Genomic DNA, 72089 nt, shown 5'->3' with positions numbered 1-72089 from the left:
AGACCCCCCACAAGTGTAATTTGCCAGAGTTGTCTGCTGTCCAGTTCTATAGAGCAGGGGGCGGAAAGAGATAATTGCCCAATAAATCATTCCTACCAAGTAACATGTTTTTTTTTTCTTTTCTGGAACACTTTAAGAAGTTGGAAGCAATTGAGAGGTTATGAAACTGCTCCCTGTTCTCCATCTAATATTCCGGTAATGATTTTGAGTTTCTGAGCTATCCTACTGGTCCCTGTATATAGAACCATGCATAATGGCTCATCATTAGTAAGTCCAACATTCAGTGCTTTCTTCTTCATTATCCTGTTTCTTGCTAGGTACTTCTATGTGTGAACATTTTCTTTCTGAAGATTTAGATCGTTTTCCTTTAATACACCTACCTTCCCTCCCTTCTTTTTCTGTTGGGTTACATTTCAAAGAATTTAGACTGGAGTTGCTTGAGGAATGGTCTCTGGGAAAAATAATTTATGTTGGAAAAATCTCTTTATCATCAATAACTTTGGACAAACACAAACATCCTGGATTAATTTTCCAGCAGTAAAAATAGCAACCTATCTATGATGTTATCTGAGGCTTCCAGAAGTTCAAAAACTCATCTAGGGTCATACAGCTACTAAGTTTAGAGATGTTTTTTAACTTAGATCTTCCTGATTTCAAGTACATTGCTCCAGCTATTATACTGTTCTGTCTTTATGTTTAGATAGCCACATAATCACATCAATTCAAGGTCTGTGTTGAGATTAATAAGTAACTGTGGTGAGTAAAGATGATAAAATTTGAAGCATGCTCAAACAGGTAGAAGGTATCTATGGGAAACTTAAACACCTAGCTATTATTTTCTTCCACCTTTTCCTCCAGACCAACTTTACAATCATTGAGCTTTTTTATTATGTTTCTCCCTATTTACTTATTTCAGTTGCTAAAAACTTAGGAGGAGATAATGTAGTGTGTCCTCTGCCTATAGGGTCTTCCCTTTTGCTGGAAGATGAAGGCTTCCAGAACCTCCATTTAAGGAAGTTGCCCTAGACAACAATCCCTTCATTTGCCATCAGACTGATCACCTTTGACTTCTCCATTATGTGAGACACCCTTTCCCCACTTTTTTCCCAAGTTCATTTTGTATATTGTCTTCTCCATCAGTAAGCTCCTTGAGGGAAGGAATTTTGATTCTTTTTGTTTATATTTGTATTCACAGAGCCTAGTACCCTGTCTGGTTCATAGTAAGTCCAATAAATGTTTATTGACTAAAGGAATAGATGTAGCTATTCAAAATATCCCTTGTCCATATTGTATTTCAGTAAAACCGGTACTCAGGTTGATGCTTTATAGGTCTATTTTATGTTGAGTCAGAAGGTACTGCTTTGGACCCATAAAAGTAAACTTATAAAAAACTTATAAAAGCCTTCCAATATTTGTTCCCATTCCTCCTACAAAAACGTATTTCCCAGCAATTCTCATCACACACAGTCCATTCCAGGTAGGTTTATCTTATTGCTGTTCCATTTATATACTATATTTTTGCTTTTGCATGAATAAGTTCCCTTTAACTTAAATATCAATCTCCCTTTCTTCTGTCTCCTTTCTATTATTCTTCAAATCAAACTCATTTCCAAATTTCTCAGTACCCCCCTCCCCTTAGCTCCTACAATCCTCATTCTTTGCTCTCCAACCTCCTATAGAAATATAAATGTACAAACTGCTATCTTTAACAAGTCCTTAATTAAAGGTTGCCTTATATAGCATGCTAATTGTTTAATGCATATTTTTTGTCTTCTCAATTAGATTTTTTCCCCTCAATTAGATTTTAAACTTGGAAGTAGAAAACAAGTTCTAAGTTCGCATCTAGTAAGTACTCAATAAATGCTTTCTAATTGATTGTTTTATTACGTGAAAAAATCATTTCTGGAGGATCAAATAGCATGGGGAATTTTACCATCAATGCCATTTTGAGAGTCATTTTTTTTATCAATTTCATCCTACACAGGGTTGGGCTTTTTGTTCATCCATTATAAGAGATTCACCAAAATAGAACTTCAAGTTCACAGACTGAGTGATCCAGTTTTTTTTTCAAAAAGCCTTTGACCTTAAACAAAAGTCAATAGGCTATAAGATATCCCTTTCCTGTGGAGACATTACATTTACAGCAATGTCAGGCACCTATATTTTCATTTGGGGATCAATAATAACTTCCTTCCCCCAATCATGGTCTAACTTGCTTGTTAACTGATTAATTATAAACATTAGCTTATTCTTTTTTATTTCATTTTTGTTCTTTCTTCTTGCTTTCAAAATAAAAAAAGGTAGGTTTCAGCCTGGGACAATAAAAAGGATTGAAATTGAAATAGTTAAAAACTAAACATTGATGTCTGGAAATACTTATTATATTTTTTGAGGTTTATATATTATGTTTAATATTTAGGTTCATTTGTTGATTACAAAAGCAACATTAGCATAACCTGTCAAAAAGTATTCTGGCCTGCTGCTGACACATGTAACTTTAAAATGAAAGCTAAAGAAATATATCTAGTCTCTGATGCAAGGATGCAATAGGGAGATATAACAATGCCCCCTTGACTGACCAGAATTATATTTATATTTTAGAGACTTCAGTACTTGGAATCCACCAGTCCTACTCTGCATGTCTCATCGTAATACAGAGGTGAGCTGGGCTTTGTAGGCTAAGGACTAAAAGCTATGGCAAGTCAAAAAAGTTTTGAGTACAGGAAAAGCAAATGGCTTATATGTCTAATACACAAGGAGCAAGTCAGATGGTTCAGAAGATAGAGGGCTGGACTTGGAGTCAAGAAGATGTGAGTTTAAATTTGACTTCATATATGAACTATGTGTAGGATATTGTGCAAGTCATTTTGTCTGCCTCGGTTTCCTCACCTGTAAAATGTAGATAATAGTAGCACCTGAGTCCCAAAGTTATTAAAAGAATAAAGTGAGATAACATTTGTAAAGAATTTTACAAATATTAAAGTATTATATAAATATTATGATGATGATGATGATGATGATCCCTCTTGTGAAATTGCCACAAATTTGATCACCAAAATATTATGAATTACTCCTTTCCCCTCCAAAAAAAGGCATCATGGAGAATATGTCCTATGTCATGGGGTTGTTGAATTCTTCACTGATGGAGGAAGCATCCAATATAGTGAAATCACAGATCCTTGAAGTATTAAAGTACTAATACTTTAGGGTCCCGGACTCAATAATATGTTTCTGAGCATTTAATGTGGAATGGTGCTTACATCCTATAAGGAATATAGTTGGAATATAACTATGCTTGTTTTCTAACCAAGTAGCTACCTTTAGATGTATTAGAAAGAAAGACGTTTCTTGCATCAAAATTATTCCCTTATCATGGATCCATATTATGAGTTATTTATTTATTTAGAGAACAGGAAAACTTGCTTTGATGAGGCAAGAGTCACAAATAAATAGCTCACATAATCAGAAAGATATATCTTTCTTTAACAAAATATTATTTTCCAGTATATCTCTGTAGTTCACATTTTCATTGTGTTTTATGTTTTATACATTATACAGCACAACCAATCTCATTAGATAAGGAGTATTCACAGTTTCCATGACAGAATGGTCAACAATAGATGTTGTACTGCAAATCCTAAATACTCTGAAGAAGACCCCTTTTCTTTGAGAAAAGGAAAAGAATTGAATTCATGATCTGATTTGAGCACCATAATATTCCTGTGGAATGTGTAAGTCAAGTTCACTTATATTCAACCAGTTGAGGAAAACTAAGGATAGGATATACTTTTGAACTTAATTCTTTTCCTGGTAAATGGCATCCCAGATGCAGGTGGGAGATTCCTAAAGATACTTTAAATGTCTTTATAATCAGCAGAGCTGTCAATTGATTGTATAGCTCAGAAAAGTGATATGAACCCGGCAAAATATATGTGCATGTGTGTGTGTGTGTGTGTGGGTGTTTGTGTGTGATGTGTGTGTCTGTATGTATGTGTATGTAGGCAAGGTAAAGGGGATGAGGGAATGGGGGTAATGGAACAGAATCACTGTGAGGTAAATCTCATGGTATGCACCTGTACTTAATTCTCCCTCCAAGTATGCCATCTCCTGCCCTAAGGGACCATGGATTGGCGAGACTATCACTTCCACCTCAACTCAGAACTATAACCTTGCTGCTTCTCAATCATCTTCATGCAATGACATCATGTCCCTTTGCTTTCCTCTCTGATTCTACCTGTAGCTCTGGGAACAAGACTACTATTCTGCATTAGGACTTACCAATCAATTAGTTTCTACCTTCATTCACTATTACCTTGACTTCCCAGACCAAAACACACCTCTTTGGATAGTTATTAAGGGTAGGATCAATGTTTTTTTTAGTAGTTAAAGGATATTTACTTATTCATTTATAATTTTTGGAATAAAATAAGCATTTCCATAAGATAGTATAATTAAAAAGATGATTACACATGAAACTACATGTATAACTTGCTATTCCTTTTAAATATATAATAAAATTATCAGATAAATTTATTTTTTTCTGCCCTTTGTCTTCCCTACTTGCCTTCGAGATGGCTATTGTTAGACAAATAGGTATAAAGGTATATACATATATATGTATATAAAATTATTCTACACATACTTTATTTATCACTTCTCTCTCTGGATGTAGATAGCATCTTCCTTCATATATTCTTTATATTTAATTTGGGTATTTATAATAGTCAAAATGATTTATTTGCTATCATTCTTTCCTTCTTTTTTCTTCTTTCCTTCTTTTTTCTCCTTTCTTTTCTTTTTTTCCTTCTTCCTTCCTTCCTTCCTTTCATACTTCTCTTTCTTTCTTCCCTTATAACCTTGTATAGCCTTGCAAAAAGAGTTTTACGAATATTTTTCATCTTGTTCTCAGAATAACCATAGGAAGAAGGTGCTATTATTACCCCAATTCACATGTGAGGAAACTAAGGCAGGTGGAGGTTAAGTGACTTGCCCAGAGACACACAATCAATGTCTGAATCAGGATCTGAAATCAGGTATTCCTGATTTCAATTTTCTTTTGAATTTGACACTTAGCACCATGCTTTTTATACCATAAGCACTTACTATATGCTTTAAAATTCATTTATAACAATGAGCCCTATATGAAAATGGAATAGACTTCTTAGGGAGGTAGTGAGTTTCCTTTCGCTGGAGGTCTTTGGGAATCTGTCTTAGGGATATTCCTGCTCTGATATGGTGTGGATTAGATGTTCATTAGGGATCCTTTCAACTCTGTATTCAGGGTGGCACACATCTATTTCCTGTATGAATTCAGAAAATTCATTTTTGTTACTTTATATTAAGTAACTTTTTTCTAACCTCTTACAAAAATTATTATTAGGACAATAAAAAATGAAGTTCCAATTAGTGTTTGATAGGTCGTTTTTTCCTTAAAACTTTTAATGCAAAGAGGAAGGTGGGGAAAGGAAGGGAATATGAATTTACATAAATATCTACTGTGTGCCTGAAGAAAGAGGAAGTTTGTCCAACAGAAGGGTTGATTTTATCATGGTCTAAGAATTTTTCATTCAATAGGATGATCCATTAAAAAGTACCATTTTCAGTCACACAGCCTAGTAAAATATATCTAAAATATATTCACAATTCAAATAGTTTTTGCCATAGAATGCTCAAATAGTACTAGATTTTTACACAACTCCAATCAGATCCTGCTTTCTAGTGTTGGTAACTATAGCTCAGATCTTCTTATTTCTTTTTCAGAACACATGTATCAACATAGCTCTCTATTGAAGCTGCTTCTAGAGGTCACACAACCAATTCGACTTCCTGTCTCTCTTTCCCAGCTCAACCTTGTTCCTTGACCTAAATACATTTCTGCTGGACTTCAAGATTCGGAACATCTGTCTACAACCTTTTGCAGAGTCTCTCTAGAGGCCTAGTTTTGCCTTTTTTTTTATTGTATATTTCTGACCACAGATGAAGCCATGAACTCACCGAGTTTCTCTACATGTGTCAGATTGCTTTACTGTTAGTGACAACAATTTATGACTTCATGACCAGTTTCTCTGCATGTTCCTAATCACTCAGAATTTCTGGGAATTCTGTGGAATAGTTTTTCTGGGGGAACACCTCAGTTTCTTTTAACAAATCCATCTACAACAGTTTTGCCTTAAAAATCCAAAAACAAATCCATCTACAATATAGATTTCTATGTAAATCTTTTTTTTCTGAGGGGAAGGAGGGAGGGAGGGAGGGAAGGAGGGCATTCTCTCCTTTTCCCAAATCATTGGAATGAAAGAATATTTTCTAGAGCTCTTTACCCATATTCACAGAACTTAAAGAAAATATGAAAAAAAGAGTCAAGGGAAATTTAAAAAAACTGAAATTACCTGACTTTGGATATTCATGAAAGCCTTTGAAATGAGTAGGAACAAGTCCTCTTGTTAACTTCAATTTATTAATAAGGAAATGGAGATATTAAGTGAGTTGGCCAGTATCACACAGTTAGTAAATGTTAGAGGGATCAGTTAGGGGATAAAATGCTAAACTTGGTGACAAGAAGACTTTTATGAGTTCAAATCTGACCTCAGAGACCAGTTGTATGACTCTGGGCAAGTCACTTAACCCCTATTTGCCTCAGTTTCCTCATCAGTAAAATGATCTGGAGAAGGACATGGCTAACCATTATAGTATTGTTGCCAAGAAAACCCCAAATGGAGTCATGAAGAATCAGCAATGACCAAAAATGACAGCAACAACAACAAATGTCAAGAGGAGGAATTTGAAACCATGTCTCTCCTGACTCTTGAATCTTATTCTCTATCCTCCATGCTATGCTGTATTATGACATAATCAAAATAAATTTCCTACAGTGAGAACAACACAAGAATATTTATTAAGCTTTTCTATGAAATTGCATACTGATAAAATCCAGAGTCCTATCACAGATTCAGAGCTGAAAGGGAATTGAGAGGCCATCTAGCTCAACATTTTCACTTTAAATATAAGGAAACTGAGGCTCTTTTCTTCTGGGGTCTTCTCTGTGACTTCTCTGAGATCCTACAAGTATCACTAGATAGATAATATTTAGCATAACATTATGAAGCAAGACACATTGGATTATTCCCATTACTTATATGGACAACCAAAGCTACAAGATTATTGTCATTTCCCCTAAAATCCCTCCAGAGTATAATAGCTATGAATCAGAAAAATTTCTGCTTTATTTGCTGCTTAGTTTGCTGAGCTCTGGCCTTTCTCCCTTTTTTCAGCAAGAAAACAAACTTGGGAGAATGAAGGACTCCTAGGAAGTCTAATGGGAACTATCGGGATCAGCACCATCTGGTTTTGAGCATTGGGGATGAAAATCAAAACCCCTGAGTGTGAAAAGGAGTTGGTGTATACTAAGAGATGCTTAATCAAAGCAGAGCCAGTTACAATTCCCCTGAAAAACTAGAATCCAAAGAGCAAGAGACATCTGATGTGACTTTTTGAAGGCCTGCTCAAAGATTTACGGTACAGCAAAGTCCATTGGGAATGGAAAAGAGGGGAAAGAATCAAACAAGGATATGCCGCATTAGTTAAAGGCTTTAGGGAAAGGATGCGGGCAGCTAAAAGCAGAATGGGTTAATGCTAACAAAGGGGGTTACAGAGCTTAAGGACTTTCATGAATACAGTGTATCAAGAGATAAAGAAGAACCAGAGGTAAAATAGGCTAGGTATGTGGGGCCATGAAATTAATAATGATGCTAAGATGCTTGGCTTATTGAGCTCAGGGAAATGCAGCAGATCTAGAAGGTAAGAAAATGAATTGTCATTTAAGTATGATGGATTCTATTACTCCATTCACTCCTAATTGTCTATATGACAAAGATAAGGCAACTTACTCTTTTTGTAGCTCGGTTTCTCCAGTTCTAAAATGAAACAAACTCTACCTACTTTTTCTGGAATTCCAAAAATCAGTGCAATCTTGTAAAGTGAGTGTTTAAATGCAAATCCATCTGTTATAGGCATCTTTCCTTGTAACAGGAAAGGAACATAATCATTAGGAAATAAAGAAGAGCTTGAAATAAATAGAGTTAAACAAAAGACAAAAAAGGACATGTGTTAATTAATCATTAAACAGTCTGAGGTGAGTGATAATTTCTAAAATGAAAAAATGAGGCTTATTTAGGGGAAAAATGAAAATGAATACAACAAAGACCAGTGTTTTAGGAGTCAGATTAACAGTTGTGTTGTATATGTTTATTTCTTTTTATCTGTTGTCCAAAGTAAATTCCATATTTATTTTTGCTTTTCTTGGAATAATCTAAGTTCACTGGAAGGTGATGCTGTTCAAAAGAGCTTTGCACATCAACAGTCCTCCCATTGTATTTGTGGAGAGGCCTGGAGAGGCTAGTGAGTTGAAAGGTCTGGTCAGGCCCCTGACACCAAGAACTAGGCTAGTTATCCTGGAAAGGTAAGTGCTCATCTTAATGTTCAGGAAGGAAATTTCTGTAGAAGTGGCTTATGCAGGTTTGATTCCAAACTCTGTTGCTCCTTCATTGAATCTGGTCTTTCTCACGTCTACTATTATGAATGATTGGCCCTAGAAAAGGACAAAGTCTGTCACAAAATCTGCTTCTTCACAAAATTCCAATTTCTCTAAAAGGAAACTTTCATGAGTTCTACCCTTTCCTAGACCAAGACACACAGATAACACAAACAACAGGATAGTTGTCATGTCTCCATTCTATCATCAAAAACCATTAGTAGGAGACAATGAACTCCTATCACTAGATAGATAATATTTATTTTTGTTTCTAGGAGGGACTCAATAAATGATTGCTGAATGAAAGAATAAATGATTCTTCAATTATCTCATTTCTGGACATTTATTTTTCCATTCAATTGAAATATAATTCAGTTGTCACTGAACAGAACCTCTTGTAGAAAATCTTTAACCAACATGTTCTCCAGGGTCCCTTGGGCCATTAGCAGTCTCTTGGGCCATTTGAAAGAGATTATTCCTATAATTCAGGATGACCTGATTAAAAAAAAATTGTCGAGCATAGAATTAAGGGGATCATAGTATTTTAAGGAGCAAGGAGAGCCCTTAGAGATTACCTAGTCCAATCTTCTCATTCTATAAATGCAGATATTGTGACTCAGAGAAATGAAATGATTTGTCCAAGATCACTTGGCTAGTAGGCTATGATTTCAAATTAGGTTTGATGTCGCCTGATTCAGTGTTCTTTCATATACTTAAAGATGATAAAACTATCCAGAAGTCAGATGGAAATGACCTGTCTATGGATATGGGTAGTAAGAAATGAACTAAGTATAGGTGATCATAAAAGAAGTTTATAGGTAAAAGTTATAGGTGCAAACTTCTGCCTTTTAAGGAAGAAATATATCAAAGAAACTTATAGAAATGTTTCTAGGCTAGAATAAACATTTAAAACAGAAAGAATTTGGATATTATTTTAAGACTTTTGTACATGAAATTATTAATTTGAATTATTTTACTTGCTTCTTCCTACTACCCTTAGAGATAGATGGGAAGTACAACTCTTATTATCTCCATTTTGCAGGTGAAGAAACTTGAAACTCATATTGGCTCACTGATTTGTCCAAGCTCACTCAGTTAGAAAGTACTGGTGCAGATACTAATCCACACATTTTGTGACATTAGTTTTATTGTATTTCCCCCTTCATTTTGCTGCTTCTTTGTTTATTTATGATTATGTAATAAATATAATTCAAGTAGGTATTAGGCGTAAGCTTCAGATAATTGATTCTAAAACTTAGTAAGATGAATATTAGTCAGGTTACAGTAAGGTACTTTTGATCTGTCATATATCATCTGGTGAGGACTTCAGAATGAGGGTAGTCTAGATCTAAAGAAGGATTATAGGATAATACTGCATGATAAAAGCTTAAGTATCATGGAAAGAGCTAGAAGGGACCTTATATACTATCTAGTTTAATTCTCTCATTTTATTATGAGGAAACAGGCCAAGACAGGTTATGAGGGGCTATGTGATTTGCCTAAGGTCACACAAGTAGTAAATGAAAGAACTGAGATTTGGGTTCAAATACAGTACTTTTAACCCACTATACAATATTGTATTTCTATTACTTCTTCTGTGTGCTTTGAAAGTGATCACATCTGAGACCGCTAGGTGGCGCAGTGCATAGAGCACTGGCCCTGGAGTAAGGAGTACCTGAGTTCAAATTCTGCCTCAGATACTTAACAATTACTTAGCTGTGTGGCCTTGGGCAAGCCACTTAACCCCATTGCCTTGAAAAAACCTTAAAAAAAAAGAAAGTGATCACAGCTTAGAAAATATTGCTTATTATAAGAAAGGAAAAGAATTAAAATTATTTATCCTGCACATTAAAACAACTCTGGTCTTATACCCATTGAACTAGCTAATATGATAAAAAAGGAAAATGTTAGATGTTAGAGGGGATATGGAAAAGCTAGGACACTAATGCATTGTTGAGGAAGTTGAGAACTGATCCAACCATTCCGGAGAGCAATTTAGAACTCTGTCCAAAGGACTATAAAATATCATGCCATTTTATCTTGCAATACCACTGTTAGGTCTGTATACCAAAGACATCCAAAAAAGGGAAAAGGACTGTTTGCACAGAAATATTTAGAATAACTCTTTTTTGTGTTGACTAAAAATTGGAAATCAAAGGGATTCCATCAATTGGGGAATGGCTAAACAAACTGTGACATAAGATTGTAATAGAATATTATTGTACTATAAGAATGAAAAACATTTCAGTATTCAGCTTTCAGAAAAATCTGGAAAGACTTAAATGACCTGATGTATATGAAGTGAACAGAACCAGGAGAGTTGCATATATTAACTGCAATACGACTTAGCTATTCTCTGCAGTACAATGATCCAAGACAATTCCATAGGACTAATGATGAAATATACTATCACTTTCCAGAGAAAGAGCTAATATTGTTTGAATAAAGACTGAAGCATGCTATTTTTACTTCTTTTTCTTATTCAAGCCTTCTTGTATATGACTAATATGGTAGTATTGTATAATCTAGATCTAATTGCTTACTATCTTAGGGAGGAGGAAGAGGAGGGAGGTAGAGAAGAGGGTATAGAATTTGGAGCTCATAGCTTTAAATAAAATTGTCAAAAATTTGGAAAAATATAGCTATTTAGCCTAAATATTTTTAAAAGTCCCAAATCACATATTGTCATTCTTTGATCATTTGAAAGATGGTATATAGAATATGGTTGCTAACCAGTTCTTTCCTAAAGATGAAAAAAGATAATCATTGATTGATATTTGACTGAAAAAGTTTCTTCCATCTCTGAGAAGCATTGATTCCATGGGAAAAACAATGAACTATGAAAAACAAATTAATTCTTTGTATTGTGTTGATTTAGTTGATTAAAACAGACTTTATTGTTAGCTATTATTACAATGATTTACAAGATTATGAATTTGAATAACTCCAGAATTTGAGGGATGGAAGTTGCTGCTAGGAATGTCCACCATTGCTTTTGATAATATGATTAAGGAATACTTGGTGATAACTCTGAACATGACATATTTTTAGAGGTGCTTTTGCTTCAGCTTGGGTTGCCTACAATATTCCTTGCTGAAGAGTTTGTACATCATTATCAGATCCTGAAAACTCCTGTAAATTAGGCGAAGTAATGACCTTGCCTTCATATATTAATATGAATCTACTATATCTGTGATTAAGTGTTAATGACTTGCCTGCTGATTTTGGAGCTTGACTTCCTAAACCTTGTATTTAAGGAGAAGAGACTCACACATCCTCTTCAATTCTTTTGCACTTTTCCTTACTTGTCAAAGGTATCTGTGGTAGAATTTGGAGCACATCAGACCAATCATACATAGCCTATAGTCTATATTTACAAACATATTTGAGGAAAATGTGAATTTGTGGGTAGAATAATTTTTTTAGGGAAATGAACCAAAATACATAGGAAAATATTATTAAAATATATTAAAGTATTATTATAAAATATGTAATATATCATATGTATTCATTTAATTGAAATGAATATATTTAATATATTATTTATTTTTAAGATTATTAGGAAATATTTGTCAGTCAAGTTGTTTCAGGACCACATTTTAATAGATAAGTTAAAGCATTAATTATATGCTTACTGTATGCTTGCCACTGTACTAATTTTGGGGGGAAACAGATACAAGAAGTCAAAACAGTCCTGGCCCCCAAGGAGCTCAAATTTAATGGGGGAAGATGATACATAAAAGGGGACTAGAAAGGGGAAGTGAAGGAGGCAAGGATGCTAATGTGAATGAGGTGACTGGATGAGAAAACAGCCTAAAAGAATCATAGAAGACTGGTCCTTGATAAGATTTGACAAAAACTCACTAATTAGAGTCAGGGGATCCATATGAAGAGTTCAAGGTTTTGGTAAGGTGTAAATGGAATGAGAGCATGTTCAAAAAGAGAAGACAGGGCGGCTAGGTGATGCAGTGGATAGAGAACCAACTCTGGAGTCAGGAGTACCTGAGTTCAAATCCGGCCTCAGACACTTAATAATTACCTAGCTGTGTGGCCTTGTGCAAGCCACTTAACCCCGTTTGCCTTGCAAAAACCTAAAAATAAAAAAAAAAGAAAGAGAAGACAAGGAAATTCAGAAACTCAGATAAACACCCATGGTACATTTCACAATCAACAGCATAAGCAAGGGGTAGCAATCTTGTCCTTTGATGATCTGTCAGCATTTCCTCTAAAAGTGAGCTTTATTATAGATAGTATCTGTGAGTATACTTAAATACTCAAATACATGTACTATCTTGGCATGCATTAATTTTTATTAACTATGACTCTCTGGTAACTCCTTCGAAGTGAGGGAAATGTTTTGTTTTTCTTCTTTATTCTTTGTCACATATGGTAATTTTCTGAATTCATTATTTTTATAGCATGTCATTTAAATATGAATATTTTAAAAGTTAATTGCGAGGATCATAAATGTGATAGCTGAGAAAAGCACACTGAAACAAGTCATATCTTTTTTTTTTTTTAATCAAAGGTAGTATTTGAAGAAAACCCTTTTTTCTTGCTCAGGATGTTCACCAGTCAACATACCTTACCCTTGTACAGGCTTTCTGCTAATGGCTATAGGCACGCCTTTCTTTCCCTTCCATTAATGGTATCCACAACTCTACTCACAACACTCAAATGTGAGAAAATGTAGAGTAGGTTTCATTTGTCAAAATCCTTTATGTGCATGGAAATTTGTATTCATCCATACTGGTCACAACACAGATTTATTATAAGTTTCATCAGTAACAGATTTTTTAATGGCTAAATTATTCAGATAAATGTGTCAACTCTCCATTCACCTTATGTGTACATGTACATACTATTTTAGTTAAGATTCTCAGTTTCACTCTACCTATAATTGTTAATTAAACTCAGTGAAAACCTGCAGTTCCTACTAATATGGTATATGCCTAGTCTATTTCCATCCAGATTTATGATTCAACTACTCAGCAGAAGGGCTAAGGAAAATGTTCCTAGTTATGGCTGAAACTACTTTTAGAATCAGACTGATGGTAGCTTAAATATCATCAGAGGGAGAAGAGACAATGTTAGTATCTTAGGAAAGTCCAGAAACCTGAGTACTTACCCTGAGTCTGAATGGGTGGTTTTGAACAAGTTATATATTCCTTTGGGTTCCAGTTTTTTCATCTGTAAAATGGAAGAGATGGAATAGAAGCTTTCTAACATTCCCTATTTGAAAAGATCCTAAGTTTAGAACTGGAAAGGACTCTACAGAAATCTAGTTTAATCTTTTATTTTATACATAATGATACCCTCCAAAATTAAATGACTTGCCCTAGGTAGTAAGTAGCAGAATCAGGATTTGATGTTAGATCTTCTAGTCTTTTGCCTCAAGGCAACTAGGTGGTACAGTACATAGAGTTATGAACTTGTGTTTAAATTTGACTTCAGCTACTTACTCTTTGTGTGAGCCTGGCAAGTCATTCAACCCTGTTTGCTTTAGATTCCTCATCACAAAATGATCTGGAGAAGGAAATGATAAATTGCTCTAGAATCCCCAAATGAGTTCATGAAGAGTTGGACATGATTAATTGACTAAACACTGCCTTCAAACCACTTTTAACTATATTCCAGTATTCAGCTTTTTTTTCTCCAGATTCTGTAGGTTTAACAGTCCCTGATAACTATTTTAGACTGAATTGACCCTCATTTAGTTTTTTTCATTGGGAATATGTTATCTTTTGTTTGTTTTATTTTTTGCAAGACAAGTGGGTTAAGGGACTTGCCCAAGATCACATAGCTAGGAAATTATTAAGTGTCTGAGGCCAGATTTGAACTTAGGTCTTCCAGGGGGTGGCTAGGTGGTGCAGTGGATAAAGCACCAGCCTTGGAGTCAGAAGCACCTGAGTTCAAATCCGGCCTCAGACACTTAGTAATTACTTAGTTGTGTGGCCTTGGGCAAGCCACTTAACCCCATTTGCCATGCAAAAACCTAAAAAAATAAATGTTTTACTGAACTTAGGTCATCTGCTCTGAGCTATTGTCCAATTCAAATAATTAATTAAATGCTTGCTAGGTTAGATTTTTCCTCCTATAGTGATGAATTTGTGTGGATTCACCCAAAATTTTATTGAGTCTCTTTTGTTGCAGATGTAATACATTTAAAAAATCATGATAACATTTTTAAGAGAATGTAGAACTTTAAGGCTTACATAGTGGATGCATTTTTTTTTCTTCTGCTCCCAGCAACAACCATGTGAAGTGACTGTTTTTATCCTACTCTTTTTTTCAAATGAGATAGCTAAAGTGTTTTTGTACTAAGCTAGGGACTCTACTAAGATAAGGAAAGAAGCTTTGAAAACACCATTGGTCTATCTTTAGTCATACACTCAGTAAGAATTTGATGTAAGTAGATGCACTGGTCTTAGCACTATATTAAAATCCTTCAATGTTTCCCCTGGGATTCTGAAAAGAACAAAAATCAAGTGTTTCACAAAGAAATGGATTCCCTGTCCTGGACCTTATGAGGAGAGGTACCATAGAATTAAGACTTTAGAATTAACTTCACAACAGGTCATCAAAACCAACCCTTCTGGTTTACAGATGAGGAAACTGAGGTACAGAGACATCAAGAGACTTACTAATAGTTATATAGCCTTCTAAGTGCCTGAAGTGGATTTTGGACCCAGATCTCCCTTATTCCAATGGACTCAGCATTCTACCATGCTACCTCAAATGACTGGTTGTGGTTCTCTCTGAGGCAATGGAAATAACTAAGTGCTTCACAATAGAAAAGACGCCCTGACCTTGGTCTTTGGAAAGAACTCTAAGCAGCTGACCTAAGCAACTACTGACCATAAGAAAGCTAGATATTTTCATCATATAAATCATATTCAATAAACATTTATAATGTGTCTGTTATATGCCCGGCCCTTTGTGAGGTGCTTGGGGTACACAAAAGAGACATGTCAGTTTCTGGCCATAAATAGGACAATCTAATGGGGGATGAGAACACTATATATAAAAAGAAGCCAAAAAGTGACAGGTAGGGGTATTTGGTGTTAGGAAGCATGTTGAAATTCTGCACCTAGGGTGAGAAATGATGAAGTGAATTCCCCAGTCATTCTTATTGGAGAATCTGGGAGTAGTTCTCTGGTGTCCATCCTTCTCCCTCTCAACCAGAGAAAGGGAACATCTCTAGAGACAAGGTGTTCTGAGGAACTGAGTTTCAGATTTGTTTTCACCCTGTATAATGGTGAGTTTTTGAAGCTCATGAAGTCCAGAAGAACGACCAGGAGGGAAATTTTTAAGGTGAATATTTGGTGAAGTCTTTTTTTGAAAAAGTGGGTTATTTGTCATTTCCAAATGCAGATTTCATGATCCTTTAGAAAACCATTTAAACACTAAGGGAAATTGCATTGCTTTTAGTTCCTCTGCTGCCCCACCCCCCTCTAGAATTTATCCAGGAAATTGAAATTAATGAGTTCTAGTTAGGTATCCTTTTAAATGCACATTTTAATTCAGGGTACCAGATTCTGGACACTAATTCGAACATCTGGATTGAATGCCTCAGTGTGGTGGACTGGGGGGGATGAAAAGGAAGATTCTCTGCTAAGCTGGGCTCTGAAGAGGCTGTCAGATGTGCTGAGACTGAGTGATGGGCATCCTTAGCTTTTGTTACACTGGGACAGTGACTGGGTCAGCCACAGGTTTTAATCACTTACCCAGGAGAGAGTTGATTGAATGAACAGAAAGCACCAAGGTTAATTTGTTGATTAAAATTATAATTTGGCATTTACATTTTCAAAGTGCTTTATAATTACTAATGAGCTTTTCTCTCAAACAGGCCTTCAAGGAAGGTCAGTGTAATTGTCCCCAATATACAAATGAGGAAACTGAGATGCTCAAATGTTAAGTGACTTACCCAAGGTCACATAGCAAAGTAGCTGGTGGGAAAACAGGTTAGAATTGAAAAAGTCCCCTCCATTTTAGTGCTAGACTTAATGTCCCTGGCTTTCTTCAAGTGCAGTTTCTTTCTCCTTAAGCTTTTACCCATACATGACTTTGATAGGGGCTCAAGAGCCTTTCATAATTTAATCATCATTCACATTTATATAGAACTTTATGGTTTACAAAGTCTTTAAAAAAGCATGTAGTGGGAAATACATTTGGAAAGAATCTAATGCAATTGGAAGATAAATTTCTTTTTCTGAAAATTTAAAAAGGTAATCAGAAAGACACTGATTTTTTTATTCTTGTGTCTGATTATGTAGGATTATAAATACTTACCATTATCCCACTGCAAGATTATTCAAAGGGGGTATAGGATGAATGTATCCTCTTGTTGCAATGATGAATAATGATGACAAGTAATCAGATTTATATAGCATTTTAAACTTTACAAACCACTTTCCAGACAACTCAAGATTTAAAGATGTATATAGAGCTCAATGAAGCTTAGCTGTCATATGATCCAGCTTTATTTCACAGAAAAGGAGATGAAGGTAAGGGAGTAATTTACGTAAAATGCTGCTTAATAAGTATTGAAGCCAGTATCCAAACCCAGGTTGCTTAAATTACTGTGCAATTCTTACACTGGTGGCAGGAATACTAGAACCTCCCTTTGAATCCTGGCTCTAACCCTCAGTCCCATGAGTAGATGTGTATATATGCTGCCCTACATGAATTCAATTCTGACCTCAGACATTAACTAGCTATATGACCCTAGGCAAGTCACAAACCTGTTGATCTTAGTTTCTTCAACTGTAAAATGCAGATAATAATAGTACCTACTTCCTAAGATTATTGTGAGGACCAAATGACATAATATTTGGGAATAGTTATATATGTTAATATTTGATGCTTTTTATGTTCCAACATCTCTGTTCCTCTCCATTGATGCAATTTGCAACTTCTCTATCAGTTTCTATGATTGAAAGAAAATTCCTCACCTGGTGACAAATGGAATGGGGATAATTTCTTCTGATCTCAATTACTGATCTCTATCAAAGATCATTGCTTAACCTATGTGTGGAATGTAGGCTCTATCAGTGACCTAAACTCTAAGATCCCAGAGTCATAGTCATATCATGATGTGGCATTGGGGGATTTCAATGGAGAAACTATTACAGAATTTTACAATATTTTTTCCAATAGGTAGAATTATTAGGCTTTCCAAATAATACAAAAAATTGGGACTATTCTATGGGCTGGATTTTTTTGTTTGTCTTTTATCCATATTCCCATACCCAGAACCTGATTATTAATCATACATCATCTCTAAGAATTCAAGGAAATTAGCATGGAATTGCATTTATTTAGTCTAGTCAGGAATTAAAGTTTTCCATATAAGCACATTTTTCCAGATAACTGAAGTTAAACTCTCTTGAAGAAATTGCAAACATTTGGTTGGACATCTTTCTAAAATGTTCATGTTTTTCTTCTTTCTTTAACCTAGGATACTGAATATGTTAGCATTTTCTTGATAACTCAGGTGCTCATTCTGAATATCAATTTTTGTACTCTACTGGAACAGTGATGACCTCAGGGCTTGTTGATATGTAGAGTTATTTGTCCCTTATGATTATTGTAATTTATGTTTGTATATGATTATATTAATATATCATTATATATACATATTTTAAAATATTATTTACTGTTACTTTTCTTACTTTCTGATTGTTAAACTATCACTACTACTACATGTCACAGATATAAACATAGTGTGCCTATCTAGTTCTTAGCATTCAGTTCTTGATACTTTATTATGCTAAATTTTCTATGGTTGAAAATTCAAATACTAGTATGTTAATAATAGTATGGAAAACATAAGTGAATAGATTTTGAATATGGACATGAGGGATTCTCTTATGAGTGAAATGTGTGAACTTTAGTGCCCCAATTTTTTTTACCTATTTTTGTAACTTAGGGGACCTCGGATTGAAAAAAATAAACTTCCCTTCTCTTTTTGAACTTTGATCCTGATATTTGGGGTCATCCAAAAGGAGTTTTAGTTAGTGAAGTTCTCATAAATATAAAGTTCTATGTAATAACACATTAATAAAAGATTATGGGTTCAATGTATTTATTAGCAGCCTAGTTTTGTGGGAGATTTTTTTTGCTTATACTTACCTATATGCCTCATTTTAATATGGCACTTGAGTTTACCCTGGTCAGTGAGAGGTACAGAATTATTTATATGCTTTTCACTTTGACAACATCTCTGAAATTTATTGGTGTTTTCTTTTTTAAAAGTGTTTTTATCTATGACTATGAATAACTGTAGTATTTAACACACATGCATATTTGATGATTAACTTTGGTTATGAGCTACCCTACCTCAGTTCACATCATAAATTCAGGCAATGAAGAAATATCTTGGACAGAACACTCAGACTTAGATCTGGGCAGAAATAACTTATGATGTTTATTTTATATTCCATGATGCAAATGTAACCTAGTTAAATAATCTAAGATTTTAAAGAAATCAATAAACATTTGGAATTCAGGGAGAATTTTAATACATCATTTCATGTTGTTGGGTAATGTGAAATCTAATATGCTTTACCATTTCCAGGAATCCCTCTCCTGGGCTCTGTTTGCCCAGAAGGCACTCAGTTATTACATACTCTGATTGGTGGGCCCTTTGGAAAAGTAGTTGAGTAGTTGGCCCTGAGCCATCACACTTCCCCCACTCTCCAACTTGGCTATAGAGTAAGTGGCAATTAGTAGTCCATCATCTTTTATAGTCTTCCTCTGATGGCACAAGCTGGACACAGACCTTTACCTCCTCACCCTGTTCCCCTTTGCCCCCACCACTTACCTCTTTTTTCCCACCCCATGCTTGTATTGATTTGGGGGTTATTGGACTTTGAGTGGTAGGTACTCAAAAATAGGAGAACTTTTTTGCTAGCTAACGAGTCATTTTCCTAAGTGTCTATTGATGTGGTATATAAATGCTAAAAAGTCATTTATGGTAAAAAAAAAAAAGCCAGAATGACTGAAATAGGGAATGAGTGTCTAATTTTCTGGTTAACATTTTCCCTTAATGTTAATCTACGTCTTTGCCTTAGCAAATAGGTATAGAATCCATGAACTTTCCACTCCCCTAAGACTTAGGAATAACATAGAGAGGTTAAAAAGATTTGTCCAGGGTCACACAGATAGGATGTATCAGAAGTAGGATTTAAGTCTATATTTTCCTGCCTCTAAGTCAAATATTCTGCCTTCCTGTTTCATGGTTTAGCAAGTACATTAGTTAACACAATCATTTATTTTTGATGTCTCAGTGCTTTATAATTTATTTTTCTGAATAATAATTCTCATTGTACAATCCTCTAGATATAATGGGAAAAAGGAATAGAATATTTCTTTGAATTTGATTGGTTAACTGTAGTAGGCAGAGCACTGGAGTCAGATGTCTTGGATTCAAATCCTCCTTTGCCACATAGTAGTTCTATACACTTGAGAAAAATCTTTTAATTTCACTGTGTCTTGGGTATCTCAATTGTAATTTGAGGGGATTGAAACTGATGGTTTCTTATATACCTTCCAGCTTTAATTTTCCAAATGCTTTGGACTACAGCCTGAACATGCAGCCTGGAATTCCACCAACCCAACCCCTTTCTCCCAAACTTTCTCATTCTTCTAACACACACACTAAGCAGTGTTATTTTTGACTTCTTTGGGAAGAGAGAGAATTCAGCTTTATTCCATTCAATTTTTGCTTCTTATTGGACTGTGAGGAATGCCTTTGTCAGAAATTGCTTAAAGGATCACTAGGATCACAGGTTAGACCTTGGAAGGACTGAAGAAGTCATCTTATCTATCTCCCTCTTTTTAAAGATGATATTCCCAGGGAAGAATTGAAGGTCAAGTGGGAAGGAAATAACTGAACCATTGTAACAATTCTGGTCCTGTGTTTTCAAAGCCTTGGTAATTTCTATTCTATCATGTCACCATCAAAAGTGTTAAGAAAGGAACTATCTATCTTCTTGGCCATCTGATCAGAGGAGGTATGCTTCTTAGTCCTTCCCCTATCATCCTACACTTTTACTTGTATATTTATTAGAAATTTTATGACATTCTGCTTGAATTAAAAGACATTTCTCTTTCCAGGATGATAATGTTAGGAATTTGCTCTTTAAGGCCTATATTCCTTTCCTTGACCTTTCTATCTAAGGTCCTGAAGTGTCTGTGTGGACACTTTGCCAAGCACTTGGCACTTTGTCAGGCACTTTAACTTTTTTAGTTAAACAAAGTTAATAATGTTAGTAGAAATGAAAGGAATGGTGGAATAATTTTTTTTATTGCAAAGTAGGTTGTGAAACTCTAAATAAGAATATTGCATAGGGATACATGATAAATAAGAAAACTGTAAAGGAGCATATCAGCCCAAAATGTGGGGAGAAAGGGATGATGAAATCTTAAAAACATGTTTTGGAGATGCTAAGGAGGAGATATGGTTTCCCCTTAGATTTTTTTCAATCATTTTTTCTTAGTGTCCCCCAAAAGTGATCTTGAAAGTACAAAATTTCCTGAGTATCTCCCATTCCTATGCTATAGCCCAATAAAATAGAGGAACAGAGCACAGGGAGCCTGAAACAAAATTTCAAGTAAATTTTCATTGAGATAATGAATGTGAATCCTGGGAAGAAGGATTATTACTATGAATGGAAAAAGGATACAGAGAGAAGACCAAGAATGGTTTGTAGTCTTCCAGAGATCATGAGGTGATGGCATGTATGTTGAGGAATGGGAAACTTAAGAGATTTAACCCATAACTTAGAGACAAATTGACAGGAGTCATAGCCCTAAAGACTGCTATCTAGAGAAGTATTCAGACAAAGGGTCAAGAGAGAGATAGGTTTAGATGGTATTCTTTTTTATTCAATTCAACTAATATTCATTAAGTATCTAATATGTGGGAGGCACTGAGAAGGTGAAAGCAAAAACCAAAATAGTCCTTGCCCTCAAGAAGCTTACATTTTTAATGGGAATAAAAAGGAACAGGGAGAATTGAACATGTATATAAAGATGTATTTTAACAAGAAATAATATTAAATTATGTGTGACATTTACATAGTGCTTTAAAGTTTACAGAGTGCATTACAAATTTATATTTTATTCTCACAGCAGCACTGTGAGAATTTGTCTGAACTTAAGTGTCTGAAGTTGAATTCACACTGAGATCTTCCTCATCCTAGATCCATTATTTTACACATTATGCTATCTAGCTATCAAATATGAGGAAATTGTTTTAAAAAAAGAATAAACTAATAAGGAAAAGGTAAAATTTGAGCCTCAAAGAAATATGAGATTTCTGAGAAGTGAAGATACATTTTGACCATAGCTTTGTGCATATGCACAGACTTAGGTAGTGGGGTCTCCTAGTTTTTTTGGAAAGTAAAAGGTGTGAAGGCAATTCATGTGAAATTTGGAAGAGATAGCTAGGTGGCACAGGGCAGCTAGATGGTAAAATGGTTAGAGAACTGGGTTTGGAAGTCAGAAAACAAATCTTCAAGAATTCATATCCAGATATTTACCAGCTATATGACCCTGGGCATGTCACTTATTTAAGTTCCTCAGATGTAAAATGAGTTGAAGGACATGGCTAACCATTTCAGGATCTTTGCCAAGAAAACCCCAAATGGGGTCACAAAGAATTAGACTTAGTTGTCTAAGTAACATGAATGGAAAGTTATTTTTTTTTAACAATTCTATATTGAGTTTCTTCCAGGGGAAAAGCAAAACACTTGACATAGTATCCAAAGAAAAATGAGGCACATTGCTAGCCTGAGTTTCATCTTAATTTGCATAGTATCTTGTGGAGTTGATAAAATTCAATGTTTTCAGTTGGTACTAATCTAGGTAACATCATTTGTAAATGTGAAATATTTGAGTTGTTGGTAATTTGTACCCTTTAATCTCATCGTATTGTTGTTAAGTTTAGGTGGGTACTTGAGCTGTGGAGACATGAATACATATTACCACTGCTCAAGAGCAGTCAGAATATACAACCTCTCTATTGCCTCTAGAACAAAAAATATAAAAACCTTTCATAAATTGACTACAGTTTGCTTTTTCCAGGCTGATTTTTCTAATCCACAGCTATAATACCTTCCCCTCTCAGGTTACCTTCTATTCATTCTACATATCTCTTGTATGAAATTTTCATGTTGTATCATCCACTAGAATGTGAGTCTCTTGAGGACAGGATCTGCCTTAGCCTTTATTTGTATCCATAGTGATGAATTGAGTGCCTGGCAAGGAATAACAAAGAGGTGTTGATTGAAGGACCAATTGACTGATCTTGCCTTTCTCCCTCTCACATATTCTACCCTGCAGTTAAAGTTTCCCTCTTTGTCTAGAGAAAAAAATTCATCTTATTCTATGTGATATTCCATCCCCCATTTTAATGCTTTTTTACTCAATTCTCAATGCCTGAAATACTCTCCGTTTTTCTCATATGACTTTTGGAATCCTTAGCTCCCCTTAAGATTTAAATCAACTCCCATCTCCTATAATAGGAGCTTTTTTGATTGCCCTAATTAGTGCACTGATAATGTTTGCCCTTTGTTCTTGAAGAAAACCTTGACATCAGAGAAGTGATGCCATGACGGGTACATGAAATGGAATAGAGTGAGGGGGTGCTCTGTTAAGTCACCAGCCTCACTTTTCCTCCACAACCATCTGGGTCCACAGACCAGATATGAATCAGGATGACTGGAGAGACCCTGGAAGAGAGGCAATCAGGGTTAAGTGACTTACCCAAGGTCACACAACTAGTAAGTGTCAAGTGTCTGAGACTGGATTCAAACTCACATCCAAGGCCACTCTAGCTCTCTCTAGCTGTGCCACCTAACTGCCCATTAGTTCACTGTATTCCCCTTGGATTACTGTGTATTTAGGGTATATGGAATTTCCTGGAGGAGTGGCACCTCTGGTGTGAGGGCTTATGAAGCCCTTATCAGGGATTCTCATTCACCTTCAGTCATTCCTCACACATGATTCCAAGAAGATGTAGCGTGAACAGTTGCCACACCCTGGAAAAATAACCTCAATAGACAGACTAAACCAGGTTAAGGATAACTAACAGGTCTCAAACTCATCAGTGCATTGAGGGGGGTGTCTACCCCAAGCATATGAAGACTCAAACCCTCCCCAGTGGAATTGGAAAATGAGAACAATTTGCTCCAACAATCATAAAGTAGGCTGAAGCAGGCCCTGTGGAGTACTGAGAGCTTGGTCAGACACTGAAGATACCAAGGTCAACCACTGTATCCCAGGCCATGTCCAGTCATCCTGACTTTTGTCTTGCCCCTGGACTTCTATCTCTTTGGAAAAGAGAGAGAGGCTGATGACCATGAGACTCTGTCTCACAAATCCAATTCATGGGCAAGTCAAAACATTACTTGCGATTCAAAAGAATAAACAACTACTTTGTATTTATTATGTTTCTATCCTGTATTTACTTAGATGTGCACCTGTTTCATTTTCTCATTAGGTTCAATGTAAGTTCCTTAAGGACAGTGATTGTTTTGCTTTTTGTCTTAATATCTTCAGTGACCAATAAGGTGGTGGGAGTATAGCAATTCAGTAAGTATCAGCTGAATAATGTGTGCTGGACTGAAGGGGACAAGACAATCTCCAAAACAGCAAGAAAGAGTAAGAAGTAGAGGCAGGACTCAAGGATACTTTTGATTATACTCAGGCTATATGTGATATGGATTCTTCAATTTCTCTGAATTATAAATTCTATCTGTGTAGTCTAATCAACTTATTCCTCTACTCAAGAAAATAAAGTGACTGCTGATTGCCTTTGGTGTAATCTTTAATATGGTTCTTGATGGAAGATCAATTTTTGTGTATGAGTAAAGATATCAAAGAAAGTACCTGAACTCTACCAGTAAAAGGAGTGCTATTTCCCCTCTTCTTACACTTAGAAAGACACTTTCAATTTAGTTAAACTATTAAGCTATTTTTTGCTCTTCATTTTTAAAGACAACCAATAGGCATAGAAGTCCAGTGGCAAGGCAAAGGAGTCAGAATGATGGGAGATGGCGTAGAATGCAGTGGATGATCTTGATTATTTCTATGTCTGGTCAATGTCTGTCTTGATGATCTGCAGAACCTGCTTCAGCCTACTTCATGACTGCTAGAACAAATTATTCTCATCCACTCATTCCATCAGGGGAAAGTCTTCATAAGCTTGGGGTAGACACCCTCTGAACTCACCTTGAGGCTTGTTGGTTATCCTCAACCAGATTTAGCCCATCTGCAGAGACAGTTTTACCAGGGTGTGACTGATGAGCATGCTACAGCTTCTTGAATACACATATGAGAGTTGGGTGATGAGTTTTACATTAAAGATGGGTGAGCACCCCTGAAAGGGGTGGAAAACTCTCACACCAAGGGTACTACTCCTTCCTGAACACCTCTAATATCATACTATTAAACACCTACTATGTGTCAAACATTAACTAAGTAATGGGGATGTGAAGACCAAAATTAAAATTGTTTCTGCCTTTTGGGTAGTATTCAGTTTGCTTCAGACCTTCCAGATCTTGAAACTTTGTTAGAGATAGCTATCACTCTGAGATGGCAAGTAAAGAGGGCAGGATGAAGGAAAAAAAATGTTTCCAACCTCTCCCACTCCCAGCATTGCTACAGCATTGCGAAATAGGTATTGACAGATTGATTGACACATACTCGGCAATTATGAGTTACATAACATAATAAACTAATTCCTTGTGTATTTCCATTTGCTTATCTTTAATTACAGATTTATGGCATTCTTCAGGCTTAAAGATCTTTTGAGTATCTATTTAACAACATAAGTCTGTGTCTTTTTCTTTTTTTTTTTAACCTTAGCAGGATATGGGTTCTTGAATCTAAAAGCTAGAAATGTTTTTAATTCAGTTTGACATAAAATAGAGCAAATATTGCTACCATCCTAAATTTAGTAATATTAAACACTTTTTAAGGAAGTTTCAAAGACTAGACTAATATTTTTTGGAGTTTTGGAGTCAGAGGACCTCTCTTCAAAGCCTGCTGCAGACTCTTACTTCTATGACACTGAGCAAGTCACTGGGACTAAAGTGTTTTTATCTGCATAATGAGGGAGTTGAAAGGTAACTTCTGAAGTCCCTTCTAGGTTAGGGACTTTTTTTTTAACATTAAGACCTTTGCCATTATAGTCTTTAATGTTGTTAATTGATCCCTGTGCCTTGGGGACAAATTTTTTTTTTAATTCTTTTTTGATACTACTCAATCAACCCTTCTTAAACTGTGGAGCCCAAACTGGATTGTCAATATTTGCTTAGGTCCTGACTGATATCTAATGTAAAGGTACAAATTAGTTCTCCCAGCTTTTGCTTTCATTTGCTGGCTTGGTTTTAAGGGAGTAGTTGCTCCTCTTAGCTTAGGTCCTTGTTTATCCTGTGGGACCATCATAAACTATTTCTTCTGAACCCTTAGCTAGAGTGCGTGTCCCTAATATGAAGCCCACACAATTAACATGTAGCAAAGGGTATAATCTACAAAGAGGCGTGATAATATTATTATAGTAATCACTAGATCTCTCCTTCCTTTTCTTTTTCTGCTGAAAGCTGGGAAACATTCTCCCACCAATACACAAGGTATCTATGGCATTGATCAATTTATTGGTAAATATTTATTAGGTGCCTATTATTACTCGGGAGTATAAGGGGTTTTTCAGGGAGTCATAGGAGTTCTAGCATGTGGGCTTCACAAACCCTTTCAGAGCTACTCATTTACTTTTGGTGACTACTTATCACCCAACTCTCACCTGTGGATTCAAGAAGTTGTAGCATACTCATCAGTCATACCCTGTTAAAACTGTCTCTGCAGGTGAGTTAAATATGGTGAGTTAGGGGTGTCTACTCCAATCACATGAAGACTTGAGCCTGGGTAGAACAGGTGGATGAGAACCATTCCTTCCAACAGTCATGAAGGCTGTGGATTGCTTAGAGCTTGATCAGACACTGAAGAAACAGGGATCATCCGTGGTATCTGAGGCCAACTCCAGTCATCCTGACATTAGTCTTGTCACTGAACTGCAGTGACTGGAAGATAATGTGAAGCTGTTGATTTTGTGTAATTCCGCCTCACTTAAAACCAATTCAAAGGCAAGTCAAGATCTCACCTGTGATTTTAGTGGTTCTCTTCAAAAATGAAGGACAAACAACAACTATGTAGCATGTATTATGGGATACAAGTAAAATGAACAAAGCAATTCCTAGAGTGGACACAAACTTAAAGTTCAAAGGCAACAAAACATATGTGTGTGTGTATTATATATGTATACAAAATACATATGTATGTATATTTGGAACATATGGGCCAGGATGGAATTTATAGGCCAAGTCAATTCACAATTCCAGAACTATAGGACCTGAATTAATTTGTCTCCTCTTGGAGTTATCTGTGGTCAAATAATCTCTCATGAGTCTGTGTCTAGCTCTATTCTCTGATGCTGGAGTTTACATTTCATAAAAATATTTACTTCTTGGCGTGGTTGTAGTTCTATCTCTATGAATGACTAGAGTATGGGTCTTTACTTTATCAAATGGATCTCAAACTCTTGAAATGACTTTCCAGCTGCTTGATGGATGTCTCTTACTTGGCAAGCAAATAATCTGGCTAATGGAGGGAAACAATCTCCATCTTCCTCCCTACAGTGTACAGCTAACTTTGACTCTTGGTTGGTGTTCACTCTTTTTTAAATTTTTTTTTAGGTTTTTGCAAGGCAAATGGGGCTAAGTGGCTTGACCAAGACCACACAGCTATGTAATTATTAAATGTCTGAGGCCGGATTTGAACTCAGGTACTCCTGAGTTCTACTGCACCACCTAGCCGCCCTTGGTGTTCACTCTTGAGGTACTAGATGGCTTGAATTTATTTGTGTGTGTGTGTGTGTGTGTGTGTGTGTGTGTGTGTGTGTGTGTGTGTGTATGTATCCAAAAGGACATATTTTGGACATAGCTACATCTATATCTAGATAAATGGATGTATGAATGCATGTACATATTTATATATGTATATCCCAAAGGGCACTACAGATGATCTTAGGTAGTCACAAGCTGTTTCTTTCTTTGCTTTCATGGGCTAAAGCCCTAGATTATACTCCCAATTTGATTAAGGCACTTCTTTACACATTGTTCTGAAATAATAAAACTCCTTAATAGCAAAAAGATAGAACCTAAAATAACAGAAACTCAACACAGAATGATAATAATTCTTTTTATATTGTTTGTTGCAATTACAGAATACTTTCTGACACTTCTTAGGTAAAATATACAATTATTTTTAAAGAAAAATGATACCACCATTATTATATTACTGTTTTCCAAATGAGCAGGTTGATGTGCTTAGATTAAGTGATCTTCCCAAGGTCTCACAATTGACAGCTAGAAATCCTAGGACTGAATCTACAACACTGGTGCTATAGATAATTAGAAGGCTAATATTTAATGCTGATTATTTCTGGAGAGGAAAAATGACAGAATAACTGGATGGGTACTTGTGAAGCAAGGAAGACCTGAGTTCAAATCCTACCCACCCCTGATACATATGGTCTGTGTGACCCTGAAAACTTGGTGCTCTAGGCAACCATTTAAGCTATAAATCACAGAGAATGTGACTACCTCTGTTTGTAGAAGGAGTTTCTTAACCTGGGATTTTCTATTTTAATGAAATTATTGAACCTGTCTTTCCCTATCTATGTTTTTCCCCCACTAAGGACACTGGGAAGAGAAAATAATATGATTGTCAAAAGTTACAGTAAAATTGTCCTCTGATAAACTAAAAAAAACCATAATGTGCCAAGAGTAAAACAGAAACTAGGCAATACCCAACATCTTATACCCTATACCAAAATAAGGTCAAAATGGGTACAGGATTTAGACATAAAAGGTCATAAACCAACTAGGAGAATAAGGAATAGTCTATCTGCCAGATCTATGGAGAGGAGAGGAGATAGAGAGATAGAGAACATTATAAATTGCAAAATGGATAATTTTGACTACATAAATTACAAAGGTTTTGCACAAATAACACCAATGCAACCAAGATGAGAAGGAACATAGATAGCTAGGAATTTTTTTTTTTAACAGTTAGTGTTTCTGATAAAGGACTCATTTCTAAACTATAGAGAGAACTGAGTAAAATTTACAACAATACAGTCATTCTCCAATTGATAAATTGTCAAAGAATATGAACAGGTAGTTTTCAGATGAAGGTATTAAAGCTATCTACAATCATATGAAAAATACTTCAAATCATTATTGATTAGAGAAATGTAAATTCAAACAACTCAGAAGTTAACATTCCCCATCAGATTGGCTAATAAGAGAGAAAAGAAAAATGATCAATGTTGGGGAGGATGTGGAAAAACTGGGACTCCTGAAGGCCAGGGTTCAAGTCTGTTCTTTGATATATATTGATTTCATGATCCTGGACAAATCATTTAATTTCTCAGTACCCCAGGTAGCCCTCTAAGATGAACCCTTTTAGGCAGATGGTGACTTTTCTTGATAGGAATGTCACCACAATACTGGCTCCTTATTTTGATGAGATAACAAGTATAGTTATTGTGCCCTTCTAGGACCTAAGACAAAACTAGTAAGATAACCTATCACTTTGGGGAATTGACTATTTAGCCTCTCCAACTCTTTTTTTAATTTTTTATTTTTTGGCAAGGCAATGGGGTTAAGTGGCTTGCCCAAGGCTACACAGCTAGGTGTATCTGAGGCCAGATTTAAACTCATGTCCTCCTGATTCCAGGGCTGGTACTGTATCCACTACGCCATCTCTTTTTGAAGCAAAATTTGTCTTTCAAGAAACTGAATTCATTGTACTTAATAGATGCTTAATAAATGTTGTAGGATTAACATTTTAATCTTTGAAGTTCCATGTGTTACAATGACAACTGCTGAAGATCTAGAAATGAAAATTCTTGCCACCACAGTCCTTGATGCTTTCCAGTAATTTAATATCAGAAACTGATATAATTTTACCAATGGCAATGATTTTTAAAAAAGAGGAATTGTCACCTGCTTTTCTTCCTCACCCTAAGGACCATGGAACCTTTAAATCTGATTTATAGGGGAAACCTTGTATGTGTGGTACTTTCATCTCTTAGAATGTGAGTTCCTTGACAGCAAGGATTGCTGTACTTTTTTATCTGTTAACCCTAATTCATACCATTCACCATCTCTATGTGCTTTGCACACAGTAAGCATTTAATAAATGCTTCATTCACTGATTCATTCATTTAATCATAGACTATTTTATCCATTGATATTCATTCATTACTCCATCCAACAAATATTTGAAACTTTGATGGGTATGAGGGATAGGAGTGGGAGAATGTTGGAAGGATTTTCTTGAAGCAAAAGAAAAAAAAAGTTTGTGATGTCTTTATCCCTGAAAGTAAAGAATTTGGTTCAATTCAGAGCTTCTTTTCCCTGGTACAGAATTGTTTTATGGTCTTGATAGCCTAAGGCAAGAGTCAGTAGACAATCTTTCAGTAAAGGCTGCCAAGACTTCATTTATTCACTCTCATTTGTGTATCGGGAGCTAACAATCATTTCCCCTTTCCAAAGGGCATTGGGAACCTCCACATCAGCCTGGAGCCAGGTCATTTAGAAAGCAATTGCAATACAGATATGCTAATGTTTATACTGAGAGGGCAAAGAAGCTAGGAAAAGGGAAAATGTGACCTCTTGGCCACAAGGTAGATTAATGTTGTCAGATCTGGTCAAAATCATGAAGCTGGCACAACTTGTATGTCTATCTCCTTGTCCCACTCTTTCTAGTTCTGGGGACTGTGTCCTTGCTCTCTGCTTAGGCTTCAAGTGTCTTCAAGCTCCCCCAACCCCTAATGGAACCTCTCAAAGAGAACCTTATACTATTTTAAGTGCTGATAATTTAAAGACTTATCTCCCTCAAGACAATTAAATTTTAACAGGGTTAAGGGTTTGATAAACTGAAATAGAGTTTCTGGCATCAGTGAATAGGTGAAAAATGGGGTTTCTCCCAGAAACAATGAATTTGTCTTTCATAAATAGTTGACAACATGGAATAGTGCAAAGAATGCTGAACTCAGAGTAAGGAGCAAACTGAGTCAGAGTTCTGCCTCTGATGCTTACTTAGTAGGTGCATGTACAAAGACAATCCATTTAACATTTCTTGCCTCAGTTTCTTTATAAAATGATGCTCATGATTGCAATCCTATTTGGTTGTTTTGATCCTCAAATGAGATAAAGTAAATAGTATTATCTAAAGATCTGTCATTACATAAAGCCCATTTCTGCTTTTGGAGAAACCACGTGTTCAGGATTAGAAGAAGGAATATAAGAGGATGTGAAATTTTAACCCTTTCAGAGCAAATGCTCAAGAAGAGAGTCTTTCCTTGCCCTTTCTTCAACCTTCATGACAAAGCTGCTCATGTCTCCTTTTGACTCTGCCTTGATAATTTACACAGAATACAAGTCTGAGATATACTTGGCAGTTTGTTTCTACTGGTTTTTGTGCCATTTATTGAACATTTTCTGGGAAATGATATTCAAAATTTGTTTATGTACCTGCTAATCATTAGCTCCTCCCAGGGAGCTAAAGGGATCTATGAAAAGAGACAAAAGAGATCCATGAAAAAAGAAAGAGATGCTAACTTAGATGAATAGCCCAGGAGGATATTCACTTTTTCAGTAAAAATAAGATATCTTACAGGGTTATTGTGAGGGTAAAATGGGATATGTATAAAGCCAGACTACTGTGCCTGGCAAATAGTAGGTGTTCAGTAAATGCTTATTTCTTCTTCTACCCTCTTTTAAATATGAAATTAAATCATTCATTCATATGTATTAATGATGTACTGCAAGTGCTATGATGTTATGCTAGATCCTGGGAGGATACAAAAACCAAAATGATTTGCCCAAGTAACTTACATTCTATAGGGGGAGACAATGTATATTTAAACATAGAAGTCTCTCAAAAGTTAATCCAAGATAATTTCCAGTGGTTAAAAGAGCTAGGATTGGAGCACCAGCACCTAAGGATAGAAGGAAGTTCTATAACAATAACATTTGAACTAAACTTGGAAGAAAATTAGGGATTCTCAGAAGTGAAGGGATTGATTCCAAGTTTGCCAAACAGCTTGATCAAAGGAATTGAGATGAGAGATAGGATTGTGTGGTGAGCAATGAGAAAGTCTGGACCATATGGAATGAGGCAACTAAGACTTAGAACCTTGGATCTGGAGGAGGGAAGATTTGACAGCCTCTGACTCACTTAACCTTGCTATCTCAGTTTCTTCATATATAAAATGGGTATAATAAAAGCATCTAATTCCCAGGGTGGCTATGGAAATCAGATAACATCATATATAAGGACTTCATAAACCTTAAAGCCCTATATAAATGCTATTATTATTCATATTATTATTCATTGTTATTGATACTAAAAAGGGCTAAAATGAAGTTGGAAACAAGTTGTAAAGGGAATTTAAAGCCAAATAGAAGGAGTTTATAGATCAGGGGAGTGGCAGTTCTAAGTTTTAGAATTCTCACTTTGGCAGCCTAGGGGAGGAATATTTTGTAGGAAACATCAAAAACTATTAGAAACATCTTTCTTTCTCAAATTGTTCCTCTTGCATTGGAGAAAGGAAAATAAAGTATCTTGGCATCATGACTGACATTAAAAACAAACTAAAGAATTATCAACTACTAGTTAAATAATCTCCTAATTAAGGAGTGGAGTATTCTTATAAGTACATAGCTTCCTCATGAAATGAATTGGATTAAAAACTGATATTAGTTTTTTAAAATCTGATAAAAAGAGCCCCTCCCCGCCCCTTTTTAAAGGAAACTCACATGTGGTTTTTAAAGTGTATTTTAACTGTTAAGATCACAGTAAGTAAATTAACTGAAGTGTAATAATTGGGTTCCAAGTGTTAGGATTGATAGATTTCATTGAAAACAGCACCCTGAGGTTTTCGCAAATTAAAGATGAAATCTAAATAAATCCTTAAATAACCTATGTGGAAATACTTTATTTGAGTTAATAACTAGCAAAAATATGCCTATCTCTAGAATCTTTACAACAGAATCTACCTATTGTTACTACCTTGCAAAAACCATCCTACTTGCCTTATGTGAAAATAATAGCATTCCTATTAATAGCAAATAGAGAGACATTTATGGCTATTCATAAATCATTTATAAATGACCCTTTTGAATAAAGTGTTACTATGATTTCTATTAGCATAAATTTGACAATCATATCCTGCACAAAAGGGGTTTATTCTTTTCTTTTGAATGCAGATATAAAAATTTATCATTTAGCTCGGTAAATTAAACTCATAAAGTTTCAGTATGTCTTTATGTAGCTATTCAACCCTTCATTGGGAGTAAACTTACTATAAACTTAAATGCATGTACATGAATATATAACATTGAATGGAATATGGATAGTTATGAAGAATCTAGTTCACCCAACTTGTGAAAGAATGATGACTTATGGGAAAATTCAAGGAACCCTTAATTGGCGTAGAAATGATCAGTTATAGAAAAAAGCATAAGATGCATATGGAAACCTGTGACATCTGTTGTCTTTTTATACTGTGCCTCTCAGAATGAGTGTGTGCTCATGGGACTTACTGAGCACATTTCTATGACTTTTCTTTCTGACAATGACACTGCTTAAATTAAGATTAGTTTTTTCACAGTTCTATCAACACCTATCTTGGGAGTCTTATGATTTGGGAGTGAGAGGAGAAAAAACCCTGAGGAGAAGGAAGAAAAAGGTGTTCCATCACTGCTGGGTATAAGTAAGAAAAGCCTTTTTTGGAGGTTACCAGATAAATATTTAAAAAAAGAGTAAGAATCTTTTTGATCCTTACATTAAAGCTCAAAATGGTTTGCTAAGGGCACTATGGACATTTATTTTGGGGATAATGGAATTTCTTGAGAGAGAGTATATACCTGGGTTCAAGTTCCGTCTTTGTTAGTGGCTGTATAACCTGGAGTAGGTCAGTTAATTTCTTAATAGTCTGGAGTCTATAGAGCAGTAGTATCAAATTCAGATAGAAATAGGGGCCACTAACCCATAAATAAGTGATCCCAAGGACTGCATATTGACTTAGTTTTAAAATGTAACATTATCTATGCTTTGTTATAATTTTACTTATTTTGCTATATATTTCTCAATAATATTTTAATCTAGTCAGGGTTGCATTTAGAATTTTTTTTGACCCAACATGTCTGATACCTCTGTTATTGATATCTTCCTAAAATGAACAATTGTGAGATGAGTGCTAATCTGAAATTCTCTGTAGACAGAATTTTCTCACCTGGGAGATCACTATACCAAAGAAATCACTGGCTCCATATTTCTCCACAGAATGCTTTAAGTATGGGCCTGAAGCAAGACAAAATGACCTATAGAGATTTCTTCTACTTCCACAATTAGATGATAATTTCAAGCTACCTTGACAAATTGAATTCAACAAACATTTATTAAGTACCAATTACATGCTTGAACTCACTGTGGTAGGGGTTAGGAATACAGATAAAATAAAACCTTTTCTGAGAAAGAGTAGGATATAATTCAATTGACCAAAATTCTTCAGGGAATGTCAGTCCAGGAGGGGGCTAGAAGCTCAGAGATTAAAAAGGAAGTTGTCTAAAGAAAAAACTGTAGATAAACTGGGAAAGCATCAGTCAGTTAGATCTGGAAAAGATATATTAAAAATGGAAGCAATAAGTGGAAAAAGAAGATGAATAGAAAAAATTTGCCCATAAGTCATTTTTGAACTCCAATTATACAGTTGTCTGGAGAATGAACTTATAATCGATTCACTTTCAAATGGATTTTGAATGGCAGCCAAAAGAAGAAAAAAATTCTTAATTTGGGGTGTCCAGATGATTTTTGTTGTTTTCCTGAGTATGTGTGGTGGTTCATTTGAGCATTAAAAGAGTTTTAATCTGCCCCATTTGGTCATTGTACCTTAGCAGATAGGAGAAGAGAGCTGAAGAACTGAAGCCCAGAAAGTGGCCCAAGTAAAAGCTGTATTTTGTCTATAGATAAAGCAATGCATAGAAGGAAATAGCCGAGTACTGTAGAATGATATCACCACAGGACATTGAAAGTTCTGCAACTTTGATGGTTTATGTTGCTCTGGCCACACATGTACCCTGATTACTTGATCCTAATCAATGTGTAAGTTCTCTGGAATGTTCCTAGTTATGACTGTATGGCCATCACCTACTGGTTATGTGTGGCAACCAATGGAAGAGTATTACCTATGTGTACATGAGAGAGATAATTTCTTTTAATTTTCTTTTATATGATGTTTGATAAGACATCTTTTGCTTTGAACTAATGCGTATTCTGGCTGGGAAAAATAAGCATGCTGGTGGAGGCTCATGAGTATTATTTTAATGCCTTTAAAGACCTCTGAGATGGTATCCCAGGTCTCCTATTTATTTCCATAATTTGGTAGAGTTCCTAAACAGATAGGTTATGGGGATGTTGTACATAGAATTTACTTATATTTTAACAATCCAGTGATATAATCTTTCATGTACTCCATTGGAAAAGGTGAAGAAATGTGAACCCAAAGATAGCCCATTAAGATGCATTTAGTATTAGTTAAACAACTGAACTCATAGAGTAATTATTAATGGTTTGATGTCATCTTGGGAGAAGGTTCTTAGAAAAGAGGCCCAAGGAATTTTTATTTGATCCTATGCTGTTTAACATCTTAGCAGTGATATAAATAAAGATATTATGTTAACAAATCTGCACATGATACAAAGCTTGGAGGGATAGTTAATAAGCTGGTTGATAGACAAGGATTAAAACAGATTAGTTGTCTTACCTGCTAAGTGAGGGGACTCAACTTGATAACTTTTAAGGTTCCTTCTCAGTCTAAATCTGTGCTCTTAAATGTCCATTCTCTTAAGAGGAAATTTAATAGTGATAAATGTAGTTTTCTATTTGGATTCAACAAACAAACTTCACAAGGACAAAATATGGTGGTAAGATAAGACAGAAGCTGATCTGAAAAAATATCTTGAAGTTTTAGCTGATTTCCAACTCAATGTGAATTTTAATATGCCAACCAAGAAAATTAATGTAGTCTCACATTGCTTTAAGAGAAGCATAGCTTGCTCTTTTCTGGACACAGCAAGTACAGAGTATTGTCTTCATTTTAGAGGTGATTGTGATTTCCAAAGTGGATCTCCAAGTTGGGTGCTTCTGCCACATATTATTGTCCCCTCCATCACCACTTCACTAAATAAATCCTTAAGTAACCAATACATTATTAACCTAGGCGCTTAATAGCTTAATTCAAAATAATACTGTCTGACTCAATAACATAATAGACCTATTGTTGATACTATGTGATAACCATCAATCTTTATGTAGTATATTCTGGAGGACATCAAGAAAAAGCTGAATAATTTCTTCATGTATATATTGGAGAGGGAATTCTTTTTCTGACATCAACTCAGGACATCTTTATGGCCAAATCTCTCTTCTCTTCCCTAAGTATTTGAAATGCTCCTCTCCCTAAAACTTTTTGGGAACTTTTTAGTAGAGTAAAACTTTAACAAACTGGAAGGTACTTTGAAGACTAACATTTTCCCCCTTCATTTTAAAAATTAGGACATTGAGATGAATAAACATGAAGTGTTTACAATTAGTTAATGACAAAATCAGAAGAAATCAAGCCTTCTGATCTATAGCCCAAATTTTTTTCTATTCTGCTTCAAACTAAAATATGTGTATTTTTATACTAGTATAGCTGTGGCCTTAACCTTCAAAAGACAAGGTGAACTAGAAAAAAGAGACATTTGTGCATCATTTGTTTTTCTTTTTCTTAATAGGAGACAGTCAAATGAACAAATATCATTGATTCAGAATAATCAGTATTATGCCATTTTGTTATCAACTAAATGTTTTAACTTTACTTCAGAATTTAATCAGTTGAAGAAAATATACAGTGTTCCATCAATTACTGTGTTAAAAAAAATTTCTGTCACTACTTAATACTTTGGTGCCACATTTCAACATGATTCACTCCTTAGTTTTCTAAGATTGTGCCACCCAAAATCATTGTAATGTATTTTGTGAACAGGAATAAATCACATGTGACCTACTTCTATGAAAGTAATTGGAGCATATCAGTATTGTAGCTATTTGCATTAAGAAAGCTATGTGCCCATATTTATAAAAATAAAAACCTTACTTTACAAATAATTTATCATTGAATTTTCTTTAATTCTTTGAAAGACCATCTTAATCCTAAAATTAATTCCAAGTTGATTCTAGTTATTTAATGAGAGTAATTTTCACATGGAATTTGTTGATGAATAAAGTGAAATCATGAACAAAGAATCACTAAATTTTCTTTCATAAAATATGATGGTAATATGCTTTTTAATGTCTTCAAAAAACTTTTAAAAGAGTGATAGATTCTGCAGCCAAAATACTCTTTTGTAAAGAAACATGGATGAGAATATAATTTTTGAGGTTAACTGTGTTTATATGTGTGAGTGATTATTGCATAAGGAGATTAATAATAATCACAGAGATTTATAAATAAGTTATCTATGGGAAACTAAGCTAGGGCTTCTAATTTCTCTTTTACTTTGTACACAATGGCCTATTATCAAACTAGTTATAAACTATTTAGCAATTAAATCCAGATATTGTCCTGATTTTAGGTATCTCCTCTGGAGGTAAACATAGTTAGAGCCCTATGGTAGACTTTTATAGCTCTAATTTTTTTCTTATGATGGAAGTTATAGTAGCTTGAATAAACTCTGCAAGACTTTTCATTTACTCAAAATCAAGTTAGTAACTTCTCTTTGTTACAGGAAGATAAAAGATAAAAGACCACTAGAGTCCATTATTCTAAAAGTGATCATTTTTCAAGAAAACATACTTTAATATATACAGGATTTGATGGATCAATCAACAGTTATTTATTAAGCCTCTACCATATGCCAGAGCTGTGCTAGGCAGAAGGGGTACAAATACAAAAGTGAGCTAGTCTTTGCCTTCAAAGAGCTTTCATTCCACTGGTTGTTAATCTTCTCCTGAATAGTGACACTTGTTTTGCTCTTGCAGATGAAGTTCTATCCTTATTTTTAAAATATGTGTCATTTTTTATCTTCTTTAAATCTAAGCTCAGACATTAACTATCTATGTGACCCTGGGCAAGTCAATTCACCTTGTTTGTCTCAGTTTCCTCACCTGTAAAATGAGCCAGAGAAAGAAAGGACAAATTACACTGGTATGTTTGCCAAGAAAACCCCAAATGGCATCATAAAGAGTTGAATAAGAGTGAAGTGACTGAACAACAACAATCGTTCCTATATTCTTCCATAAATATACTATCCTTACAACTAATTTTCAAAAATCACCAGTACTGAAAAGATGCTCATTTATTTTATATAACCACTTTGGAGCTATCTATGTAACAATTCTTTTCATAGCTTCTAAAACAACCATCTCTAAGACAACTAAAACATGAATCTATGAAGCACTCTTTCAAAGCAGATTCTTTTGGAAGCTTGTTTGAAAATGAAGAGAAAAACACATTTTAATTTTAAGATCAACTCTTTAATTCTTATTAATCTGGCATTTTTTACACCAGACATATAGAATCAATATTTTCATATGTATTACATAAATGAAATTGAAATTAGTGAATATCCTAGGTTATTCAAACTGATATGACACAGAATAGCACAGCTGCATTTGATGTTTTCTAGCCTGGGTTAGTAGTCAGAATGGAGGAGAAAAAGAATGGGCTAGATGGAGTCTCATGATTTCAGATAACTATGATAATAGGCTTCACCTCTAACCCATAAATTAAAAAGTGACAGTAATTTATTCCCCAAACTGACTTCCAGGAATTTTCTACCCCACCCCTTTTCTTCTATTGTGCTTTGGGAAATCTTGGATGAAATATAGAGCTGTAGTAAGGAATTAACCAATAGGTATATTGATTATTGTAAAATAAAATTCTACCTTTTAAAAATGCATAGGATTAGACAATATAAAGAGAAGTAACAATATTGTGTTGGAGAAACAAGGTTATTCTTGAATGTAGCTGTCCATAGCACAGCTGGTATGATGTAAGATGAAAAGTCAGAAGTGTGAACTATTAGCAGGCGTTATGGACCCAAAGTATGGATCTAGATTCTTAACATAAAACCAGTGTTGATACATCTGCTGATAGTGGTGATGGACTGTGGTGTCATATTATTCCCCTACTGTTCTTCCTCCACACTTCTGGGGATATCAACAGCAGTAATCATCAGGCAGGGCTCAATTGATTATCCTCAAAATTTGCTTCTGCTATTGACTATAATGGAAAAAAATTGTGCTTCTGAATTATTCAGAATGAAAATATACACAGAAAAAATCGATAAGGCACATCTGATATTAAAGACAAATTAAAGCAGGCAGTAGAAAGAGGCTTGAGGCAGCTGCTCCATACAAAGAAGAAAGCGTTTTGGAGATAAAGGAAGAATGTTTTCTCTTTTTCAAGTGGATGTTCTATTATAGCTGTCAAAGCTTTTCAAAATTAACATCTTTATTAATGGAGACAATAGGACTTCCTGTCCAAATGGTTCCTTATAAATGGTAGAATTTTGTTTCAGATTCTCCTACAGTAATTTACTCTTGTCTCCCCACAGTTTTTTTTAAATTAGCTGCAACATTCTATACTGAAGGGATTAAATTATAGAAAAATGTTCAGGTCAGAAATATAACATTCATAAATATGAAGTCAGAAGCTAAAGACTTAGCAGATTTTGACTGGAAGAAGGAATTGAGTTTAATTAGTGAAGAGGGGGAAAATATGTTTCTTATGACTACAACAGTGGAAAAAACTTCTTAATTTGAATTATTGATATAAAAATCCAAGACCATGGAAGTGTGTGTGTGTGTGTGTGTGTGTGTGTGTGTGTGTGTGTACGTGTTTGCAAGTGGAGAGAGAACTTTGCTTTTGCTGTATTTTAGAACTGGAATTATTTAGTCTGAAATTCTAAAGAAAGGCAAACCCATATAACCTAATAATTCTGCCTACACAATTCATCTACACAAAGTGTGGTGTCATATTACACAGTCATTCAGTGAATTGACTCTATAGGTAGTCAGTTGGAGTTCTCAAACTCTCTTTTTCTCAACAGCAGACTGAATTATCTGGATAATTGCCTCACTGCTCCATTTCCTCTTGCCAGTGAGATTTTAGCCTTTCACATTCCTCTGTGCTTGGCAGGATGGGATTTTGGCTACTAACCCAGAAAACTATAGAGAAGCAGATTCTCCTCCTTTGGGGTCAGGAGCCAGTGTGAAGAACAAGAGGTTTTATTAGGTGGGAGGGAGCAAACTCCCATTCTTGGTTGAAGTGTCACTCAATTAGGAGTCTTTCCCTATACTGCTGAGTAGAGAGAGAAAAATCTCCAGGGACCTTATTCTATTCCAACTCTCTACTTCAGAGGTGAAAAGTCAGCTCAGTAGTTGGAGAGGCATGCTCTTCCATGGAAATTAGGAGGCACACTGAACATCAGAGGGAAGCATTTGCCCTACTGGAGAGAGGACTTTTTTTTTTCCCTTTGCAGACATTCATTTTGGTTTTTCCACCTGTGAATGAAATTACTGCTTTAAAAAATCAAGAGAAACAAATGTCCTCCTGTACTCTTTTCCTTTTCTCATCCCCCCTTTCCTAACTCTCCCTAAAACAGATATATAAATGGGTAGATAATATCTCTTAATGGTAATGTGTTCATAACCAGTGTAGACCTTTATTCTCTTAGAAACTCTTGTTCCTTTCAAGACTTAGCTCCACCGATATTTTGTATTTATTTTGAAATATAGTTTATAATTTCTTATCTGTGTACATGTGGTCTCTTGAGTACCTGGGTTCCAATAATGCTTCTGATGTTACTACTTATATGACTTTGGGCAGGTTTCTTAGCTTCCCTAGACTCAGTTGAGCTCCCTTTCAACTATAAATCGGTGATCCCCTGATCTTCAGTAAAGTTTTTGAGGCAGAAACTAGTGTTGGTATTTTGTTCACCTGGTTAGTGTCTGACACATGGTAGGACAAAGACTTGTCAAACTGAATTAGACATATATTAGAATTGATGAAGTAAGCAAATAACTTTGAATCCTTGGCTTTGCAATACCTGAAAGGACTTTCCAACAGTAAGGGTTTGTATTATAAGCTATTGTGTTTTTATATTAATACCAGGGGCAGATATCCCAATACGCCTTGAGAATTTTCCTTGAGCTCTCCCTGCCCTGTGGCCTTGCCTTGGCCTTTCCTTAACTCCTAGCTCCCATTCTGGTCATGGATAAGGAGAAACAGACCATTAACAAGCTCACAATTTCCTTCTTTTTTCTCCTCCCCTGATTTCCTGGCAAAGCTCTAAATGTAGGAAAGACTGTGAGTTCCCCGGGGTCTTGCAATGGCCTGCCAGATAATGGTTGGCTAGGACAATCTCAGGAGCAAAGAAGGAACTCTAAACTTTGGTGGGCAGCCAGGTAAATTCTTTGAACTCTGACTACTTCTCATAAGATATAAACCACCAAATAAGCTTTCACTGAGAACGACAGCAGGGTGACAAGAGAGAATATTAATCTGGCACAGCAGCTGTTTGCTCTTATAAAACAGATCAGTCTTTATAATAATGGGAAATCCAAGAGGCAGGTTTGTTGATTGTAGTTGAAAGTCAATGGGAATCAAGGAATCATCCATGTTGAATTATTAAGGATTTCTAAATTAAGCCTTTTGGAAGAAGAGAAAACTTCATAGAATCTTGCAGTATTTTCTGATTTCTTTGCTGCCATGTTTTTAAGAAGTTAATATTAGACATCTGCAAACACATCAATCAGAAAATAAACAACAGGTGTCCTAAATAGATATAAATCAAAATGGATCTTTGCCTATTACATTTGCAGGGAGGTCTGGAATACTTTCAATGGATAATGGATGGGAGAAAAAAAAAGAGAGTACCTATGCAGAGCTATCAGTAGAATTTGAAAGAGGATGGAAAATAAAAATTGATGTTGGGAAGAAAATCAAAAGAATATGCTCAGCAGTTTGGTCATCCTGATTTAGGTTGCCAGTTTGAGAAATAGAAAACAAATTGGATGAGGGTGAGTAGGGTTTATTTTTAAGATCATTTTCTATTATTAAAACAATACAATCATCTCTACTGTGAGTTGAATAGATTTTTTTTAACACTTTAATGTCACCAGTCAGCTTTCAATTCTAGAGACTATGGGAGAATAATGAAAAGAACTCTGTGCAATCAGAGGACGTAGGTTGAAATTCTGCTTTGGAGGCTTACTTTCTGTATGACCTTGCAAAAGCCACCTAACATCCCTGCGTCTCAGCTTCTTCTCTTGTATGATGAGGGTTTGGACTAAACAGAAATTCATACCAGCTCTAATTATAAGAACTTATGTGCCATGTGAAGAAAATTTTAAATACAGATACCTTTTCTGAATACTTTCAAATGCTTGGAATGTTTATGGCATTTTTCCAAATTAGTACCTAGAGACTGACCCAGTGCATTGCAATCTTGAGCCTGGATTGTAAACACTCAAATACAACTTGGTAAATTTATTTGCAAAAAAAGGATTATTTTCAAGTTTGAGGTGGTGATGTGACTTTTCAATAACTTCATGAAAGCTCTGTGGAAAAGTGTGCATTATCCCTTTCTCCTGTTTGTTCTCTGTTTGAAGGGCACAGGACAATTTCATGAAGCACCTTTGCTACTTCTGATGCTTGTGGCTTTAATATTCCAGGCTGGAGTTACAGAGCTCTTCTACAGATGCTAAGCATTCAATCCTGAAGGCTCCACTTCATCATCAGGTAATTAGTATTTTCATTAACTTGCTTATTGTCAAGGAAAATGAGCCTTGATCATCTAATTTTTCCTCAATGAGTTGAATATTGTAATATATCTATAATTAATGTGCTTTATGCCACAAACGTGTAATGGAGTGGAAATCTGAGGCTGCTCCCAGCAGTCACTGTCAGTAAATGTTTGATGAATAAACAGAGACTTTCTAATGGGAAATGGTGGCGACTTTTATAAGCAGACACAATAAAGACTTTATTAACATACTTAAGAAGCATTCTGGGAAATAGAATTGAATGCATTATTACTGTAGGCTCCTTTTGTGAAAAGTAAATTTTACTGTCCCCATAACAAATGTTTGCTTGTTTGATGTAAGTTGTAGTATCAGTCCTTTATGGAGCATTCTACAATTTAATATAATGAAGCTTGAATTAGATACATATCCCCCATGGAGTTGGAATGCTAAAAACCCACATCAGAAACTCAATGAGTTAATTATTTGCACACCTGACTCACAGGGAGAGAAAGTGGTAAAGCCATTTGAGGATTTGAGGAAGTTGGTTCAACTTGAGAGTATTTACTTTGAATGATGGACGTTGGGAATATATGTTATGTCTGTGATTTCTATTTAACAGTTAAAAATGTGAATTTATACAAGAGATGGGGTAAATCTGAAAGCATATTTCTGAAAGATAAAGTAGTCTCTGAATCTATGGCAGTGGGAGATTTTACCAAAGGTACAATCTCACTGTACTCATGGTACCTTATAATTTTAGGTGATCTTATTGCTATTATTTAGAAGGTGTATAGAATCATATATATCTTAATGAATCTGTGATCTTCAATGGTCACAGAGTATTTCTTCCCAATAATGCCCATCCTAGGCAACTCTTGTTTATGGGAAAAATTTGCCATATGGATTGCACCCCACTTGTGAGAGGTTTCTCTTGACTTCATAAGGGCACCAATGAAGAATGCCTTTTGGTGATTTGTTATTTCTTGTTTTTGCCATTTTCTTTTTCACTCATACAGTCTTTGAGAAAGTCTTTTACTCCATATTTCTCATACATCATTCTCTATTATATTGTAGCTTACTCACTTATTGGTCCTTTCAGTTATCCACTGGTGGGTGATTCTTTTCAATTCTTCAGACTGGAGGGTTTCATGTTTTTTGGCCACACAGCTACAAAGAATCACAATAGTAGATGCTTAATTAGTGTCCGTTGACTTGAATTGAATAGCTGTAGAAGAGATCTGAAGAGGTCTTCAGACAGGAAATCAGGAATAGGAATATTATTATTCCTGCTTTGAAGTTGAGGCGACTGAGACCTAGAGAATTTAAATGAGTGTACCTAGCTATTGGTTTTAGGAATCATAAGGAACAAGAACTTAGATCTTTCTCTTAGTAATCTCTCTATTATGTAATATGCATATAAATTCTAAGTTATACATTTTCACCACTTTGTCCTCAATACTAAGGAAATGGTAATCCATATAAGATTTTGTGACATCCATTCATTCATTAAAGTAATTTCTATCAATTGAATCACCATATAGTTATGATAACTTCAGGAAAGAAGATAAAGGAAAAGGGTAGAAAATTTGAATGGAGAGGAACATAGTGATAGTTTGGAAAGAGGTAAGAAGGAAATAGGGCTTAGTCTGGTTTAAAGGAGGATTGAGTATAAGAAATGAAGAAAGCTATTCTCAAAGGACATTAATAAAGTTTAAAAGAGAAATTTGATGTTATTCAATTACAAGAAAATATTCATTTTTCTAGTTACAGGATGAGGAAGATTGAATAATATACAAAGATCCTGGAAAGATGGTTGGGGTTTTGAAGGACTTTAAAAGCTGAATAAACAAATTTGTATAGAGGGAATATGGAGCCATTGGAACCAATTTAGTGTAAAAGTCACAAAGTCAGATCTAGTCTTATGAAAAATTATTTTAGTTGGAGTGGATAGGATAGATTGGAAACAAGAGAAATTTGAGACAGGGAGACAGATCAGGAGGATGCTGCAGTAATCTAGGTGAGAGGTGTTGAGAACTTGAAACAACATGGTAGCTGAGTAAGTAGACAGAAAGGGTAAAATGTGAAAGATGTTGTGGAGCATTAAGGAAAAGATTTAGAAATCTTGGTGTTGTCATTCATAACCTTTGTAACCTTAGGAAAGTTAGTTGACCTCTGCAGTCCTCAGATTCCTCTTCTAGAAAATGAGAGGTTTGGACTAGATGAACTCTAAGCTCTAAAGCTATGATCCCACGATTAATAAGCTGCTGGCTCAGAGACTTAATCATTATCTTCATAAAATGTTAAGGATTAAGAGAAAGAAACTCAGGCTTTTTCACACCTTTTCATCTTAACTGTTTAACCCTGACTATTATTTTTCACACATACAAAGATCAGTGTGAGTCATTGACTATTATGGAATCATATCTATATTAATATCCCTTTAATGTCATTAAAAACAGAAATTGGCACTAGTTAGGGTCTGTAATTTTGGACAATGAACTTGTAAAATACACATAGCCCTCTGTGGTTCTAATTGCAAAGTCACTTTAAGAGACCCCTGCAATTCACCACCCCCTACTCTCCCCACAACACAAAAACCTTTTCCTGCAGAAATTGATTTTTCCCTATAATTCTGATTTTGGGATTATACAGTTTAAAAGATATTTCCTTTCTTTTACTCCATTAGATCTAAATTCTAAAACAATTAAGCATAGTTTCAGGGTAATGAAAGGTTCTGACTTTTTCTGGGAGTAAGGTGCTATAAATGGTAAGTGAGATGTGGTAGATGGTTATCATTGCATTTAGGAGTGTAGTCCCATTAAAATTTCAGACATACAGCAAATATGAAGAAAAATTCTCAGCTTTATAATCTTATCCTTTTTCTGCCAATACCTCTTTCTTCTGTTAGATTCAGTGGCTTCTTCTTCAAGACCTTTTCATTACTTAGAGCTGGATCTTCCTTGATCATCTATAACTTCTTTGAGAAAATGAATGTGTTGCCAAAATCTTATGTTCTAGAACAACACCTATACTCAGTCTTATGCATGGGTTTAAGAGTAAAAGTAGAAACTCAGGGATGCTAAAGTCCTTTCTAAGGAGGTTAGGGAAACCCCCAGGTAAAATAGTAATGGTGGCAAATTTACTTTTGTATATCACAGCCTCCAAATTCTTATCTTTTTACTCTTCTTTCCTCTCAAAACCTTAATTCTTAATAAGGTACAAATAAGCAATAACTTACAAAGTAGTTATAAATTTGTGGTATCCTGTCCTTACTAGTGAAGAGTAAGGGGTTTGCTTCTATTGATAATTGTAGGTGGAAGGTATGGTTTGTTTGTGTTGTTAACTTCTGGAAAATCACTTCCCTGAAGAGAGAACTTGAGAATGAGTCATCAATATCAGAATATAGGAGGAGGAAAGATGTTTTAATATTAATCGACATCATGTTATTTCTTGCTGTCTCTGATAATTTCATCAGTAAGGAAGGGACCAGGATAGTACTTCAATAAGACCCACAGCCCCCACTGGGCAAAGGAGTTGTTACTATATGATCCTCATAGGATGGTGTGAAACTCAGGTAATATTTTGAGAGTTACAGAAGTATGAGTTAGATAAGAAATACATTCCATAAACCAGGACATCCCACATTCCTACCCTGGAAAAGTGTGGAAATCTTGACAATCTTGATAATATGAATTTAACCCTATTAAAGCAAAATATAAGAAATGAAGCTAGTTAAGGTCAGGATCATTCACCCAGTATTCAGAATCGCCTGAGAATTGGAGTTGATCATTGTATTGGTCAGAGTTTGATAGGCTCTCAAGTTTGTTTTTCTTTACAATATTCTTGTTACTACATCAGTTATTTTCATACTTCTTATTTCATTGTACATCCATTCATATGTCTTCTCAGGTTTCACAGAAACCTACCTTTTTTTATCACTTCCTACAGAACAATAATTTTCCATTATATTCATGTAACAAAATTTGTTCAGCCAATATCCAATTAATGGACATTTCTTAGTTTTCAGTCATTTACCACAACATAAAAGCAAATATAAATATTATTGTACATTTTCATTCTCATTCTCCTTGTTGATCTCTGTGAATAAAGGTCAATAGAGCTGGCCTATTTTTAATAGACTCAGCAAATCAACAAATTCATTATCATCAGTCACTGACTGATATAAAATACCAGGAGATGGTTGTTCCCATCACACAGATGGAAAAAAAAGGTTAAATCCATGTAAATTCATCAATTGATAATGATAATGATATGATTGTTGTTCCATTCTTATTCTCTCTGAAATTGACAGAACTTAGATAAAAACAGTCCTGGGATAAGTCACCATATTAACCTTTTATAGTTACCTTTTATACAGGTGGAAAAAAAGATAGGGTTTTTTTTTTTGTGGGGGGGGGGAATTGAATGAAAGTATTAGATGCAGACTTATTTTCCCAGGATTGGGAAAACATTTCCTGGTTAACTTCAATAATAGACAGGATAATGGGAATGGGGAGTATTTGTTTCTTTTTCCACATAGTTTTTTATTTCTTTTGCTAGGCTAATTGAATATAGAACTGAAAAGGGATGTATAGGCCATAAAATCCATTTTACAGATGAGGAAACTGATTTCCCCAAAATCACACTGTTAAGTATCCTAGAAAAGATTCAAACTGAGATACAAACTGATTTGAAACCACTGCTCAATCCTCTTTTGCCACATACTTTCCTATCTTTATCTTGAAGGATTTTTATTTCACATGCTTTGGAAGTTCATAGGACAACTTCTATGAGAATTCTATTCTTAATTCTTTTTTGAAAGTGAGTCATTATGTCTGATTTTGGACATCATCCAAGATAATATTCTAATGATGATAGAATAGATTCTTCTTAAGCCTGTGATGACAGACTTGATAGAATTTATTCTTTAGATTACCTCTGTTATAAATTCAAACCTTAATGCTGAAAATTAGGAATGTTTTGATTAGTCAAAATACTGGGAAGAAAATAATCCATAAGTTTGTAGATTTGCATAGTATAGACAATCCTGTGCTATAAACTTCTGTTGTTGTCAGCATTCATTTTGATTCTTTCAAGTATTAATGCCACAGTCTGGAATTTAAAGGCCTCCACAATCTGACTCTCAGTAATCTTCCAACTGTTTTCTGTGGGAATCTCAGGTTTCTCTTCTTTTTTATAGAATTAGGGCATTGGGTAGTTCCCTTATAATTCTAGATTTATGATTATCTTAGTCTATATTGCTTACCTCTACATACTCTAAATTTTCATTAAGGTGTTCCATTAGCTATTCCCCAAATTTGACATGCCATCTCATTCTTCTATGCCTCTTCCCTAGGAATTCCTACCTTTCTTCAAGACTAAGTTCAAGGGTCATGTTTTATTTTTTTCATGATTCTAGCTTTCCATTTCTCCCCAAATGACTGTTTTCATTTATTTTGTGTAAATGTTGTATCATTATCATAGAATAGGAGCCTCTTTAGGACACAGATTCGTCAGATATTGTCTTTGTAACCTTTTCACTCAGCACACAAGGTTTTTGCTCATAGTTGTGGGAGCTTAATCAGGGTTTGCTATATTGAAATGAGCTCAGTGACATCTCAAATATCAGCATAATAACAGATCAAAGTCCAAGTAACCAGAGGCATAGTTTTTGCTTATTATAATAATGAGAAAAAGGGTCAGAATGTGCTACAGGACTTGGATCATTTGGTTCACTCTAAGAAAATACACATTATCTTTTTTTTTTTTTCTGATTTAAGCAATCCTCCCCTAAATTTCACTCTCAAGTCTCATTTCAGTGTGGAGAGAACTTGAGGGTCTTGAAAGTCATGACACTGGAATGCAAATCTTGGTTAGACATCACCAAATTGGAAAACCTTGGGAATAGACAGCATTACATATCTGTCAACCAATAAGTTGGGAGAGTGTTAACATCAAGTTCACCAGAGTAATGAGCTTTTTGATCACAGTAACTATCAAAAGCCATCTCCTAAATTGTTAAGGAGTTACAATCTACAATGGTTAGAGGGAGTGCTCCCACCAACCACATCAAAGATCCTTTAAGTAGTGAAATGGGTTTCTGTATAAAACTAAGTTACTTTAAAATGTATTGATGGAAAGATTTATTGGTTTTATGCGTATGTATATCAATACACATTATAAGTTGTTAAAATGACTTTTGTAATTTGAAAGACAAGATAGGAAAAAAAGATCAAAAATCTTGATTTTCATAGTACTATTTGGAGATGTATGATGAATATTGAATATTAAATCAGGGCCTTGGTTTCAAATCTAGACTGTGTCACTTTTGTGATCTTAAATAAAATACTTAACTTCTCTAGCCCCCAGTTTCCTCTATTCTGAAATGAAATGGGGGAAATTCAATAATCTCAGAGGTTCCTTTTAAGGATAGATCTTATTATTAAATAATATTGTCCTCTCCCAATGGGAAAATTATTTTATTGATATCTTTGATGACTAATCTTTTTCTAAGCCTTAACTGAAATAAATAACTCCATATTTGTTTACTGATAACTCTATCTAGGTACTAGAAGTTCTTTTGTATCCCAGATCTAGTTTAGTCAACTTTATTTAGTTAAGTAATGTAAGATTATTCACTTCAATCAGTTTAGCAAACAATCTAATCTAAGTATGCAAGGTTTGAAAACCCCTAATTATAATGCCCCTGAGATTGATAAAAAGGTCATTTTACTTTTCTCAATTCCATGTAAAGATAGTTTTCAACTTTCACTTTTACAAGATTTTGAATTCTAAGCTTTTCTTTCTTCTTCTTCCCTTCTCCCTTCCCCCAAATGTCAGCAATCTTATGCATATACAATCATAGAAACATGTTTCCACATTAATCATATTGTAAAAGAAAAACAGAACAAAAGGGAAAAGCCACAACCCCCCCCCCCCAAAAAAAAGTGAAAATACTGTGCTTCAAAATACATTCAATGGTTCTTTCTCTGGCTGTAAATAATTGCATTTATTACCATGAGTCTTTTGGAATTATATTGCAGTTTATTCTGAGAAGCTCTAAGTCTGTCACAGTTGATCATTGCAGTATTATTGTTGCTGTTTACATTGTTCTATTAGCTCTGTTCATTTCACTCAGGTTTGTTTCATGTAAGTCCTTCCAGTTTTTTTTAAATACAGCTACTCATCATGTCTTATAGCACAGTAATATTCCATTACATTCATATATCACTACTTGTTCAGTCATTCCCTAATTGATGTTCTCCCTCAATTTTCAATTCTTTGCCACCACAAAAAAAAGCTACTATAAATATTTTTGCACATGCAAGTCCTTTCCTCTTTTTTAGGATCTCTTTGGGATACAGATCTAGTTTTGGTATTGCTTAAGCAAAGGATATGCACAATTTGATTGACCTTTGGGCATAATTCTAAATTGATCTACAGAATACTTGGATCAGTTCACAACTCCACGAATTAATGGACCAATTTTCCCACCTATTCTACAAAATTTATCATTTTTCTTCTTTGTTATATTAGCCAATCTGCTTTGAGGTAGTGTTTCAGAATTATTTTAAATTGCATTTCTCTAATCAATAGTGTCTTAGCATTTTTTTCATAAGATAATCTTAATTTCTTCATCTGAAAATTGCTTTTTCATATCATGTGACCATTTATCATTTGGAGAATGACTTGCAGTTTTATAAATTTGGCTAAGTTCTTTATATATTTGGGAAATGAGGCCTTTATCAGAAACCCTTGCTATTAAATTATTTTCCAACTTATTGCTTTCCTTCTAATCCTGGTTGCATTGGTTTTGTTTGTACAAACCTTTTTTAATTGAATGTACTGAAAACTACCCATTTTCCATTCCATTTCATAACATTCCCCTATCTTTTGTTTTGTCACAAATTCTTCCCTTCTCCATAATTCTGACAGGTAAGCTATTTCTTGCAATCCTAATTGTTTATATATATATATATATATATATATATATATATATATATATATATATATATCACCCTTTATGTGCCCATATATACCCATGTTGACTTTATGTTGGTATGCAGAGTAAGGTGTTAGTCTATGCTTAGTAAAGGGGTCATATTTTGGGGAACCCACTGAGTTTCTTTTTTTTCAATGTTGTCATTGTGTTTCTTACCCAGGTATTCATTCTACCCCCCTCCCATTCTTTGGCTCAAATTAGCAGTGGTTGGATTGCAAGTCCAATTAACACACCCAGGGTTGAATAGTTCCACCATCACAGTCACCCTCTTTGAAGGAGGTATGTGTGTGACACCCCTGGTTTTCCATCAAGTCCTCTCCCATTTGATCCCTGTGAATCTGCCCAGAAACATCAATAATATAAAAGGGCAGAAACCCAGAGATCTGGGATTCTTCATCAGTGTTCTCATCATCAATGTATTCAGTTCAACAATATGTTGACACCAACACCACCTATCCTTGCCTAGCTAAATCATTAGGGAGCCAAATGCTTGTAGGTCTATTGGAGATCTTAATTGCCTGTCTTTTGATCCTTGAGTACTTATGTTACTTCTCAGTACCTCACCTAGAATTTTCTCATAATGCATTTAAATCATAGTCTCCTGATCTACTCTTTCCAGGTAAATGTTGCTTTAAAAAAAGGCAGGAACTTCTGGTCAAGATGGCAGAGAGAAGACAGGCATAGTGCTAAGGTCCTGGTTTTCCCTCAGAAATAACACCAAAGAAATCTTTTAACAGAAATTTGATTGACAAAACCCAAAAAAAGAAGCTAGGAGAAGAACACTACCAAAAGGTCTGGGTGAGCTGGGGGCAGAGAGCTGAGAGCCAGCAAGGCTGGAGGGCAAGTTCCACACAGAGAATTGCAGAGTGCAGCTAGACATTGATCTGCTCAGCTTGGGGTGGGGGGTGAGCTCCATACTTTCAGCTGAGTCCTCTTCCCAGAACAATTACAGTAACAGGCCCCATGGCCACCCCCACTCTCACCCCCCAGGCTCAGGTATGGACAGCAGAGCCCCCTCAGCTGAATAGAGAGAGTAACATTCTCATCCCAGGGCATAGCCCACATTGTTCAAGGATAATTCAGATCCTGCTGCTCCCCTCAATAGGAAGGCCCTTAGGAAGAGGGCCTTAAATCAAGGCCACAGACACTCGAGAGAAAGCAACCAACACCCCCACCCCACCCCAGCTCAGAAAGACTTCCTAGAAGAAATCAGGATGGAGTTTAAAAATCAATTGGAAAAATTGGGAAAAGGGGCAACTAGGTGGTACAGTGGCTACAGTACCAGCCCTGGAGTCAGGAGGTTCTGAACTTAAATCCAGCCTCAGGCATTTAATAATTACCTGACTTTGTGACCTTGGGCAAATCACTTAATCACATTGCCTTGCAAAAAAAAACCCCTAAAAAAATGGGAAGAGAAACTCAAAAGAAAATTCACACCTTACAAGAGAAAGTTAACATCTTACAACAAGAAAACAAATCCTTGGAAAATACAATTGGGCAAATATAAAAAGAAAATAATTCTCTCAAACCTACACTTGGGCAAATAGAAAAACTCCAAAAATAGAATTGACCAACTGGAAAAGGATTTGCAAAAGGTAAATGAAGAAAATTCTTCTCTAAAAAAATAATGGAGTTTGTGGAAATTAATGAGTTCATGATATAACAAGAATCTGTTAAACAAAACCAAAAAATAAAAGAAAAAGAAAATGTAAAATACCTCATCTACAAAACCACTGACCTTGAGAATAGAACCAAGAGAGAGAACCTAAGAGTCACTGGGCTTCCTGAAAACATTGAAGAAGAAAAAAAAAACCTGGACTTAATATTACAGGATTTAGTGATGGAAAACTGCCCTCAAATACTATACCAAGATAAGATCAAAATGGAATAGGATTTAGACATAAAAGACAATAAGCAAACTATGAGATCAAGGAATAGTTTACCTATCAGATCTATGGAAAGGGAAGCTGTTTATGACCAAGGAAGAGATGGAGAATATAATTTAAAAACAAACTGGATAATTTTTGATTACATTAAATTAAAAGGCTTTTGCAAAGGACAAAACCCCTGTAACCAAGTTCAAAAGAAATGTAGCAAATTGAAGAAATGATTTTTAACAATTAGGATTTCTGACAAAGGATTCATTTTTTTAAATATATAGAGAACATAGTCAAATTTATTAAAAGAAAAAACAACCAAGCCATTCCCCAATTGATAAATGGTCAAAGGATATGCAAAGGCAATTTATAGATGAGGAAATTAAAGTGATCCATTGTCATATGAAAAATTGATCTAAATCATTATTTATTAGAGAAATGCAAATTAAAGCATCTCTGAGGTATCACCTCACACCTCTCAGATTGACCAATATGACCAGGGACAATGCTCAATGTTGGAAGGGATGTGGGGAAATCTGGGACACTAACACATTGTTGGTGGATCTGTAAACTCATCCAACCTTTCTGGAGAGTAATTTGGAGTTATGTCCAAAGGGCAACAAAAATGTGCATACCCTTTGATCCAGCAATACTACTACTGGGGTCTATACCCTGAAGAGATCATGAAAAAGGGCAAAAAACATACTTGTACAAGAATATTCATAGCAGCTCTGTTTGTGGTGGCAAAGAACTGGAAATTAGGTAAATGTCCTTCAATTGAGGAATGGCTTAACAAACTGTGGTTTATGTATGTCATGGAGCACTATTGTTCTATTAGAAACTAAAAGGGATGGGAATTCAGGGAAGCCCTGGAAGGATTTGCATGAACTGATGCTGAGCAAGATGAGCAGAAACAGAACATTGTACACCCCTAATAGCAACATGGGGTTGATGATCAATCTTAATGAACTTGTCATTTCATAAGTGCAACAATCAGGTACAATTTTGGGGCATCTATGATGGGAGATACCATCTGTATCCAGAGAAAGAATTGTGGAGTTTGAAACAAAGACCAAAGACTATTACCTTTAATTTTTTTAAAAAAATGTAATTTTGCTATCTTTTATATTTTATTTTATTTTTCCTTAAGGATATGATTTCTCTCAACACATTCAATTTAGATCAATGTATAGCATGGAAACAATGTAAAGACTAACAAACTTCCTTCTGTGGGGGGTGGAGGGGGAGGGAAACAAGATTAGGGGAAAATTGTAAAATTCAAAAATAAATAAATAAAATTTTAAAAAAGACAAAAAGGACAAAATATAGCACATAGAAACTTTGCCCTACTCTGCTAGTATGACTGTTTACTCCTAGTATTTTCCCACCTTGAACTTTGAGGGTATGTTTTAGTGTTTCTTTTCTAGGACCTTCATTGGTTTTTTTCCATTATTCAGAGTTCAAACTTCCTTTTAGTAATATTTTTCATTAACATTGTTATAGTTTTTGTGTATATTGTTGTCTTGTTACTTCCAAATTTTACTCAACATTTATATGTGTGTGTGTGTGTGTGTGTGTGTGTGTGTGTGTGTGTGTACATATATATGTATATTTATCTATCTTTCTATATTTATAATAACCAAGTATGGAAATGAAACACAGTTTTCTAAGAATATAGTTCAAATTAGTTAAAAATATAAATGATCCAAAAAAATCTGTCCATAAATATGGTATAAACAAAAAAAAGAATTAGATTCAAATTAGGGGAAATGATTTTCTGACAGATATTTTTCCCCTAAATTGTAATTCCAGGAAAATAGCAGTAGAATTTGATTTTTACTGACTAGAATTTTTCCATGTTAACGTTTCAGGTTTCAAGAAGTGACATAATACTAGCATTGGATTTGATTCCCTTAAGAAGTCTCTGTTGAAGATACTCTTTGGTTAAGACAAAAATGCTCCCAACTCTTTTTTTTCCCCCTGAAACGAAAGTCCCAGAATGTGATTCTTTATTTTTGCTGGATGAAGACAGAGGGGGATGGTAAAGTGGGCAAAATGGGTAATGCATGTAAAGGTATCTGTGTCCTGAGGCACACTGACACTTCCCTAATGGACTACAGTACACATAAAAATAATTAATCATGTGGAGAAGGCATTGCCAAGGTTAGAACTGAGGTCTCTGGTTTTTAATGGAAATGTTCCGTGCTTGAACTAAAAGAACAAGTTCCCTAGCTCAAGCAGTGAGGCATCTGTCATACTTAACTCAGAATAGTTCAGGAGTTCAGTAAAATATCAGATAGAGTTCAGCACTTTTATTTCTCAGGGTATTAAAACTATATATAATAAGAAAGAAGTATATATGACGAACTACTCTGCATCGTGGATGGAACATCAAAAGAGTCTGAAACTTAGAATTTCAGGAAATGTAAAAAAAAAAATCCTTCATTAGATATGTTTCTTTTTTGTATGATATATATATATATATATATATATATATTTATATTTAAAAGAATTAAAATAGAATATAAAATATAGGGGAAGGTAAATATTTAATTGCTCAATTTCTAACAAAAACTATTGGTCTCCTCATTTGTTTTAGCTTCTGGGAGGGGATGTGCAAACAGGCAAAGGTAAAATCTTCAATGAAGGCTGGGGATGAGACATGCCAGGGTCCTGTTCTCTAAGCCTGTGTAGGGAGACAGAGAGTTGGAGTAGGGAGGACAGCACTGAATTGGGCCTGGAGCCTCCAAGGAAGCAAGTAGGGGATGATTATTGGAAGAGGGTGTAGTATATTCAGTATGCTAATTGGATATCACTAAAAGGAATGATTTTTTCCTTCCATTGAAAAATGATGAATGAATGATCACTGTGATCACCAAACAATCAGCTTGATTCTTCCATACTGTTAATAAATTATTACTTGGGAGTAGTTCATATTCTATGTACTCAAAACATATATTTAATGATTAAAATTGCTTGAATAAAAAGATAAGAGAAGTACTTAAAAGCTTAGACAGAAAAATTGGTAACTGTTATTAAAATACCCAACAAGGAAGATGGAAAAGTGGAGGAGGACCTTCCTTTGCATTCTGCCTCTCATTTTTTCTGCGTTGCTTGAAAATGCCAGAAAGGTTAGAGTGGGCTGGAATGCAGTAGATATGACTGCATTGCATGAGATCAAGTTTGTTGCTCCATCTGATTGATCAACAGAATTGCTGTTCCAGGAGTAGTTGCCCTGAACTCCATGGTGAGAGTTGGTTGGTAATTCTGAATGAACCTCATCACTGATTTTATAATTAACATATCAGTGACAACCACACACACACACACACACACACACACAGACAATTTTTCTCTTCTCTTTTACTCTCTAACACAAATCTTTTAAGATCCAGAGGTCATTTGGAAATGTTCTAAAAAATCAGTACTTCTAATTTATAATATGAATAAATGAATACTGCAAGGAAAAAATTGATAGACTTTCAAGAAGCTTATGAAGGAAATTTAAATAATAAATAAATAATAATAAAAAATAATAAATAAAAAATTCTTACCATGTTTTTTACCAATAGGAAATCTCTATGCCATCTATATTTCCATATTTATATCTATAAGTATCTATGTCTATGTTTTTATCTGTCTTTATCTGTCTTTGTCTCTCTCATCTAGAACTAGATCTAGAAAAATAAATGTAATAACTTTTACCATTAACTTCGCACAGCAGAAAGTTGTAAGGGACAAAGCTAGATATTGAAATGCAAAAGAGTAATCCTTTTGGATTCAAAAGAAAAATTTCAACCTTATAAAGAGCTTGAAACTTCAATAACTCAGTTGGACAATAAAATCACCCCAGGGAATTATATCTTTGTCCCCCTAAACACTCCTATGTATAAAACCCAACAAGAGTCTGGGAAGTAGAACTGGGCTGAGTAAAGATGAAATTCTTTAATGAGGGAAACCAAGATAGTCTAAGGGGAGAGATTAATTCTCTCATAACCTTCTCCTTAAAGGTGACCTCAAAGATGAGACTTTGAGAAAGTCAAAGAGAAGAGGCTTTTGCTACGCTTCAGCTAAGGCTCATTCCTGCCTAGAAAAATACTTTTAACTCTACAGATGAAAATAGTGTTGAAATGATCTAGAGTCTAGAAGTGGCAAGTAGGAAGAGAAGAAAATAGATTTCTGGTAATTTTTTAAAATTATAATTAATAGAGGTAGAAGATATTACAGATGTAGAATGTTATATCCAGTTTGAGATTAGGTCAAAACATTATTATTTAATTTTAAATTAACTTAAAATAGCATTTATATATTGCCTATGTTAAATATTTCACAATTATTAACATATTTGACCCTCCCAACCACTCTGTTATGTAATTGCTATAATTATCTCCATTTTACAGATTAAGAACTGAGACAAACAGAAGTCAAATGGCTTACCCAGGGTCATACATCTGGTAAGTAAGTGTCTGAGGTCTGATTTGAACTCAGCTCTTCCTGACAGTAGTCCCAACACCTAGTGCTACCTCCCTGACCTCATATTTTATTATGAAACTTCTACTAAAGTAGACAAATTCTGTCAGTGTTTATATTGTAATAGCAAAACACATCAATGTAACTTAAAGAAAAAGACAGATATAAACCCTCAGGTTCAATAAGCACACTTATTGATTTGGTTCTCTAGTTACATATGAGAATTGATTCCTTCTTTTGAGAAGATGATGTGCTAATGGCATAAAACTAAAGAAATTGGAGTGGGAGATTTGGGGGAAATCCTAAGAAGATTTTATAGGTAAGTTTTATAAGGGATTAAATTCATCAACCTTATTACCCTCCACACCAGACACCATGCCTAGGAGGTAGTAAGTCACTCAGACTGGAAATAAGTAGTTACACTCTTCCCCTTCCATTACTTTCTACCTCTTGATCTGTTCATTACAATCAAATTAACATCACCAATGTCTGGAGATAGAATGTCATTTGATTGTTTCATTGTTCCTCCTCTCATCAATTTAGTGACTTTGCAAACCTTGGACACTACTTAATCTCTCTGTTCTCACTTTGGGGGCAGCTAGATATTTCAGTAGATAGAGCACCAGTCCTAGAGTCAGGAAGATCTGAGTTCAAATTTAGCCTCAGACACTTGATACCTATCTTGATGACCTTGGGTACATCACTTAACTCTGATTGCCTCACATTCAGGACCATCTCCAGTTGTCCTGATTCATATCTGGCCATTGCACTGAGATGACTCTGGAGGAGAAAGACTGGTGACTTAGCACAGCCTCCCCACTCAAATCTAATTCACTTGCTCATCTTGGCATCACTTCCCTGACATCATGGTCTTCTTCAAGAATTAAGGACACACATCATCATTGTTTTCCCCATTAACCTTCTTGAGGGTAAAGACTAATTTTTGTGTTTATATTCTCAGTTTGGTTAAACACTTGGAAAATAGTCAGCACAATAAATATGATTCATTCATTTATTTTGAATTTTCCATACTAGCTGTGAGACCCTTGGCAAGTCACTTCACCACTGTTTGCCTTAATTCCCCGGAGAAGAAAATGGCAAACCAAAAAAAGAAAGAAAATGATAAACCACTCCATAATCTTTGCCAAGAAAACCCCATGGACAATACTGACATGTTCTGGTCCATGGGGTCATAAAGAATTGGACACAATTGTATGACCAAACAACAGAAATTTCTCTAAAGTCATTAGTTACCATACAATATTACAAATTAAGAATGAACTGCAAAAAATAGCATTAAATATCCTTTATTTTTTTCAAAAGATCTTTATGAATTTAGCCTATCTGTATTTCAAGCTCTGGTAAGCTTGATGACTGACTTCTATTTAATTTATCTTATTTGTAAGATAGAAATTTTGTTTAAAAACAATCAAAAATATGCCTTTGCCTAGAGACCCTATAGATCATGTTTAAAGAGGTATAAGAAGAATATGTATGATAATTAAAGTATTATTATGATTGCTATTTCTAATAGAATGCCATCTCAGTTCTTGACCCATCCTTTCTTCTGATAGTTCATAAAGGAGTAAATAAAGGATCAAAGCAGGAAAAATTGGTAGAAAGACAATTTCATCAGTTTTTGTCTCCCAGGACAGCTGTGGTGCATGCTGACTTTGAATTCACTAGTTTCTAGTTTGTTCTATTTAAGATATGTACAAATAGAAGTCTAACATTAAGGGATATTTGGCTGTGCAGCAAAATTTTAATATAAGCAACTTGATTTCTATTTTCTTTGTTCCTCCAAATTCTCCAATCTTTCCATTTCTTGTCCTTGCAATGCATATTTTGATTAGGGTTTTAAGTTTGTTTTCTTTCACATTTTTATGGGATCAGTAATGAAATTTTAATTACTCTGCCCTTCTTTCATCTGTATTCTATTAATTAAACTTATACAGGATTCTCTTTTCCCTTGTGTTGCCTAAACATTATTTTAGCCTGTACACATTTTCCTTTAGAGTAATTCATTGGTCTTCTGCTGATCTCTCTTCTCCTTGACTTTCTTGCCAATCTTCCCTTTCCTTTGAAGCCCATTTGCTCATTTCTGTGACCTGGAGAGCCATAGCAGGGCAGTGAACCACAGTGACAGGACAGATTCCCAGGGACTTGTTCTAACACAGCTTTATTTCTTGTAATCCCTTAGCATACTGTCAATTTACAGAGAGTATTCTCTGCCTTCCTTGGACACATAATTACTTCTCCTCGTGTGGTCGAGTTTCCTGTAGGACAATATGAGTTCGGCAGTGCTCTGAGACTTAGTGATTAAGAATGCCTGCCAGCAGACTCCTTCTATGTAGCTATTATGTTGGACTAAAGGTTTAGTAGTCCAACCTTCCATGTTGAAACACCAGGTTCAAATTCCAACTTGGCTATTTATTCTTGTGTATGCTAGAAAAAAGTGCTTGCATGGCTGTAGGTTTTCAGAAAGAAAGGGCCAAGGCATGAGGGATGCCGTAAAAAAAAAAAAAAAAAGAAACATTTCAAGGCTTATGCCTCAGAGGAAAATTTGTGTTATTACTTGATCATAGAGTTGGGAGCTAGGGAATATTGTACTGCTCTGTTTCTGAAAGGAAATCCTAGTTCCCCTGTGATCTGGGGAAAAAAAATCTTTTCAACTCTTCCTATATTTTCTTCACTTGGAAATGGTGATGATGTGGTTTTATCTAATTCTCAAGAGTACTGAGAGAATACCCTTTGCATTTCTAAAGATTAAAGGACTTTGAATTGGGGAAAATGATAAGATAATGACTCAGCAACATCTTTCATTTTTTGGACTGGTTTTGTGATTTCCTGGGGGGAAGGGAACTCCTGATGAGGAGAGTCCCTTTGCTAATGCAAATCTACAGTTATTCTGCAACTTAGTCTTAGATAGTTGATTTCAATCATGGCACACTGCTTCTATGAACACTAATTATTGGTTGATATTAATTTTTTTGTTTCTAAAATTATAATCTTTTAACTTTCATATTGACTTGGTCTCACTGTAATGACTTCTGCAGGCTCCATACAGAATACCATATTGATTCAAATATACCTGTGTTATTCAAAACTTAAATAAGTTTGAGATCTCACTGGTGGGAGTTCTCCCTTTAGTGATTCACATGAAAACTCATACATGCCTTTGCATTCTGTATGACTCTTGTAGGCCTACATTGTCCATAAATTTTCCACAGGAAAGTGGGGTTTTCTTGGGGTTTTCTTCTCTGTATATGTATTGAAGTTATAAGAATTGAAATTATTTTATTTGTTTCTAACCCCAATCCTGTTGCAATCTGATACTTGGGTTGTTTCTCCTTTTGGGATTCTTCATTTTCTTCTCTTCATTAAAAAAAAGATAAAATAAAACTCTTGAATTTAAATACTGATAGATCTCCTAAGAACTAAAAATAAGTAGATGTCCACTTAGAGCTAAGTTAAATTGGACTTTTCTGAATCTGCCTCATCTAGCTATTCACATCTGTGTTGTTATTATTGTGTTCAGTCATGTCCAACTTTTTGTGACCCCATTTGGGGATTTTTCTAGCAAAGATACTGGAGTACTTTGAGATTTTTCTTCTTCATGTCATTTTACAGGTGAGAAAACAAAGGGTCAACAGGGTTAAGTGACTTGCCAAGGGTCCTATAGCTAGTAAATGTCTGAGTCTAGATTTGAACTCAGGATTATTAGTACTTCTGATTCCAGGCTCAGTACTCTACTAATTGGAGCACTTAACTTCCCCACACATCTAGAGGGCTGTCCTTATCTTACAATGAATGGCTTCCTCCTTTCTGTCATTTGGAAATAGACTTCCATAGCATGACTTCTTTGCTAGAGGTGTGAATGATCTTTACATAATTCTTCCTTATAGTTGTCTATTGGCCTTAGGATGAAGCGCCATGAAGAAATTTTGGAATCATATAATTGCAAGGTATCTTCTAGTCCAAATCCCTTCTTGTACAAATGAAGAAACTGAGTCCCATAGAGATGAAAACAAAAACAGTTTACCTAAGCAAGCAGAACAAAGACTAATGCACATGAAGAATCTCAGAATTAGAAGAGAAATCAGAGCCATTTAGTACTAACTATATTTGAAAGGAGTGCCTCCCATGGTAGGATGATCACCCAATAAATGGTTATCTAGGTACTATGTAAAGTCTTCCAGAGATAGCAAGTCTGATGCCTTCAGATGCAGTTTTTTTCAGGAATGGCTAGGTGGCATAGTGGAATGTTGAAGTTGGTGTGAGAGACCCCAGTTTAAATTCTGCCTCAGGCATTTTGTAGTGCTGTGATCCTGGACAAGTCATTTATCCTTTATCAGCTTTAGTTTTCATTTGTGAAATAGGCACTTATCTCATAAGATTGTAGTGAATGCAGCTCCTCCCAGCAGTTCAGATGTCTAGGACAACCATGTTATAGACAATGCCATCCACATAAAAAAGCAAAAATCAAAAAGAAAAAAAATACAATCTGAATGAATACTATGTTCACATTTTTAAACTCCTCTTATGTTTTTTCCTTCCTATCCTATGGTTTTCCTTTCTTTTCCCTTAGAACTAATTCCTCATACACAAAATGACTAATATGTGAATATGTTAAACACAAAAGTATATGTACAATTTTTACCAGATTGTCCACTGCTGAGGGGAAGGGATTGGGAAAGAAAGGTGATAGAAAAATGTGTAATTTATATATCTGCAAGTGGATGAATGTTAAAAAATTTCCATAATATGTAATTGGAAAAATAAAATAAAATATCAACTAAATAATAAGGTTAGAGTGAAGTTCAAATGAAATATAAAACTTGTTGAAAACCTAGGCTATACAAATATTATTACTATTATCACTATCACTATCACTATCACTATCATTATCACTATCATCACTATCACTATCACTATCACTATCATCACTATCACTATCACTATCACTATCATCACTATCACTATCACTATCACTATCATCACTATCACTATCATTATCACTATCATCACTATCACTATCACTATCATCACTATCACTATCATCACTATCACTATCATCACTATCACTATCATCACTATCACTATCATCACTATCACTATCATCACTATCACTATCACTATCACTATCATCACTATCACTATCACTATCACTATCATCACTATCACTATCATTATCACTATCATCACTATCACTATCACTATCATCACTATCACTATCATCACTATCACTATCATCACTATCACTATCATCACTATCACTATCATCACTATCACTATCACTATCACTATCATCACTATCACTATCATTATCACTATCATCACTATCACTATCACTATCATCACTATCACTATCATCACTATCACTATCATCACTATCACTATCATTATCACTATCATCACTATCACTATCACTATCACTATCATCACTATCACTATCACTATCATCACTATCACTATCACTATCACTATTATCACTATCACTATCACTATTACTATTACTATTATTAACTGCTAGGGAGTTTTTTCCCAAATTTAGTTGGAATTTTATCAATCTTAATTATGCTATTTGGAACCATACAGAGTAAATTTATTTCATTGTTCTTGAGACAGGTTTTTAAATATTTTAAGACATTTTTATTTCCTTTAGTGTGACAGCTTCTATTTTCTTGGAGACTACTATATTGCACAGATTTTAATTCTCTCATCATCTAGATTATCTTTCTTTGGACTCACTCAATTTTTTTTCAATGACTTTCATAAAATGAGGTAGCAGGAAATAAGCTCAGGATTTCAGCTCTCAGGTGAAATAGCAGCAGACAGGATTATTGTCCCTCCTATCTGGACATTGTTGCTGCTAATGCAAGCAAAGTGTGTGTGTGTGTGTGTGTGTGTGTGTGTGTGTGTGTGTGTATGTATATATACATATACATATATATGTATATATATCTATATATATATATTTTGCTAGCATGTCACACTGTAGACCCACAATGAATTTGTAGTCATTTTTAAATAAACATATTTTTGCATGAAGGTTGGAAAAAAATTTTTTTCCCTCTGAATTTTATAGCCATAACTTACCTATTCTATACATGTACAATTGATTCCTTATACTCAAAAGTAACACTTTATATTTATCCCTATAAAATCTCATAATCTGAGATTCAAACTATCATTCTCACCTGCTAAATAGTCTTGGTATTTTGAATCTGCTATCCTTTCTAACTTTTGATGTTTTTAGATTTGAAAATCATTCCATCTATTCTTTTAGAAAAATAAGCTATCAAAATATTAAATACTTCAGAATCAGGAAGAGATCCCTAGAACAGTCCATTAAAGATTTCATTATAAGTTGGCACAGAACTTATCACTTGTTGTAGTCATTCATCTGGTTCCAAATCTATTATTTCTAGTTCAATGCTCTTACAATATTCTGTTCCAAGAAAGTTAGGCAAAAACTTGGGGATTTTTTTTGACCATGAGAAAATTCCCAGGCATATCAATCAAAACAGGCATTTATTAAGCACTGACTATATGTCTGAAGCCGTGATAAGTATTGGATATATAAATACGAAAGTAACAGTCCCTATTCTTGAAATGTATGTGAATGTATGTGTATACATACACACAAAACATTTTCTAATTAAATAGAAAGGGCACTATGTCATTTCTTTCATTGTAAGTCCTATTCTTCTAAAGCAGACATGTTCATTGTCAACTAAAGTACAGGATTCCATTCTCAAAATAATATAAATGCATAAAATGAAACATATAGGTTGCAAAGAAAATCAATTATATTGAAATATAGTTATCAAAATACTTTTTTCCTCTTCAGGTTCATAGTTCCCTTGAAACCTATTTTAAATTCATTTGGAGTCAGTGAACCCTAGGTTAAGAATACTTCTTTTAAAAACTGACACTGATGCCTTGAGTTTAGTATATAATGGGTGCTTAATAAATGTTTGTCAGTTGACTGACTCATCTTGTTTCTGTTTGTAATTTTTATTTATTCGTGTTTATTCAATATAAATTATTGAATTCAATTCAACAAACATTTCATAAGATCCTATTATATACTCAGCACTATAGAGACGTGAAAATTCTGTTTAGAAGACATGATTTTGTCTCTCATGGAACTTTCAGACAACAAAGGCTATACATAATCCTTCCACAGATAATAGAGGCAAATGTCTTGCCCAGGGTCATAGTTAGGCAGCATCTGAAGCCAATGTCAATTTGAGTCTTCCTGACTCCAACTCAGAGCTCATCCATTGTACTATCTAAGTGGGTCTGGGACTCAGAGAAGAGATCAGAGCTGGAGAAAATCAGTTTTAAAAACTCATCCCTTGTAGTTTTTGAGGTTGTGAGAATGAACAATATTGCCAAGGGAATGTGAAGGGAGGAATGTGACTATGGATTATGGACAGTGAGAAAAACCATTGTAAAGAGCTGGAAGGAGAGTCTAAAGATGGAGTACAGGGGCATAGGAGTGAATAGAGTGAGACAGAAATAGCACATGGTTTCTTAGGAACTAGAGGGTTATAAAAATCCAGAAGAGGTGCATGAAAGAGAATATTTCTGTTGAAAGATCCCGAAGAAGTGCCAACAGAGGGATTAGCTTTATTAAAGTAATGGAGGCAGCTAGGTGGCTTAGTGGATAGAGCACTAGATCTGGAGTCAGGAAAATCTGAGTTTAAATTTGACTTTTAACACTAATTGGGTGACTATAGGAAAAATCAGTTAACCTTCTTTGCCTCAGTTCCTCATCTATAAAATGAGCTGGAGAAAGAAATGGCAAACTACTTTTGTATTATTGTCATGAAAATCCATGAACCATATTAGTGTGCTTTGGTTTACCAAATCATGAAGAATTGGACAAGACCGAACAACAATAACAAATAATTCTTTCCACATCATAGGGATTAGGGGTGGAGTGCCTTTGTGATTTGGAAAATCTGTGCAAAATTTTTTGGCCTTCTTTTTGTACCAGAGAAAAAGTCTGAATTTTTCTTTCTTATTTTTAATGGTTTCAGTTTACTTTTGGGGTTTACAGTTTAGTTATTTGGATTAAGTCTTTGGTCATAGGCTTCCTCATCTGCTGGTTTTCATGTGTCAGCTATAGCTTCTGCAAAACTTCCCCCAAAATTCCCATTTAGTTACTTTTTTATTTTTTTGCTGACCAGTCAGCAAGATTTCACAACCACAAATTCAGATGGGGAAAAGTAGAGATGCAGAAGAGATATGGAAACTGTATAACTTCCTTGACCAAAGGGAAGGGGGAAGGATTGTGTTAATATGATAGGAATTTTTTGTTGCTGATTTTTGCAAGGCAATGGGGTAAGTGATTTATTTGCCCAAGGTCACACAGCTAGATAATTATTAAGTGGCTGAGATCAGATTTGAGCACAGGTCATCCTGACTCCAGGGTCCACTCTACCCCTAACAGCCCCTATGATGGGAATTTTTTTTAAGATTTTATTTATTTTGAATTTTACAATTTTCCCCCTAATCTTGCTTCCCTCCCCCCCCCCTACAGAAGGCAGTCTATTAGTCTTTACATTGTTTCCATGGTATGCATTGATCTAAGTTGAATGTGATGAGAAAGAAATCATATATGATGGGAAATTTTGAAGGGTAGAGTTCAGAGTCATAAATATAGAGCTAAGAAGGGATGTCAGAGACTTTTGAGGCTAACTGTGCTAAATACAAAGATGAATAAATTGATACCTAGGAAGGGTAAATGATTTGTCCGAGGTCATAAGGTAATAAGTGTTATAAAATAGAAATTTACAAGATAACTTTATTATCTATTTAAAACATTTTTGGAAAAATATATTTGGACTTGGTGTCAGAAATTCTCTGTGGCAATGGTGAACATCTTTAGTGAGTAGATATCTGATAGTTTTATGTCCTGCTATTACTACTCAAAGATTCTCTTGACTATTTTTATCAAGGAACCTTATTTATCTTAATGTATTCATTGTAGCTGTCTTGTTAGAAAAACTGCCTGACTTTAGGTGACAAAATAGATATTGAACTTGAAGTCAGGAAGACCTAAGTTTGAATCCAGTTTCAGATATTTACTAACTGTATGGCCCTGGGTAAATTAGTTATCCTCCCTCAACTTCAGTTTCCTTATACATAAAATGGGAATAGTAATAGCCACTATCTTTCAGGACTTTGGTGAAGATGAAATGAAATAATAGCAAAGTGTTTAATAAACTTTAAAGTGCATATAAATGCTAGACTCATTATGAATAATATTATCATTATTTTTAATTTGTTTCTACCTAGACATTTATTTTTTAAAAATATTGATATTTTGCTAAATATTTCAGAATTACATTTAAACATTTTAAACATTCATTTAAAAAAATTTTAAGTTTCAAATTCTCTCCCTCACTTTTACATCACTTTTGAGAAGGCAAGTAATATCACACTGATTATATATGTGAAGTCACGCATATTTCCATAATAACCACGTTGCAAAAGAAAACACAAACTAAAAAGTAAAACAAGAAATATAATGTTTTAAAAAGCATGCTCCAATCTTTATTTAGAGTTCGTCGGTTCTCTTTCTGGAAGTAGATAGAATTTTTTTTATTATAAATCCTTTGGAATTGTCTTGGATTATTGTATTGATCAGAGTATTTAAGTCTTTCAAAGTTTATAACCTTTGCAATACTGTATTATTGGCTACAATATACTCCCAATTTTGCTCCCTTCATTTTTCAGGGAGTTCACATTGTTCTGAAAGCATCCTGCTCATCATTTCTTATAGCACAATAGTATTCTATTACAACCATGTATCAAAAACTTTCTCAGTCATTCCCCAGATGATTTCCAATTCTTTGCCACCACAAAAAGAACTGCTACCAATATTTCTTTTGTATGACTAGGTCCTTTTCCCTTTTCTTTTAATCTCTTTGGATACTACTAGTAGTATTAGTCAATCAAAGAGTATGCAGAGTTTTATAACCTGTTAGGTATAGTTCTGAATTGTTCTCCAGAATGACTGAACTAGTTCATAAATCCACCAACAATACAATAGAATTCTAATTTTTCCACATCCTCTTTAGCATTTATCATTTTCCTTTTCTACTATGATAGTCAATCTGATAGGAGTGAGCCAATACCTCAGATTTGTTTTAATTTGCATTTCTCTAATCAGTAGTGATGTAAAGCATTTTTTCATGTGATATTTGTAGGTGAAGTGGGTAAAACACCAGCCCTGGAGTCAGGAGGACCTGAGTTCAAATCCAGACTCAGATACTTAATAATTGCCTAGCTGTGTGACTTTGGCATGTCACTTAAATAAGAAAAAAATTTTTTAAAAAATCTATGTCTTTTGGGGGGCAATTAGGTGGCACAGGGGATAGAACACTGGGCCAAGAGGTCTGGAAACTGCCACATTTGCCATGGACCCAGGTGCCTGGCCTGGTTGTACTGCATTGCTGCTGCAGCTGAGATGCTGCTTTTTCCAACTCCTGGTCCTGGTGGAACAGACCTTTCCTGCAGAACTTCTAAGTTGTCTTAGACTGGGAAATTGTATCACTTACTCTTTCTGTGGATTCTGCCCCTCTAAACTTTGGCTAGAGTCATAAATTGATGGCTTTTGGAGTTTTTTGGGGAATGAGTTTTCGGGAAGTCCTGCCTTCACGCAGCCATCTCAGCTCTACCCCACCCCACCAAATCTTTTTAACCCCCAAAAGCTTCTACCATGATAGTTTTTTAAAACTTCTTTCCTTGCAATTCGTTCCTCAGACCCATCATTCTATATGAACCTTAAAATTTTGTCCCCCTCTTCATTTTTCAGATGTAGACTATTCTATACTTTCTTGATGGAAAGATTGCTTAGGATATAGAGAAAATACATATACTGTATCACCTACCAAAACCTTTATACAGATGCTTATAGAATCATAATGCCTTCTAGTTGGAAGGGATCTCAGAGAAACTTCCTAAAATGCCTTATTAAGATAAGTGGTCATCTAGTCTTTGATAACTTGCAATAGGGAATGCCTCTTGAGGCATCCCATTATACATTTGGATAGCTCTAATTGTTAGTAATTTTTTTTATCAAGCCAAATTAAGTTTGAATTTTGCTTTATTGAATCAAAGCATTTTTTCCAGGAATAGTCAACAAATCAGAAACATGTTACTTATTTTTTTATATTTTTCTATATTTTGAATGAATATTTAAAATGTCTGAAAAAACCTGCCTTTTTCTCACATATTCAGCAAGAATATTCTTAATACCTGCATAGTTCGTTTCCTATTGATTTTTTAATAGATTCATTCTTCCAATCTTTTAAAATAATGTTTTATTTTTTCTTCTGTTTTTTTGTTACTAGGGTTCTAATCAGTTATTCAATCAATAAGCATTTATTAAGCACCTACTATACACTAGACATAGTGCTGGGTACTAGAGATACAAAGAAAAAAGAGAAAGCATCTTTCTCTGACTAGGAGATTATATTCACAAGGGGGAGTCAATATGTAGCATAAGGATATATAAAATAAGTGTAAAAAATAAATACCACATAATTTTTGGGGGGGAGGCAGTGGTAGTGGGGGAGATCGGGGAAAAAAACTGATGTAGGAGGAAGTTTTTTAAATTATTTTTTTCAAGGAAACAGTTTTAAGAGTGAGAAGTGAGCAGGAAGATGGCACATATTCAAAGGCAAGAAGAAAGGCAATTCAATGCTGTGTATGAGGAATAGTAAGACTGGCTTGACTGAATAAACTAAGAAGAAACACAGTAATGTTCATTAAGACCAGAAAGGTAGAATAGTGAGAGGTTGTGAAGGGTTTTAATGAGAAAGAGTTTATATTTAATGAAATAGGTAATGTGCAGCTTTGCTATTTATTGAGTCAAAAAGTGACATGATCAGGCCAGCACTTTAGGATGATCACTTTGATGGTTTTGTGGAAGATGAATTGATGTGGGAAGAGAGCCTTGAAGCAGGAAGAACAATTATGAGACTAATATGGTCATCTAGGTAAAGAATGAAGAGATCAGGAAGTCTAAATCTTTTCTTAAGTCATATAAACCTTTGTATTCCTCAGCAAAATGTATTTACTTGCATAAAATAGCATATATAGAATTGTAATGGACATTATATGGAAATATAGTTATCAAAATGTAAAACAATGATATAGTATTTTATTCCTTCTTAACACATCAAATAACAAGATATTAGATTTAAAATATTGACCAGTTTAAATCGATTTTGACTTTTTTTCAAAGGTCTATCAGTATAAGACTACTGTTATTTAGGTGTTTTTTTTTTATGTTTTTTTTGCAAGGCAAATGGGGTTAAGTAGCTTGCCCAAGGCCACACAGCTAGGTAATTATTAAGTGTCTGAGACCGGATTTGAACCCAGGTACTCCTGACTCCAGGGCCGGTGCTTATATCCACTGTGCCACCTAGCCGCCCCTGGACTTATCTTTGAGAAGATAACACACATGTCATGTTGGACATTCAATCAAATTTAACTTTTTGTTTTGATCATTACAAGTGTTGAACATTCCTATTCACAAAGATATATTGTTGTAAATGGCATTAAAGTTTCCATAGCTCATTTTACAAAGTATGTATAAGTTTCTTTAAAGTGTCCATAGGCAGAAAGATGGAGATCACATACAATTTAATGGAGAGTCTAATAGCTATTGGATTTGGAAATAGTGATGACTGTGAATGAAATTTAGAGATATATAAAACTATTATAATTTGTGATTTCTTTTAGCAACAAAGTGTGTTACCTCCATTCATAAATGAAATGCTAAATTTCAGTTAGAGGTTAGTTTAATTTTTCACATAGTTCATAGTTCCCTAAAATCTATCCATGAGTGGATCTTACACTAAGAACCCATTAGACATTAGGCTGACTGGTGGATGTTGATTAGGAAGGGATTGGTTTGTGTATATAAAATTTTACAATTGGGTCTTTTCCCCCCTACCTTTCACTACCTCCTCTGGCTGCTTGTTTTCTTTTCTGATGTTTTAAACAATTATAAACAATGTCCACTTCTGATCTCCTTTCTCTTTCAAAACTTTGTCATCTAAATTCATTCTCCTCCCTAGCTGACTTCTTTCCTGGAGACACTGATCTGGTTGATTCAAGAGTCTTAACTGGTCTGGGGGAAGAAGTTTACAGGACTAGAACTTGTGATTTGATTATCAGGGTTTTCTTCCCCTGTAACTAATTGTGATGGGTTCTTTCAGTATACTTCCTGTTCTGAGTTTTGATGGAAGAGAAATGTTGGTTTGCTACTATTTCCCCAGATATTTAATTGGGATGATAAAATAAATATAAGTCAATATCTGTGATCTTGATGTATCTTCTTGTGATTTTTTTTCTATTTTTGTAATCTTTCTCTCTTTAAGACATTTTGAAAGTTTATTATTGAATGCCTTTTCATTTGCATTACCTCTAGGAAAGATTTCTTCTATGTGAATTTGGCAAGGCTCAACTATTTTTCCATATCTCTATCTTCTTAAGGGCCATCTCCACATCTTGATGAAGTTCAAATATAGAGATTCTATTATCATTGAAATACTAACGATTTGTTAAAATTCAATTATATTTGTTGACTTATTTCTAGTTTTATTTATAAATTCCCATGTGATGCTTCAGTTTAGTTGGTTCTTATGCCAGTGTTTCTCTTTCCTTCTCTATTGCTGTTTTATGAAATACTGCTTGCAATCTGCCAATTTTCTTCTTAATGTATCATTCATCTCCCAGAAGAATCAATAAAAGAGGGGATTTGCAAGGATTTTGGTGGAATCTCCATTGTGGAGGAAGGAAGGTCACACACCTCCCAAGTTAGTTGTTCACTTAAAGTCACTACCTTACCTCTTGATAAGGAGTCATCAACCACCATCATAGCCCATTTCTTCCTCCAGGGGTTCTCCTTTTGTTGCTTCTTATGAAGGGTTGGATTCCATTTTCATGGGTATATCAGAAGTTTGTTGGATTGCTGAAGTGTTATAGTTTCTTCTCTTTCTCTCTCTCTTTAACCCTTTGACATTGACTTTAATCCCTGTCTTGCATTGTTAGAATAGTTTTCTTGTTAGAGTATTTCTTGAACTATTTCTTTTTTGCTGGCTAAGACTCTTTCATCCTCTCAGGTATGCTAGAGGATAAAGAAGAATACCATAGACCTTTCATCTAATCCTCTAGTAAGAAGCAAGTCTTACATTTACAGTAAATACCTCTTGCCTGAAAACATACATTAAACAAATCCTCTGGATTAGTGGAATAAATCTCTCAAACATTTCTTGGATCTCTTGGTAATTGTTATTCATGGTGATTCACCTAGGCCACTATTCCTGAAAACTAGTAAACTGCTTATCGTTTCTAATCTCCCACAATTGTCTTGCATCAATACTGTCCCTGGGAAGTGCTGTTATCAAACTTGTTTGTTTTTTGCTCCCTTCAAAATACAGGAAATGCCTTACAAATTTTGAGTCATCTTTGCATAGAAACCATGAAAAATCTTCTCTAGATGTTTCCAGTTTTAGGCTATGTGACACTGGAGTACAGATTAGACACTTGCTATCTTGCTAACTGCTATGCTGATCCAAGCCTCTGAAGACACATCTCAGGTAGAACTTGGGCAAAATTGTGAAGATAATGGGACTTTTAAGCTATCTTCCCATCATCCTTTTTTAGACTATTCTCACAACAACAATAGCTGATGAGCATTTATACAGAACTTTAAAACATGATGTGATTTATACATGATAATCTCATTTGATCTTCACAACATTTAGAAGCTGGTACTGTTAAATCCCCTCTTCCCCACTTTTCTGAGGTTTTTCTTTTTGAGATTTCCTATCTTGCCCAGGTTGAAAGTGGTCTCTCACAGGCCCAATTCCATGGCAAATCAGTAGCCTAAAGGGCAGCCTAGAGGGAAGGTGGGTCTCTCTTTCCCAGGAGCTTGAGATACTGGTGCTGGGATTAGTATAGACCCCCAGTTGTCTTTAGCCCCATTATAGTTCAGAATCTTCAAACTCAAACAATTCCTCAGCCTCCTTTAAAAGGATAAATTACAGTTATGGAACATATATTTATTATTGCCACTTTGCAGATGAGTTAATTGAGTTGAGAAAAGTTAAGTAACTTGTTTAGAGTCACAAAGCTTATAAGTAACTGAGGCAGGATTCAACTTCAGATCTTCCAGATTTAAAGTGGATAATTACCTACTGTATCACCTACCTGCTTTTGTTGGGGGGGGGGGGGGCGGGTCACC

Source organism: Macrotis lagotis, chromosome 6 (genome assembly GCF_037893015.1).
Source record: "Macrotis lagotis isolate mMagLag1 chromosome 6, bilby.v1.9.chrom.fasta, whole genome shotgun sequence".
NCBI lineage: Eukaryota > Metazoa > Chordata > Mammalia > Peramelemorphia > Peramelidae > Macrotis > Macrotis lagotis.
Note: the sequence above shows the minus strand (reverse complement) of the source record.